The sequence below is a fragment of the Callorhinus ursinus genome, unplaced genomic scaffold (genome assembly GCF_003265705.2).
Source record: "Callorhinus ursinus isolate GAN/ISIS: 27379988/994484 unplaced genomic scaffold, GSC_fseal_2.0 scaffold5, whole genome shotgun sequence".
In the NCBI taxonomy this organism is placed as follows: Eukaryota; Metazoa; Chordata; class Mammalia; order Carnivora; family Otariidae; genus Callorhinus; species Callorhinus ursinus.
The window spans coordinates 42,519,327-42,591,415 of record NW_027397067.1 but is presented as its reverse complement, the minus strand read 5'-3'; the positions used below and the strand labels follow the sequence as shown (position 1 = coordinate 42,591,415).

At 38.7% G+C, this 72,089-nt stretch overlaps 1 pseudogene; it reads left to right on the top strand.

The window, feature by feature from the left end:
- Positions 1-40,647: 40,647 nt before the first annotated feature.
- On the top strand, positions 40,648-40,797 carry LOC112823770 (U4 spliceosomal RNA; annotated as a pseudogene).
- The last annotated feature ends 31,292 nt before the right edge of the window (positions 40,798-72,089 follow it).

Below are 72,089 nucleotides of genomic sequence, written 5' to 3'. Positions count from 1 at the left end.
ATTCAGTTCCATCATCCTTAAAATGGAAGCCACCATTCAAATAATCTTCCATTCCATTCTGCCCTTCTCAGTCAGTCACCTTGTTCCCATGAAGTCCATTCTCCTTGCCAGATGTTGTCATGCTGTCATGTGTCCTCCACTTCCTTCTAGGATCTGACTACAAATGTCCTGAGGCAGTACAATCTAATGGTTAATGAGTGTGGGAGGCAGGAGTAAGACTACTGGAATTCAATCCTTCATACACCTCAGAAAAATCATGAAAAAATAACTCCTAAACGTTCTTTCGCCTTAAGAGCTGAGTATTTTGTGAAATATCTGGTCATTGGAACACTCAAAGATGGCTGCTGCTTTTCCTAGTTAATGTTGTAGTGCCATGAAAGTTGAATCTGCTCTAAGAATATGAGAGCATTACACCTCCAAGAGTGTAAGCATATTATTGATACAAATGTTAGGGCATAGGGGCTCACAGTATGGATCTGGCTACCAAACCCAACAAAAATGTGCCCTTATATGCAGCCCTTACCTGTGGTAGTCAACCTGCCCAGTATTGTTCTATGAGGCCCCTGTATCTTAGAGAAATGAAAAAATTGAGAGAAAGGGGAGCTCAAACATTGGGTAAAATTAATGGAGGTGATAGATAAGTAAAGTTATTATTTCAATTCATTCAACAAATTCAAATTATTCACTGGGTGCCTACTAGGTGCCAGGTACCGTGTCTATTAATAAAGCAGCAGAGACAGGCATAAATAAGTAACCCCCCCCCAAAAAAAACATTTAATTTCACACTGTAGTTAAGTGCTCTGAAGGGAAAAAACAATATTCTCTATTAACAGGGAATAAGGGAGATCTACTAGGGGAATCAGGTTATAGCGGCAGTGGAAAAATCCAGAAAAAGAGACTTTTTTTCACTTTAATAATAATGCATTTTCCAAAGTGTCTCTAAAGAATACAAGTTCCATGTGGCCAAATCCCTTTAGAAAAATTTTTTGAAATTCATCTTGAAGCTTCACAATTCACATTGTCTTATCAAATTTAGGTCCTGGGAAGGCCTGTAGTAAGGAACACTGTTTTAATGGACAAATCTGGTTTGTCTGTTTTGTCCACCCTTTTATCCCCAGAACCTAGAACAATGTTAAGTATATCAGAGAAATTCAGTAAACACCTGTTAAATGAATGACTGAGAAAATGAATGAGAACAAATCATGTAACCATTTTCATATAACACCTATGAAAACCCTTTAGAACTAATGCCCTGGGGAATACATGGTGGTGGGGGGGGGGCAGGAAGAGGGGAAATACTATAATGGAAGGAAAACAAAGGCCAGCCCTCACCACAATTTATGCACTTCAGGTTTAGATGAATAGGAGAGAGGCACAAGTGTCAGGACTGAGTCTAGGGAAGAAGAGTGAAACTAAAGACTTCTTCCCCCTTTTGTTTTGACCTTATACAGAGATATTATAAGATTTCTGTGCTTAGGACTTAGAAGTCTTCAGTATGCATGCCCCCCTCTTTTTCCATCCAGTTTTATGTTTTCCCTATGCTATTTGGATGTCTTCTTCCATTCTTGTTGACTTCATTTAAACTCTTCTTGATGGCTGTTTTTTGGTCTTCAAGCATTGCTGGGAGGGATTCAGAAATTTTCTTTCTCACAAGGTTCAAATTGTCAGATGTTAAATCTGAGTTTCAAGGAAGCTGGACCATATCACATCCAGGTCCAATCCATCATGCACTGAATTAGTCACCAAGATATTCTCTAAGAGCACAAAGTGCAGTGCCAGCGTGTTGCCAGATAGTTGTGGCTTTGAGACCTTCACCACTCAGCTCTGGAGCAAACCACATTCAGAAGTTTGTTCAAATAAGTAGCATTGTTGACACTTCTATCTGAAAATTATGGCCCTTCTGTAGAGACAGAAAGCACATTAATAGTTGCCAGAAGCTGAGGTAATGGGGAAATGAGGAATGACTGCTTAATGGGTATGGGGGTCTCCTTTGGGAGGGATGAAAATATTCTGGAACTAGATAAAGGTGATGGTTGCACAACATTGTGAATGTACTAAGTGAAACTGAATTGTATGCTTTAAAATGGATAATTTTATGTTATGTGAATTTATACCTCAATTAAAAAAAAATATGGCCTAGAAGACACAAAAAGGAGAATGCTCCATTAATAGAGAAGACAATCTCATGCACCCAAAATTCTCAGGACACTCTGAACTATAGATCTCACCCTGTTCCATTTCACCGACCAGAAGGAAGATGGAAAATTGACTTTGCTGAAGGCAAAGAAGAGTTCTGGTCACTAGGCATTTGTCAATAGGACTTTGTTACTCACTTGAGACGTATGAACATATCTGTTTAAAGCACCTTCCTAGGGCTCCTGGGTGGCTCAGTCAGTTAAGCATCTGCCTTCAGCTCAGGTCATGATATCGGGGTCCTGGGATTGAGCCCCGCTTCAGGCTCCCTGCTCAGTGGGGAATTTGCTTCTCCCTCTCCCTCTGCTCCCCAGCCCCCACTCATGTTCTGTCTCAAATAAATAAATAAAATCTAAAAAGAAAAAAAAGCACCTTCTTGATCTCAAGATGGAACTGTAGTGTAAGGGCATGGTATAGCATGAAGAGAACATAATATTAAGACCCAGTATTTTTTAAAAATGCTTCTGAAAGTCTAGAATTAAAATATGTATGGGTAATAGGTATAGGAGAGGAATTGCTAGGGTAGGAAAAATACAGCTGTGAGGCAGAAAAAAAAAAGAGGAGAAATGACTGTTTCTTTAAATATATCTATTAATCACAGTTCAGATGCAGCTCAAGGTAGGAAGTCACAGCTGTGAAGGGGAAGGCAGAAGGAGATCAAGATTATTATTTTAAATATATTTATATTAAATCATTACTGAAAATGGGGAAACAGACTAAGAATTTGCAGCTGACGGAAGGGCAAAGAAAACTTTGTCCCTATCCTTTGAAATGGATGTGTTAAATGGGTCTCCAACTATGTCAAAGGGGGCATCCTCCAGCTGAAAGCAGGAGGTCTGATAGAGAAGGATAGTTTGTCTAACTGTCACTTTAAAATATACTCCTTCTTTCTCAGTGTAGGAACCTCTTGCAAAATAGAGAATTTATGAAAACGGGAGAAAAGAACAACCAGCTTCCTTGCTAGGCTACTTTGATTTCTCAGCTTTAAAAAACTCCATGGATTTTGTAACACAATGTCATTTTTTTTAAAGATTTTATTTATTTATTTGAGAGAGTGAGAGAGGGAACACAAAAAGGGGGAGCGGGAGAGGGAGAAGCAGGCTTCCCGCCGAGCAGGCAGCCAGATGCGGGGCTCAATCCCAGGACCCTGGGACCATGACCAGAGCCGAGGCAGACATCGAACACTGAGCAACCCAGGCGCCCCTACAATGTCATTTTTTTATTCCTCTGGGTGAGGAAGTAGCAAAATTCTTGACATTCCTTGGATGTTAAATATGGTTCTTTTTGTTTTATTTTGTTTTTTAATTTTTTATTGTTATCTTAATCACCATGCATTACATCATTAGTTTTTGATGTAGTGTTCCATGATTCATTGTTTGTGCATAACACCCAGTGCTCCATGCAGAACGTGCCCTCTTTATTACCCATCACCAGGCTAACCCATCCCCCCACCGCCTCCCCTCTAGAACCCTCAGTTTGTTTTTTAGAGTCCATTGTCTCTCATGGTTCGTCTCCCCCTCCGACTTACTCCCCTTCATTCTTCCCCTAAGTACAGATCTGTGATTCATCAGTCTTGTACAATTAACAGCGCTCACCAGAGCACACACCCTCCCCAATGTCTATCACCCAGCCACCCCATCCCTCCCAGCCCCACCATTCCAGCAACCCTCAGTTTGTTTCCTGAGATTAAGAATTCCTCATATCAGTGAGGTCATATGATACATGTCTTTTTCTCTGAATGACTTATTTCACTCAGCATAACACCCTCCAGTTCCATCCACGTTGTTGCAAATGGCAACATCTCATTCCTTTTCATGGCTGCATAATATTCCATCGTGTATATATACCACACCTTCTTTATCCATTCATCTCTCGATGGACATCTTGGCTCTTTCCACAGTTTGGCTATTGTGGACATTGCTGCTATAAACATTGGGGTGCACATAGCCCTTCGGATCCCTACATTTGTATCTTTGGGGTAAATACCCAGTAGTGCAATTGCTGGATCATATGGTAGCTCTATTTTCAACTGTTTGAGGAACCTCCATAGTGTTTTCCAGAAGGGCTGCACCAGCTTGCATTCCCACCAACAGTGTAGGAGGGTTCCCCTTTCTCCACATCCCCACCAACATCTGTCGTTTCCTGACTTGTTAATTTTAGCCATTCTGACTGGTGTGAGGTGGTATCTCATTGAGGTTTTCATTTGGATTTCTCTGATCTTGAGCGACATTGAGCACTTTTCCATGTGTCTCTTGGCCATTGGGATGTCTTCTTTGGAAAAACGTCTGTTCATGTCTTCGGCCCATTTCTTGATTGGATTATTTGTTCTTTGGGTGTTGAGTTTGATAAGTTCTTTATAGATTTTGGATACTAGCCCTTTATCTGATAGGTCATTTGCAAATATCTTCTCCCATTCTGTCGGTTGTCTTCTGGTTTTGTGGACTGTTTCTTTCGCTGTGCAACAGCTTTTTACCTTGATGAAATCCCAATAGTTCATTTTTGCCCTGGCTTCCCTTGCCTTAGGCGATGTTTCTAGGAAGAAGTTGCTGCGGCTGAGGTCGAAGAGGTTGCTGCCTGTGTTCTCCTTTAGGATTTTGATGGACTCCTGTCTCACGTTTAGGTCTTTCAACCATTTGGAGTCTATTTTTGTGTGTGGTGTCAGCAAATGGTCCAGTTTCATTCTTCTGCATGTGGCTGTCCAATTTTCCCAACACCATTTGTTGAAGAGACTGTCTTTTTGCCATTGGACATTCTTTCCTGCTTTGTCAAAGATGACTTGACCATAGAGTTGAGGGTCCATTTCTGGACCTCGATTCTGTTCCATTGATCTGTGTGTCTGTTTTTGTGCCAGTACCATACTGTCTTGACGATGACAGCTTTGTAATAGAGCTGGAAGTCCGGAATTGTGATGCCGCCAGCTTTGCTTTTCTTTTTCAATGTTCCTCTGGCGATTTGGGGTCTCTTCTGGTTCCATACAAATTTTAGGATTATTTGTTCCATTTCTTTGAAAAAGGTGGATGGTATTTTGATGGGGATTGCTTTGAATGTATAGAGTGCTCCAGGTAGCACTGACATCTTCACAATGTTTGTTCTTCCAATCCATGAGCATGGAATGTTTTTCCATTTCTTTATGTCTTCTTCAATTTCGTTCCTGAGTATTTTATAGTGTTCTGAGTACAGATCCTTTGCCTCTTTGGTTAGATTTATTCGTAGGTATCTTATGGTTTTGGGTGCAATTGTAAATGGGATCGACTCCTTGATTTGTCTCTCTTCTGTCTTGTTGTTGGTGTATAGGAATGCCACTGATTTCTGTGCACTGATTTTATATCCTGCCACTTTACTGAATTCCTGCATGAGTTCTAGCAGCTTTGGGGTGGAGTCTTTGGGGTTTTCCACATACAGTATCATATCATCTGCAAAGAGTGAGAGTTTGACTTCCTCTTTGCCGATTTGGATGCCTTTGATTTCTTTTTGTTGTCTGATTGCTGTGGCTAGGACTTCTAATACTATGTTGAATAGCAGTGGTGAGAGTGGACATCCCTGCTGTGTTCCTGACCTTAGGGGAAAAGCTCTCAGCTTTTCCCCATTGAGAATGATATTCGCTGTAGGTTTTTCATAGATGGCTTTTATGATATTGAGGTATGTACCCTCTATCCCTATACTCTGAAGAGTTTTGATCAAGAAAGGATGCTGTACTTTGTCAAATGCTTTTTCTGCATCTATTGAGAGGATCATCTGATTCTTGCTCTTTCTTTTGTTAATGTATTGTATCATGTTGATTGATTTGCGGATGTTGAACCAAACTTGCAGCCCAGGGATAAGTCCCACTTGGTCGTGGTGAATAATCCTTTTAATGTACTGTTGGATCCTATTGGCTAGTATTTTGGTGAGAATGTTTGCATCCATGTTCATCAAGGATATTGGTCTGTAATTCTCCTTTTTGATGGGGTCTTTGTCTGGTTTTGGGATCAAGATAATGTTGGCCTCATAAAACCAGTTTGGAAGTTTTCCTTCCATTTCTATTTTTTGGAACAGTTTCAGGAGAATAGGTAATAATTTTTCTTGAAATGTCTGATAGAATTCCCCTGGGAAGCCATCTGGCCCTGGGCTTTTGTTTGTTGGGAGATTTTTGATGACTGCTTCAATTTCCTTAGTGGTTTATAGGTCTGTTCACGTTTTCTCTTTCTTCCTGGTTCAGTTTTGGTAGTTGATACATCTCTAGGAATGCACCCATTTCCTCCAGGTTATCTAATTTGCTGGCATAGAGTTGCTCATAATATGTTCTTATAATTGTTTGTATTTCTTGGGTGTTGGTTGTGATCTCTCCTCTTTCATTCATGATTGTGTTGATTTGGGTCCTTTCTCTTTTCTTTTTGATAAGTCTGGCCAGGGGTGTATCAATCTTGTGAATTCTTTCAAAGAACCAGCTCCTAGTTTCGTTGATCTGTTCTACTGTTCTTTTGGTTTCTAGTTCATTGATTTCTGCTCTGATCTTTATTATTTCTCTTCTCCTGCTGGGTTTAGGCTTTATGTGCTGTTCTTTCTCCAGCTCCTTTAGGTGTAGGGTTAGGTTGTGTATTTGAGACCTTTCTTGTTTCTTGAGAAAGGCTTGTATTGCTATATACTTTCCTCTCAGGACTGCCTTTGCTGTATCCCAAAGATTTTGAACAGTTGTGTGTTCATTTTCATTGGTTTGCATGAAATTTTTTAATTCTTCTTTAATTTCCTGGTTGACCCATTCATTCTCTAGTAGGATGGTCTTTAGCCTCCATGTCTTTGAGTTCTTTCCAACTTTCCTCTTGTGATTGAGTTCTAGTTTCAAAGCATTGTGGTCTGAAAATATGCAGGGAATGATCCCAATCTTTTGGTACCAGTTGACACCTGATTTGTGACCTAGGATCTGACCAATTCTGGAGAATGTTCCATGGGCACTAGAGAAGAATGTGTATTCCGTTGCTTTGGGATGGAATGTTCTGAATATGTTGTGAAGGCCATTTGGTCCAGTGTGTCATTTAAAGTCTTTATTTCCTTGTTGATCTTTTGCTTAGATGATCTGTCCATTTCAGTCAGGGGGGTGTTAAAGTCCCCCACTACTATTGTATTGTTGTCAATGTGTTTCTTCACCTCTGTTATTAATTGCCTCATATAATTGGCTGCTCCCATGTTAGGGGCATAGATGTTTACATTTGTTAGATTTTCTTGTTGGACAGACCCTTTAAGTAGGATATAGTGTCCTTCTTCATCTTTTATTACAGTCTTTGTTTTAAAATCTAATTTGTCTGACATAAGGATTGCCACCCCAGCTTTCTTTTGGTGTCCATTAGCATGGTAAATGGTTTTCCACCCCCTCATTTTCAATCTGGGGTGTCTTTGGGTCTAAAATGAGTCTCTTGCAGAGAGCATATCGATGGGTCTTGTTTTTTAATCCAATCTGATAGCCTGTGTCTTTTGATTGGGGCATTGAGCCAATTTACATTTTGGGTAACTATTGAAAGGTATGAATTTAGTGCCATTGTATTGCCTGTAAGGTGACTGTGACTGTATATTGTCTGTGTTCCTTTCTGATCTATGCTGCTTTTAGGCTCTCTTTTTGCTTAGAGGACCCCTTTCAATATTTCTTGGAGGGCTGGTTTCGTGTTTGCAAATTCCTTTAGTTCTTGTTTGTCCTGGAAGCTTTTTATCTCTCCTTCTATTTTCAATGATAGCCTAGCTGGATATAGTATTCTTGGCTGCATATTTTTCTCGTTTAGTGCTCTGAAGATATCCTGCCAGTCCTTTCTGGCCTGCCAGGTCTCTGTGGATAGGTCTGTTGCCAATCTAATGTTTCTACCATTGTAGGTTACATATCTCTTCTCCCGAGCTGCTTTCAGGATTTTCTCTTTGTCTCTGAGACTCGTAAGTTTTACTCTTAGATGTCGGGGTGTTGACCTATTTTTATTGATTTTGAGAGGGGTTCTCTGTGCCTCCTGGATTTTGATGCCTGTTTCCTTCCTCACATTAGGGAAGTTCTCTGCTATTATTTGCTCCAATATACTTTCTGCCCCCCTCTCTCTCTCTTCTTCTTCTGGGATCCCAATTATTCTAATGTTGTTTCATCTTATCGTATCGCTTCTCTCTCGAATTCTGCCCTCGTGATCCTGTAGTTGTTTCTCTCTCTTTTTCTCAGCCTCTTTATTTTCCATCATTTGGTCTTCTATATTGCTGATTCTCTCTTCTGCCTCATTTATCCTTGCAGTTAGCGCTCCCATTTTTGATTGCACCTCATTAATAGCCTTTTTGATTCCGACTTGTTTAGATTTTAGTTCTTTTATTTCTCCAGAAAGGGTTTCTCTAATAACTTCCATGCTTTTTTCAAGCCCAGCTAGTATCTTTAAAGTCATGATTCTGAACTCTAAGTCCAACATCGTACTAATGTCCATATTGAGTAGGTCCCTGGCTGACGGTACTACCTCTTGTTCTTTTTGCTGAGGTGATTTTTTTCGTTTTGTCATTTTGTCCAGAAGAGAATAGATGAATGAGAGAACAGAATGCTAACAGGTTAACAACGTCCCCAGCAAATATACTGTATACAAATCAGAAAAGACCTGAAACCAGGGGAAAAGAAAGGGAAAGAAAGAAAAATGAAAGAAAAAAAAAAAGAAAAAGATAAAAACAAAAACAGAACAATACAAAAAAACCAGAATATGATAAAATATGATCAGGCTAGTGCATAGATCAGTGCCACACACTAGATTTTGGGCGTATTTTGGTCTGTTAGAAAAAAGTGCCTCCTAAAATTTTAAAGGAAGAAAGCCTTATATATGTACAAAATAAGGGTTGATACAATGAAGGGATGGAAGATGACTGTAAAGATGAAAATTATAAAAGATTTTATAAAAGGAATTGATAAGAAGTTTGAAAAAAGAAGGAAGATTTAAAGGAAAAAAGAGAAAAAAAAAGGGAGAGATTGTAATCAGGCAGGAGACTAGAACAAAGGCATATACTAGTGATTTAGGGTATATTCTGATTGTTAGAAGAAACTGTATCTCAAAATTTTAAAGAGAGAACAACTTATATATATATATATGCCAACAATAAGGGTAACTACTATGAAGGGATAAAATATGAATCTAAAAATGAAAAATAAAAAATGTTTTTTTAAAAAAGGGATTGATAAGATGTTGGTTGAAAAAGGGAAAATGAAAACTTTAAAAAAAAAAAACAGTTAAAAAAATTAACTTTGAAAAACTAATGAATCATGGTAAAAAAGCCATGAATTCTATGTGCATATTCCCCTAGCGCTGGAGATCTCCCGTTCTCCTTGATCAGTAAACTTGGTCTTGGCTTGCTGGCTGTTCTTGCTGATCTTCTGGGGGAGGGGCCTGTTGCCGTGGTTCCCAAATGTCTTTGCCGGAGGCGGAATTGCCCCGCCCTTGTCTGTCCCGGCTAAGCAAGCTGCTTGGCTTTGCTCTTGGGAGCTTTTGTTCCCTGCAAGCTCTGGGTGCAGCTTTGGAGGACCAGGGTGAAAATGGTGGCCTCCCAATCTCCACCCGGAGGAGCTGAGAACTCAGGGCCCCGCTCCTTAGTGCACCCCCAGAGAAAAGCAGTCACTCCCGTCTCCCCGGTCTCCGGCCGCACTCCGTGCTCACCCGGCCTGTGACCAAGCGTTTCTCTCTCTGGCACCCGACCCCGTGTGGAGTCTCCAAACCCAGCAGATCCCCACGGTGCGCTCCCCCGCCGCTCCTCCTGGGGGAGGAAGGGGAGTCTCCCTGGATCTGCCGCTTGTTGGGTCCCTGCTGGAGGAGCAGTGGCCCGACTGGGCCGTGGATCAGTTTATGGCAACCCTGAGCTGAGAGCCCGCGCCTGGGCTCCGTCTCTGCAGCGGGCTTCCCCGTTCCGATCCCTGGGAGCTCTGCTGCACTCAGGCACCCCCGGTCTTTCTGTGACCCCGAGGGTCCTGAGACCACACTGTCCCGTGAGGTTTCCATCTCCCACTTAGCCACTGGAGTGACGTCCCTTGGCGGAACCTACTTCTAAAAGTTTCAATTTTGTGCTCCGTGGCTCTAGCACTTGCCAGAAGCGGCCGACCGACGGAGGCCCCCTCCCCCGCTGTCTATTCTCCCGAAAATCAGCTCAGATTCACTTCTCCGCAAGTCCTACATTCCAGTAAGTGGTTGCTTCTCTGTTCAGAGAGTTGTTGCTACTCTCTTCTTCGATCTCCTGTTGAGTTCGTAGGTGTTCAGAATGGTTTGATCCCTATTCAGCTGAATTCCTGAGACCAGACGAAATCCAGGTCTCCTACTCCGCCATCTTGCTCCGCCCCCATGGTTCTTCTTTATAGCAGAGACTTTTAACCTCTCGGATTAATTTCTGTATCCCAGAACCTAACACAATGTCTGGCACACTTTATGGATGGATAGATGGAAAGAAGATGGGAAGCATGGAGAAATGGATGCAAAGATACTCTCCAGAAACCAGGACCAGATATGCATTGGAAAGAAGAAAAGAAAGTCTCCACTAAGCCACCAATTATTCCACCTTATGAGGAGATATTAGGTCTACAATCCCACTCATGAAATAATGTTGGATTATCAGGAAAAGCACTGGCTTTGACAAACTCACAGACCTGGTTTCAAATATTGGTTCTGCCATTTCTGGCAATGTGACTCTGAAGGAGCAGCTTCTGAATCTCAAGATTCTTACCTATAAAATTATGATTATGACAACAATAATCTTTCAATACTGTCATGAAAATTAAACCAGATGGTATAAGTAGAGTACCTGGCATATAGAGTTTTTTTTAAAAAAAAAAAAAAACATCGAGGGTGCCTGGGTGGCTCAGTTGGTTAAGCGACTGCCTTCGGCTCAGGTCATGATCCTGGAGTCCCGGGATGGAGTCCCACGTCGGGCTTCCTGCTCAGCAGGGAGTCTGCTTCTCCCTCCGACCCTCTTTCCTCTTGTGCTTTCTATCTCTCATTCTCTCTCTCTCTCTCTCAAATAAATAAATAAAATATTTTAAAAAAAAACATCGATTATCTCTCAGTTAGGTACAGTAGTATGCTAGAGCCATGTTATACCAGCTCATGAGAGCCAATTGTGTGCATCTCTTCTCAACTCTGCGCTCAGTATTATCAAGTTGGTAGCTTCAAATTAGCCATGGTGGGAGCATTTATACCACAGAAATTGACAAAGATAATGATCAAAGATTTTTTTCTAGAAGTCCAGCTGTTAAACATTTGCCAGCATAATAACTGACTCACATTCTAAATTAAAGTATGGATGGTAGAAAGAATTCTGATTTGGGGGTCAGGAGAACTAAAGGTTAATCCAAGTATTACAAAATGCTATTTGTATGGTCTTGAATAATTTATTCAACATTCTGTTCCTAAAGTTTCTTCATCTATAAAATGAGAGGGTTGAAATAGATCAGGTTTCTGTTTTGATAATGGTGAGTTACTATTTAGATAGCCCTCCCATTAAACACTAAAAATGCTGGATAAGATATATAAAAATATACAACCACCAAAGATATAACAAGAAAATCAGGAATCAGGATAAAACTGAAGGAAAACAAACAAACAAACAAACAAAAAAACCAGTGCAGTAAGCAGAAAAGGAGTTGCCTTTGCCTCAAGGGAACTTGCCAATTCCCACAAATTTCTATTTTTATTTTGCTGGCCTCAATGGCAGATAGAAATTTAAGTTTAATGTGAGACATTAGGGACACTGGGTGGCTCAGTCATTTAAGTGTCTGCCTTTGGCTCAGGTCATGATCCCAGGGTCTGGGAATCCTTGCTCAGCGGGGAGCCAGCCTCTCCCTCTGCCTGCCACTCCCCCTGCTTGTGCTCTGTCTTGCTTGCTCTCTCTGACAAATAAATAAAATCTTAAAAAAAAATAATGTGAGACATTAGTAGAAGAATCTCTCCACAGTAAACAAACTTCAAGATAAACCTACTCTCTCATGTTCTTACAATTCACTTTCCATGGTTCAGGAAATCTGAAGTCTTGAACTTGGATGAAGTTGGCCTGGGACTTTAGTATGTCATATGCCTCTGAGAAGCAAATAAAATCCTCTAAGGAAGAAAGTGCCTTCATCCTAGGCCTCCAGTTACTCCTACAAATATATTTTTCAGGTACGATGAACATATTATAATTGGAGATAACCAAGCATTTAAGGAAAGAGGGCACCAGAAATCTGATAAGCAGCAGAAATAACAGAAAGCAAATCCACAAAAATTTCAAATAGTAGAATTACTTATCAGGTGCAAACTATAAAACAACCATACTCAAAGATAAGTTTGAAAAGATAATCAAGGAATAAGGAAATGATAAAAAGTAGAATAGCAGATTTGTTTTTAAGAAAAAACATTTCAATACAACTTCTAGAAAGAAAAAATAGAATAAGAAAAATTAAGAAAAAAAGATCTTAAGTCGTAAAGTCCGAGGGCGAAATCTAGCCTGAATTCATATGGGGGGATTCTGAAGTTTTGGCCTATTGCATTTAAAATCTTGAACCAATCTCTAGAGATAAGATTTCACATAAAATTCAAATTTTGAGCTTCTCATAAAATGAGGTCTGGCAACACTGAGCCAATTCACACAAGACAACAATCTGCTAAGATAGAGCTCACCCTCCAGTTTGCCACTTTCCCTACCACTTTCTATCTCCCCATCACTGAGGCTGGGCAAGCTGCCATTTACCTTAAGTTGGTAAACTCCTTCAATAATGGCCATATAGTAAATATTTTAGGCTTTGAGGGCCATACGGTCTCTGTCACAAGTATACAACTTTGTCATCATATCATGAAAGCAGTCATAGACAATACATAAACAAACATATATTGCTGCATTCTAAAAAAGGAGAACAAGCTGATTTAGAAAAACAGGGAGCAGGCTGAATTTGGCTACTGGGCTAGAGTTTATCGACCTCTGCCATAAATCTTTTCACATGCACTACTGTTTTTGTCAGAGAAATATCTCTCCCTACTCATGATACTGTCTATAGTAGGGAAAAGATATGTATCCTGAGAGGACCATGTGTTTCAAGAAAAATAGGTAAGATCATGAAATTGGCCTTCTCCATTTATTTGTATTACCTCTCTGGCCTCTGCAGGCCTCTGTATTTGTGTCACCAAGCCTAAATGATCTCTACAATTCTTTCCAACTATATAAATTTATGGTCTGATGACAGGTATCAATGTGGCCAGAAGTCAGAACTCCTGGGCACTGTGTCCTCCTCATTTCTCTTACCAAGTTCTCCCTAAAGTCATATGTTTTCAGGTTATCACAGATAACAAGACAAGGCACTTGGGAAAGGTGCAAAACAGTACTTCCTTACATTCAGAAGTGATTGATGAGGGTAAAAATGCTCATTTCTCCTACTTTTGTTTCCTCTGCTATGATGTAATTTTTATAAGGGTTTTTTCTTTCCGAGTACAAAATAGAGGGAAAGATAAAGATGAACACTACTCAAGTTTTTGGAATGTCTGGTAATTTTAAAAAGTATTACTACTTGAAGACAAAAATAGATTAATTCCATAGTTTAAAGCCAACTTCCAATCTGAAATTTCATTAAAGGCAGGATTTTGATTCAGTTCAAGTTGTTTTAATAGCTTTGCCCTTTTCCTTGACTCAAATTATAGTGAAACATTTTTTATTGTCTTTTTAACAAAATCACAGTTTCAATAAAAATGAATACAGACAAGAAATAAACCAGATTCTCTCTATGACTATTTCCTGAGCTCATTCTGAAAGAGAATTCCATGTATACAATCCCTTTATAGATAAGGACCTCCTGTTTACTTCAGGCTCCTAAGCTTCTTGGATAAGATGCAATAAAAATTATTTAATCCCAGATCTTCTCTAGAGTAAACTGTATTATAATATTAACATATCTCATCAATTCCAAAAGGTACATGTTTTCACATTTTAATGTGTCTATAATTAAGATGACTCACAATTACTGTTATGTAGTTAACAGTTGTGATGTAATTGTCACTGTAGGCACATGAACAAGCTTAATTGTCAATCTTGGTGGAATGACTGAGCAATGGCAACTCCTCAACAGTTGAGTTAACAAACTTTAAGAATTATTTGAAGAAGGAATATGAGTACTAGTTGTTGTCTTACCACCTTCTGTTGACACTTTATGGTCAGACCAAGAAAGTTCTGCATCAAAATCTGCAGAGTAAGCATCAATGACTAGAAAAATATCCTAGAGACTATAACAGAACATTATTTTAAGAAATACTGCACCACTAATGCTTCCAAAAGTATAGAGGATGATACTTCATGGAAAAAAAAATAGACACCAATAATTGAATTAAAACTAAATTCTACTCCTCAAACCAATATTACCCTACATGTTAACTAACGAGAATTTAAATAAAAACTTAAAAAAAAAAAAAACTGACTCAGGACAGAATTTCCAATGACAGCAGAGTTAAGAGGTTGGCAAATCCTCTCCTGAGAAAGCAAGTTAAAACTGGACAAAATCATCAAAAATGGGTATTTAAGGATTCTGGAAATTGACCAAAATAAACAATATATTGAGATGCATTAATTCATGATAAGCTATAATAACTTTGAATAAGAATATTGGCTGTCTGATTTCATGTTCTCTTTTTAGGACACTACAATGGTGAATACATGTCTTTATATGTTTGTCAAAATCTTTAGGAATCTACAACACCAAAAGTGAACCCTAATGTAAACCATGGACTTTGTGTAATAATAATGTATCAACATTAATCCATCAATTTTAACAAATGTACTACTATCCTGTGGGATGTGAATGGTATGGGAGTTTGTTCATGTGTGAGGACAGGGGATGTATGGGAACTCTTTGTATTTTCTGCTCAATTTTGCTGTGAACCTAAAACTGCTCTTAAAAAAAAAACAGGTTTACTGATTTTAAAAAGCCATATTAAGGAAATATAAAGGAGTTTTATAACTTGATAAGAAAACGAGCAACACAATTAAAAATGGACAAAATATTTGAATAGATAGTTCACCAAAGGATATATATAAGTAGCTATTAAATGTGCAAACATGCTCAATATTATTAGTCATTAGGGGAAATACAAATTAAAATTACCATGAGATACTATTATAACCACCAGAATGGCTATAATAAAGAAGAAGAAGAATAAAAAGTGTTGGTGAAGATGAGGACAAACTGGAACCCTTGTATACTGGTGATGTAAAATGGTATATACAGCCATATTGAAAAATTTTGGCAATTTCTAAAAATTAAATATAGAATTCCCATATGGCTAAACAATTCCATTCTTGAGTATATACAAAGAGAAATAAAAGCATGTGTTCACAAAATTTTGTATATGAATGTTCATAGCAGCATTATTCCTAAGAGACACAAACTGGAAACAACTCAAATCTTTTTAAACAAAATCTGACATATCTATACAATGGACTACCACTCAGCCAATAAAAAGGAACAAAGCACCCATATGTGCCACATGATAAAATCTCAGAAACATTGTGTTAAGTGAAAGCAGCCAATCACAGCAAAACTACATGTTGTTATGATTCTATTACTATGAAACTTCCAGAAAAGACAAATTCATAGAGACAAAAAAATAGATTCCGGATTGCCTCAGGCTGGGGTTGGGAGCACAGACTGAATGCAATCAGGCATGAGAGAACTTTATGGGTGATGAAAGTTCTAAAACTGGATTGTGGTAATGGTTGCACGAGTCTGTATCTTTTCTAAAAATCACTGAACTTTACATGTACACAGGGTGAATTTTATGGTATATAAGCGATATCTCAGTAAAGCTATGTATGCACAGAAAGGCGAAGACCAAGGAGGTAATGTAATTTACTCCAAATCGCAGAGCTAGTTTCATGAGAATCAGAACCAGAAATAAAAACTCCCAGCCAATGGACTTTTCACTATAAAGTTTCTAGGGTATCACATAAACCAACTGAAAAAATCATTCAAATGGAGTAACTGCCTTAGATCATTTTTAGGAAAAACAAATGTTATGTATAAATTGGTAATAAATGAGCAGAAATATGAATAAGCAGATATATTTTAGACATTTGGCGTCAATAAATTCTAGTAACTTATATTCAAATACACATTTTATTATAGGATCTTTATGTTCCAAAATATTTACTCTCTTTTTCCGTGTTGTTCTTACTTGTTGCATATTTAGAAATCCGATTTCCCAACTCACCCTGGAAGCTCTCTATCTTTGTAGACCATGGTTTCCCTACATGGGGTGCCTTCCTCAGCCTGCTGCCATGCAGAGAGTACTGCCTTCATAAGCACCTGGGCCTTTCACAGCTTTCGGTAAGGTCAGATCCCCTACGTCCCCCATTCAGCTGTCACCTCTTTGTAGAATACTGGAATTCCTAATAGGTTGGCCAAGTTAACCAAAAGTACCACTTTCATTCTGACTCCAGGAAGACCTCAAGATTTGTCAAGAAATAAGTATCTCAACTTCATATACACAAAATGATAAGAAGCCTATAACATGTTTTGATTTTTTTAAATGTCCATAAAGGACATAAAACTGCCTTATGAAACATAGAAGCAAAATTTTCCATGCATATACATGTACACACAATTATATATATACGTGTATATATATGTATATACATATACACATACATACATATATTTTTTTTTAATGTGGGGTAGATTAATGGAAACCCATGTTTTTGCCTTGAAGCTGTGGTATTTGGCTTGGACATACCAGATGAGAAAGAAATTTTTCTTAAATACCAAGACTCATCTCTTTTCTGACTGTATTCAAGAAAAAATTTGGAGCCCTCTGGTGGTAGAATTACCATACTCACTATTAAGTTCCCTAACATAAACCTCTCCTAGTATTCTAATGGTAAAAGCTTATATTTCACAACCAGAAGCTTGGCAATTCTTCATCTTCAAAGGGGCCTTTTATTAAAAATGAGTGCAGGTTTTTACTTTATATAACTCTTTGTGGTACGTGATATTTAAATCCATGGAGTAGCACCTTATGTCAAAGTAAAATTAAAAGTTAGAAATGAGCTCCAGAATCACTCTGATGATTAGAAGGTCACTGTGATAGTCCCTAACTTCCTTAAATATAAAATGACTTCAAATATCAAAATCTTTTGCAACTAACCTGATTTATTTGGAAACTTTACTGCATCCTCCATCCAACATTTAAATCTCTTCATTTATAGATGAAACTGTTCTTTTGTATTACACATGTAATACATAGCTTATAAGAGGCGATAGGTTTCTTGAGGTAAATGATGCTATCACTCGTTTTAAGAGAGCAAGGACGAAGGGGAAGGAAAGGATTTATTATAAGGAATTGGCCCATGTGATTATGCAAGAAGCCAAGTCCCAGGATCCGTAGGGTGGATCAGCAAGCTGCAGAGCCAGGAAAGTCCTGGTTCATTTCCAATCTGAGCCTGAAGGCCTAAGAACGAGAAGAATGGATGGTAGAGTTCCTGCCTGAAGGCTGGCAGGTTTGAGACGTTTCAGTTCAAGCTTGAAGTCACAGGGGAAAAAGCCAATGTCCCAGCTCAAATGCCATCAGGCAGGAAGAACTCTCTCTCACAAAACAAACAAAAACAGCCTTTTGTTCTCTTCAGGCCCTCAACTAACTGGAGAAGTCCCACCTACAATAGGGAGAACAATCTGGTTTATTCAGCCAATCAATGTAAATGTCAATCGCATCCCAAAACACCTCACAGAAATACCCAGGATAAGGTTGGACCAAGTATCTGGGAACCCAATCAACTTGACACATAAAATAAACCATCCCAGAGCCAGAAGGAAAAAAAGAGACAAAATTACATACTGAGGAAAAAATTATAACCAGCTTCTTATCAGAATGCATGTAAGCACAAGACAACAAACTAACATCTCCAAAGAGCTGAAGAAACTGTCAACACGTAACTTTATGTACATCAAAAAATATCTCTCAAAAACGAAGGCGTTGAGGGGGCTCAGTGGTTCAGTCTGTTAAGCATCTGCCTTCAACTCAGGTCATGTTCTTAGGGTCCGGGAATCGAGCCCCATGTCTGGCTCCCTGCTCAGCGGGGAGTCTGCTTCTCCCTCTCCCTCTGCCCCTCCCCCTGCTCATGCTCTCTTTCTCAAATAAATAAATATTAAAAAAAAAAAAACGAAGGCGCTGGTAACATGAATCCATACATGGTGTAAAATTGCATAGAACTACACACACACACACACACACACACACACACACACACAGAGATAATAATGGTACCTCTTTTATAAGATGCCTTCTAATTCCTAGGAATTGACCTACATCTTTCGGACCATAAATCCAGTTGGCTTTGGTAGTTGATGGGAAGTAGGAAAAACTACCCTTTGGGCCCCACATTTCCCCCCCTCACTACAGAAAAACAAGAAAACGCAGATGACAGGAACACGATCATTAGCAGTGAGGGTCCAACTGCCCAGTAGAAACAAGAAGAAAGGTAACAATTGCCTACTTAGACCCTGCAGGTTTTTGTTTTATTTTTTAATCATCTAGGGCTCAGTTTGAAATATGTTGACTCATCCAGTACCACTTATGGGGTATCAATTCCTGACAGAGCAGATTTGCTTCAAAGGCTTTGCTGAGAAGCAGTATTTGGTAGGGTGAAAGGTCAAAAGTGGGTTAGATGTGTACATTTTACATAGCTCACCACATAAGCAAACTTTACCTAACAATTACTTGGGTTATTTCCTTAGAGCTTGCACTGGATATCTCTCAGACTCGTGTTTTATTTTCAGAAAATCAAATGTCTCTTCTCCTCTTCAGATTCAGTCACACAAATTGCATCAGTTCTTAAAGAAAGCCATACCTCAAGACCTCACAAAGAGGTATCTATTACCAGGAGCTCTAAGCAAATGTTCTTTTAATTAGCTACATTTATCTTTAATCCCTGTTTTGACAGAAACTCTAACATAAACATACATTACCAATACATAAAACCCAGCTCAAAGTATGGTTAATTTTTATATTTGACAGAGCCAGTTGGAAAAAATAACTTTGACCTTTCTCCGTCTTTGTGTGATGTCACTACAACCTAGTCTCAGGACCTAAAACAGAAACAGTGGCATCTGCAGCTAAAGTACAATAATGATTCTTAAACTGCTCCCTAAAAGTGGCAATAAAAACCCTAATAAGACCTCTGGGCCTTATGTCGAAGCAGCTGCAAAATCAAGTTAAATAATTTCTGCAAGGACTACAGTAATTATAAAACTGATTAAAGTTTACCTACACTTCATTCCTAGAGGGTTTTCACCAAGGACTTAGAAACCAGATGGTTCAAGACTAGGCATGATGGATATATTCCATGAAGCATGTCCGTTGTCATGGAAACAACAGAAATAACATTATCTTTTCTGTCTATTCCTTCACAAAACCATGCATTTAAGAGTTGTCGCCAATTCAAGCAAAATCCAAATGAATACTTAGGTATCAGGTCAAAAACCAGTGCCTCTACCCACTTTTAATACTAAAGCCCAACTGTTGAATTCACTAAAATGTCTTCAGTGAGTCTATGTACTTTCTATAGGGCATTTAAGTAGAGCCTTCATAATTTTCAGAATTTTAATACTCCAGAGAAAAATCAGAAAAACCGAAGATCCTGAGGAAGTGGAGCTCGGGCTCAAAGATTGCCCCTCTGCTGGAAGAGAGAATGGTCAAGGAGAGAACCATCCGTCCCTGTTGCCCCTGCAGAAAAAGCTCGTCCTGCTTCTCTAGAGAGCCAACTCCTCCAACTACACCCTGGACTTATCCCAACTCTCCTGCTAAGGGAGAGTTTTGCCAAACCTATTCTCTCCTCGTCAGTATCTTCAACCTCAATCATAATAACAATAACAATTGAACATTTCTTGACTACTTGCTATGTGCCTAATATGTATCATGCCATTTCATCCTCACCGCTACTATATTATCATTATTATCCCTATTTTATAGATGAGGAAACTGTGGCTTAGAGCAGAGCTTCTCAAACTATAATGTACATATGAATCACCTAGAGATATTTTCGAAATACATAGACCTGGGGCAAGAACCAAGAGTCTGCATATCTAACAAATTCCAGGTGATGCTAGCTCATGGACCACACTTTGAGTAGCAAGGATTATGATGGTTAAGAAACTTGCCCCAAACACCCAGCTATTAAGAAGCAAAGCCTGGATTCGAGCCCATAATTTCCTGACTCTAGAATTCTAGCTCTTAATCATTATGCTCTCCTGTCTCCCAATTCCATCAGACACACTGCAGCAGCCTCTCCTTAAAAGTAACAGCAACAACAACAAAAAGACAAGTTCTTAATAGCCTGACAACTCCTAAACCTCATTCTTTCCCTTCAGCCAAGGTTTTCAAAGCAAGAATTTATACCTGCTTCTGGTGTTTCTATACTGTCCATTTCATTGCCATTCTGAAATCTCACTTGCACACCCGTGATGTCTCTGACTATGCTCTTTTTTTCCATCACTGATTGCTCTGTGAAAACAGCCCCGGTCTTATTTGTGACCAGATTTCATACATGCCTTTTTTTTTTTTTTTGCAGAATTGAGATATGAATTAGATTCTTACACATGTAAAATAGGTAGGAAACTGAAGATAAGCTACCACGTAAGTAGGGAAATGAACCAAAGAGTGGTTTGAGAACTAGAAGGTAAGAATCAAGAGAAAAGCCAGCCCAAGAGGACTTTTGTCAGTAAAGGCATCTGGGTAATCTGAAGACTTCAGACAGATGGGACATGACTCTTTCAGCATTCTGGAGGTAGAAGATGGAATGCCCCAGGCCTGAAGTGGAGATCCAAGAAGAGAAACCAGACTGATTTGGAAAGGTGTGAGTTAGTAAGTGAACTTTTCAGGGAATTAGACCAAGAAGATCGATCATGAATGCAACCTTCCTTTCCAACTAGACTAAGCAGCCATCTGTGACTCCACTGGGTACCTGTGACTTGCTGCTCTGCATCTAGAGTTTGTACCTTGAGAATTTTCAACCAGTGGGAAAATATTCCTGGCCAGGCCAGACATACAGACCATGTAAGGCAGGCCAGACATACAGACCATGTAAGGATCATCCCATCAGGGTCAATTTTAAGGAGTTCTAGAAACATCTCTTAAACTAATCTGTGCCCCTCCAGATATCTGTCCCATATACTCCCCTACTCTAAAAATTACCTACAATGGAGCAAGGCTTTGGAGTCAGATAAATGAAGTCAAATCCCAGCTCTACAACTTACATACTATAGAATCTTGGGTAGGATACTTAACTCTCTTAGCCTCAATTTCATCTCCTGTCAAATGGGTGGGTGCATTTTCACTTGCTGTCAAATATTGTGCGTAAACTTCACACTGCAGGGCTGCTGTGAAAATTAAATTGGCTAATATATGCAAAAAATGTCTAGCACCACACCTTGAACCTATGGGGTTGAGCTCATACTGTTTCTCTCAAGTCTCTCTTTGATGCACCTGTGTCCCTCTTCCTTTGTTTCTGCAACATTAAAACTCTCTATTTTGTCACGCCTTCCTTTTTTTGTCTCTTTTGCTGATAGTTTTTCCTTTTCACTTAAAACTTCTGAGCATCATTTCCTTATCTATAGAGTATAGGTAGAGTGAGCTGGATAAAGTCATCAAAAAACTCTATGATTCTTCTACTAATGTTCCCGTGCAACCACATCCTTCTCTTCCTCCTCACCTAGTGTAAACACCCTTAAAGTTTGAGCAAGCCTGTTCACCCCTGGTGGCACCCAAAGCTACATCTACAAACCCAATGCTCTAACTGATTCTAGCCCCAATTTCACGTTTCTTAAAGGAAATGTAAAATGAGCCAAAAGAGGGGTGCCTGGGAGGCTCAGTCGGTTAAGCATCTGACTCTGGGTTTCAGCTCAAGTCATGATCTCAAGTTCAGGAGCTCAAACCCCTTATCGAGCTCCATGCTCGGTGCAGAATCTGCTTGAGAGTCTCTTTTCCTCTTCCTCTATCTCTCCTGCTCCTGCTCTCTCTCTCTTTCTCTCTCTTTCAGATAAATAAATAAGTCTTTAAAACAAAAACAAAAACCAGCTCCTTTTACAAAGTCTCTATTTCAGCATCATCATGTTTTGAGCAGCCCCTAGTCTTCGGTCCTGGCAGCTGTCTTGGCTCTCTTTTCAGTTTGTCCCCATGACCATTACTTGCCAAGCCCTGTAAGTCCCTCCTTCACAGACTCCTTCAAATCTGACCTTTCCTCTCCATGTCCACTGCCACCACCGGCACCCAGATCATCATTGTCTCAGGAGTATTTCCATAGCTACTGCTCTTGCCTCCCTGACTCCATGCCTTCCCCACGTGGAGAACAGCACTGCGCAGCTGTTCTGCATCTCTCCTAATTTTTATTTTCTCATTCCCTTCCTTATTCTCTACTGATGCTCTATTGCTTCAAGTTTCCCTTTTTGTACTGGAATATTTTTTCTCTTACACAAGAAGACTAAAACAATAGTTTTCTGCAAATATCAAACCTATTGGTTATTAGTCTAGTGTAGCTACCAAAAGCAGCCATAAAGAGATCATCACTTTTTGAGAGAATACTATGTGCCATGTGCGTCTCATCATTATTTCTAATCCAGTGTAGATGATGTTCTGGAAATGTCCCAAGAAAAAATAGGAAATAGAGGTTCTGTTATCTGATACGTTTGGAAAACACTGTAGAATACTCTTGTAAGTGGTAGCTTTTGTCTTTCCATAAGTGGGGTAAGCTACCAGCATTACAACACATTTCTCATGTTCTTAGGCATCCTGGTGACAGTAGAGACCACCTCCCACTAGAGAAACCTGAAAACTCCTCATACCTTTTTTCCCAGCCTTCCTATTTGGGCTTGGACACATAGCCTGGACTGTGTCAATCAATTTAAGGACTTTGTTTTACTTTTTCATCACTTCTATAATGAAGTACCATAAACTCAGTGTCTTTAGCAATTAAAATTTATTTTCTTACCATTCTGGAGATCAGAAGAACCCATTTTGGGTTTCACTAGGCTGCAATCACCGTGCTAGCAGTGCTGGTTTCTTCGGGAGGCTCTGAGGGCAGAATCTGTTTCCTTGCTTGTAGAGGCTGCCTACTGTCCCTGGCTCATGGCCCCCACTTCATATCACTTCACATTCTTGCTTCCATCAACACATCTCTTACTAGTGACTGATTCCCATACCCCCATTTTATAAGGACCCAGAGGATTATACTGTGATTCAGAAAATCCACGGTAATTTCCCCATCTCTAAATCCTTAATCATATCTGCAAAATCTCTTTTCCCAGGTAAGATATTCATTCACAGTCTCTGGGCATTAGGACATGGACATCTTTGGGGGGGGTGATTATGCAGGCTACCACAGAGCCCCAGATTTTGAATTGAAAGTTAATAAGACAAAGAACCAGGGCTTATGGAGAATCCATGCTGGGAATAAGAGGTGACCCCAGATGTGTCACCATCAAAATCCCAAGAGTGGCAGTAGCACCCAGTGTTAGCATTCACAGCAGAGCCGGTGTAGCACATGCACACAGGACTCGGCAAGAAGGGGGAGGTAGGCTCCCCCAACGGGCTTAGTCTGCGAAGATGGTCCTGGTGTCCCCCAGCCTCCTTTGTTTCTGCACCTTCTCCATACCTGGCTCTAGTCTTCTTGCCATTTCTATGGGCCACCCAATACCCGTCTAATGCATTCCTTTCCTACTCATATCAATCAGAATGAGTTTCTGTTCCTTGCAGCTAAGAACCACTAGTTAATGTTCCCTTCTTGCCTAATCAAAAATTAAATTTAGCTGCACACAAGATTTTGGAGGGATCAGACTAAATACATTTATTTAATTGTGCTTTTTCAAGTGCTTGCCAATTTTATTTGACCACAAAAGTCTCTTCTTTGCATTATGTTCTTCCTAAATAGTGTGCTATAGAACAGCACTGAAAAAATGTTACTCCCAATTTTGCAGATAAGAAAATAAAGACTCAGAGGGTTCAAGTAAGTTACTCAAGGTCACACAGCTAACACATACATGCCAGATCCAGGATTTAAAACCTTATCTATTTAACTCAAAAGCTACTACTCCATCATATCTCCCCCCATTAAATTTCCTATATCATAATTAAAATTATAAACAAAATGATATATTTCTAAATATTTGAAATGTCATGATTTTTAGTGGTACATTACAATTACTTAATCTTTCCATGTACCGCAAAGCAGGCTTTCCCAATATGACAGCTGTACCAAAGAGAATGATGAGGTGGGGAGACCTTCCTGGGATAATTATTACATACTGTATATAAAGAAAGACAAATTAAAATATTACAGGCATAATATTTTCATGTTAAACAACATGGGAGTGGTTCTGTTCCCCATAACCCTCTCCCATTCAAGCAGCAGTAAGGTCTTTCAATATGCACTTCTGTTAGGGAAGTCACTATAGGGAGAAAATTAAACATTACACTCATAGCTTTTTAGTTCTGAAATCAATTTTTGTAAATTCAGAGCAGAAACAACAGTCTTAAAAGCCATGGCTTTCAGTTGCAAAATTCAGGCAATTGAAAGAGAGAAAAAAAATGTTTTTGAAATTCAAGAGGTTGGTTTCAGGGCCAAACCCCAGAGGACCCAAAACATATAATTTATACCATAAAGTAGGGATGAAAGCAGAGTGATGTAATGCCATCCACCCACCCTCAAGGAGAAGAGGGCTCCATCCCCTTGTGAAAGAGAGGAACAAGGGTGGCAGCACCACCACCCGGAGCTGGATCCCAGAAGCAGTATGACAGAAACTTCAAAGAAGTCTGAGGAGTCCCTGAGCAGAATAGACCACTTCCTGGCTGCTTCCCAGAGCATAAGCGAAAAGACTGCAAGCCACAGAGGGAATCTCTGCCTCCCACATGGGCCCTAAGCAGTAAAGAAGCAATGACTGGAGGTTTCTAGGAAAAAAAGACCTCCGAAGAAGCCTCACAGAATCTTGACAGTCCAAAGTGCTGTGGCGAAAACCTCCAGCCCCGCCCCCTAATCTCCCCACCCCACCTCAGCATGTACAAAGGGGCTGGAGGGGTTGAGAGACCAGAAATGGACCAGCAGAGGCCTCTTTGTTGTGAGGAGGACAGCACAGAGTGAGAGGAGACTATACCTGGGAGCCATGGAGGAACTGGTGACACCAGCAGCGAGTGATACAGACCTAGCAATGCCCAGGCCTGATGAAATGATTACATCTGGGTCAGGCCGACAAGAACAGGAGGTGATCAGAGACCTATGCCAACCTCCCCACACCGCCTTCTATGTAGGCCATATGTGATATGTGCCCCCCTCCAACCCAGGAGGAAGAGAAAAATCCAGAGAGAGGAGAGAATCCTGATTTGACTAATGAATTGCCACCCCCTCCCCCACTAAGCTATTGTTAGACTAGAAGTTAGTGAATGATCTGGAACTGATATGTTTTCTAAAGCTAAAATGGGTTTTTAAATCTAGAATGAGTTTAGGTATAGATAAATAAATTCATTATCTTTTTTTGTTGTTGTTATAGTTTGTGACTGTATCAAATTCATACTCAGTTCACAAGTTTTAAGGAAATGTGGACTTCCTGTCAGTGTATGACCTGTCAGAGTATTCTTTTTTATTATTCAAATTACTCTGATATGCTCCATTTATAATGTTATGAGTCATAAACTTGAAAGAAGGTTTATTTCCCTGGTGGAGGGAGAAACTGTGGAACAGGTGGGCGTCAGCTCTGACTGGCCAGGAAGCATGAGAAGGCCTCCTTGCTGGCCACTTTGCTTGTGAAGGCAGGAGCAGTGAGCTGACAGGCAGCTTATGGGCCACCTGAAACAGCTTTGTGAGCCACTGGCGGCTCATGAGGGAACAGGTGGGGGACCACTGGTGTGGGGGAGGAAGCAATAAAAACACAAGAGTGTAGAAGAGAGTTGGAACTGCAAAAAGACGAAATAAGCTATAGTTTCACTGAAAAAGAAAAAAAAAATGCAAGCACCAAGAAATACATTCTGTGAATTCACAGAGGACCCTTCAAAGATATGAAAGCAAAAAGAACCCAATTTCTTAAAAAATAAAATAGAAAAAGGAAAGAAAGCCAACTGAGAAAACAGTGGAATGGGGCTTTCAGCAAAGACCATTCTAAATAAATTAACGCTATTCAAATTATTAAGAGAAATTAAGACTTCCAGAAATTAAACAGGGTAAAAAAGAAAGACCTAAAGTGAGTAGGAAAATAAACCAAAAGTTCTTGTAAGAGGGGTTGTCTTATGTTAAATAATTTCTCCAAAAGACCACAATCATTAGTATAGCAGAAAGAGGCTAAGAGATGATCATCATCAGTCAGATATTCTTAAGTTGTCCATTAAAATTGCTTTACTATTTAGAAGAAAAAATTCCAATAACCAACTAAAATATAAAACCCCATAGGCCCAAATAATGTGAATTTTGATTATTATAAAATAGCACCTTTTTATAAATTAATACTAATTCATCAACCATTGATTATTATTCTCTCCATTGTAGTGACATGAGACAGACAATAGTTAAATACCTTGTCCGAGGCCTGAGTGGGGCAGTTAGAGACAAGACATTTATTCCTCAGTTACTCATTTAAAAAAAAAGAATTGTATATAAATTGTATATGATGACAATATGAAGTATGTGGTACTGACACTGTGAATGGCATAGAGAGTAACAGAATAGCCCAGAAATAGACCTAGCCATATACTGATCTTGGTCTGATAAATTCCACTACAGATCAGGGGAAAGGACAGGCTTTTCAAGATGATCCTGGAACAAGTGGCATTCAAATTATTTTTAAAATTTAAATTGGATGACTACTTTACATCATATACAAAAATCAAAAATCAACTCCAAATTGGTTCAACATTTGAATGTAAAATGAAAAAGCTATAAAACTTTTAGAAAATAATAGGAGAACGTCATCATGACGATGATATATATGGAGAGACAGTGCTTTGGTGACAAACACAGTATCCTTTTCCTTGGGGGCACTCTAAGAGCACATTTCCTAACCTCACTTGTATTTCCTAAGAACAAAATAACCGGCATCTGGCCGTTGGAATGTAGGCAGAAGTGACTGATACACAGCACTTCCAGGCCTGACTCCTATAAAACTTCCCACATGATCCTCTTCCTCCCACATCATGTCTCCCTTCCTTCATCTTCTGGCCAAAAGTAAATGTAGAGGATATGGTAGAGGGCTCTAGGAGGTCCTAGGAGGTGATGAGGCTTTGGACTGGAGGGAGCCTGGGTCTCTGAATGACTGCATAGCACAGAGACTTCTTTCCCCCAACAACACACTATAAAGTAAAGATGCCATACAGATCAATAGGAAAAGAAAAAAAAAAAGGTAACCCAAAGGAATAATGGGCAAACAGTTAAATAAAAAAAGACATCCAAATGGCAAATAATCAGTTAAAAAAAATGAAACCTCTTTAGTAATCAGGAATATACAAAATAAAAGTATGTTTCACACTCACCAGATGGGCAAAAATGTAAATATCTAATAATATCAAACACTGGCAAAAATGCAGAGAAATAGGTGGAAGTGTATATGCCCAAAAATGTACCTGTGGAAGCAACCCAAATTTTATTCCATTAATAGCCTAATGGATAAATAAATTTTGGAAATGACCTACAACTATATGGGCAAACACTGATAAGTCTCACAAACATGTTAAATGAAAGCAGCAAGCCACAGAAATATATGTATTATTGTTCTGTGTAAGTACATTTCAAAGATAAGCAAAACTAAATTATATTAAGTATACCTAAAGGTAGTAAAGGAAAGAAGGAAATCATTTTTAAAAAGTCAGGATACAGGATAATGTTTACTTCAAAAACTAGCTAGTGGTTACACGGGTTTTCTTCTATAATGGGATGTTAAACTGTGTGTATTTCATGCACTTTTCAGTATATACATCATATTTACAATAGAAATGTGAGAAAGGGAAAAAACAATAGAGTTAAATGATAATTTATCTAGCAATTAAGCTAAAATTATGAAAACTCTAGGGAAGTGAAAGAATAGAAATCACCACATTAGGAAGAGATGAAAATCAATACCAGAAATAAAGAAGAGCTATTACTGCAAGGAAAATATTATAACGTCTTAAATATCATTCAGTGGCAGAGAAATTATTTTTAAAAATCAACAATAAATTAACAGCTAACTTTTGGGTTTGGTCATAAATGACGATAATTTCTCTTTGGTCCAACTTCAAAATTCCAACTCTTAGAAATATCTCTTAGAAGCGAAATACACACCAGATGAATCAAGTCAAAGATCAAACAACTGCTGTGAGAAGAAGGAGATACTTGAGCTGAGACCTTAAAATTAACCAGAAATTAGCCTAGTCAAGAGCCATCCAGGCTCAGGAAACAGCAAATGGGAAGGTCCAAAGGCGCAAAAGAACTGGAAGGAGGCCAGCTAGGCAGAAATTTAACAGCAGTGTTCCTGAAGGAAGGCTGCCTGAAGAGGAAGGGTGGGAGAAAAGACGTCCAGAAAATTGGATTTTGCTAAAATGTTACTGGGTGACTCTCTACTTAATTCCATCAAATCTGATAACTACCCTCCCCCCCACCCCCGGCAATACACCTACAGAGCTTTGAGATGAACAGGAGATTTGCATTTACGGGAGAAAAGGACAGGGTAATGCCACAGAGATTTTCCCTCTCTGATTTCTGTGTTTCTATAAACCTCATAAGTAGTAAACCAGGACTGAAAAGAAGTAAGGCATTGGAACTAGCCAGAAAAAATAACAGGTCCTTCTCCTGACTCTTGAGTTTAACACTGAACACCTAGACAATCAGTGGGGCATGTGTGTTCCCAGAGATACAAATCCCAGGACTACTGAGAGGGTAAGTAATCTCTCTCAGAACCTGAGTGTTTCCCTTTCCCACTACAATGTCTGTAGACTTTCAGATAAAATGTTTGGGGGCACCTGGGTGGCTCAGTCGGTTAAGCATCTGCCTTTGGCTCAGGTCTTGATCCTGGGGTCCTGGGCTTGAGCCCTGAGTCGGGCTTTGTGCTCAGCGGGGAGTCTGCTCCTCCCCTTGCTCATATTCTCCCTCCCTCTCTCTCTCTCAAATAAATAAAATCTTAAAAAAAAAAAAAAAAGTGTTTAGGATTCAAGACAGTGCTTTTCAAAATGGGAGCGGACAGGTTTTCAAGGTGTGATCTACTTACCCTCCTTACTGCAAGAAAATGGCTAATTCTTTATATTTACCTGAGTTAATAAATTTTATTCTTGTTGACAAGAATAGTAGCTTTGAAGTAAATAAGCACGCTGTGCTTTAAAAAGCCCAGTGTTTCCCTGCTTAGTTTTCATGTACAATACACATTTTTTCACATATACATTTAAAAGAACAGATATGTACCTGGTACTTTAAATAAATTACACATTTTCTGGTGCCAGAGCACACAGATGGTCCATTTACCATTTCAGGGGACTTGCCACTGTTTTTGCAGCAGTAAAAGTTTCTTTTTCTCACTTTTTTTTTTTTACTTCCTATTCTCTTTCATGATATTCACTAATACTATGAAATTCTCCAGACATTTGGGAAGCCATTAAAAAGTGGAGAAAATTTCTGTTCTCTATGGAATGTGGATCTAACATTTGTTTTTAAACCAAACAGGTGTGCTGAAAAAGGAGGCATAGGGATTTACACTTCTACAGTAACATGGCCTTTGGTTCAAAGTCAGGCATACCAATGTCAAATCACTTGGAGTAGTCACTTGCACATATGAGGAACTCAAGGCCTGTTGGTTAGTTGATTGATTAGTTGGTTACTGTAGCAAGTTTAACTTACTTCCTTTGTTTGGGTCCCAAGAGTTCTATGAAAATTATGAAGGGATAAAGAATACCAGAGACTCTTAGATAGTACAGGACACAATCAAAATCAAAACTAGGATTTTCCTCACTGATCCTCTGCTATAATCCTTCAATCGCTCATACCCACTGTTGCTGAAACAGGAAACAAAGATAGGACAGAGAAAAGGTGGAGGGATGGATGGTCAGCTGCTTGACTCCATTGATCTTGTCAAGGTAGAGTGAACTGTACCGATTTTTTGGAAATCCTTTCAAAGGTATTTAGGTATCCACTTAATAGAATTCTCTCATCCTGATTCGTCATATAGTTGGGTTCCACATTGGAGGGTAATTTAATAATTCTCTAAGTCTTATCATATAACCTTTGCCAATAATACTTAGAGATAATTAATCCCTAGATCTGATTCAGTATTTATACAAAGGCTTTAATCCACAGGTTTCCCTATTGTTTCTCTGTTGTCCCTTTGCATATATTGTTCCATTACTAACATTTTGCTTTACCTTGGTATATCGACTTGTGAATATAGATATGGTCCCAAACTTACCATGGTGTGACTTAGGATTTTTTGACTTTACAGTGATGTGAAAACAACACGCATTCAGCAGAAACCGTACTTCAAACTATCACTTTTGACCTTTTCCCTGGCTAGGAATATGCTCTATGAATCTCTCTCATGATGCTGGGCAGTGGCAATGAGCCACATCTCCCAGTGAGCCCATGATCATGAGGATAAATAATCAATATACTTACAAAAATCTGTACCCATACAAACATTGTTTTTCACTTTCATTATAGTATTCAATAAATTACATGAGATATTCAACACTTGATTATAAAACAGGCTTTGTATTAGATGATTTTGCCCAACCATAGGCAAATGTGTTTTGAGCACATTTAAGGTGGGCTGGTATGATATTCAGTAGGTTGGGTATATTAAATGCATCTACAACTTATAATATTTTCAACTTATGGTGGGTTTATCGTAAGTTGAGGAAGATCTGTATATTCACTTATACAGAAACACATGTTTCATCAATTGTCCAGGAACCTAAGAGGAGGCAATCCAACAACAAAAATCAATGATAAAAGTCAACCAAAAGAGCATATTGTAACAAATTTCTAATAGCCCTGTAGCAAAAACAAAACAAAAAACAAAAAAACAACTATTTTTTATATTCAACAAATTCTACTTTGTGGCAATTTAGCAGTCACTCAAAGGCCAAAAGAGGTGGAAACTCCAAGATTCCATCTAAGTCCTTTTAAAATGCATGCTCTTTAATTATCTGCAGGAGCATCCCACCTTCTCCTCCTTTGGTCCATGGAGCCATCCCAGGCAAGGGTGGGTTTGGCCCATTACCAATGCTGAGTACCCAATAGGGGTGAACAAGTCTGTATTATTTACAATTAGGGAATATTTACATTAGTGCAAACTGAGGGGCATAGGACAAGTTATAGACTTAAGGCAAGAAGTTGTCCTTTCTCAGCAGAGCCCTCAAATTTTCTCAAAACTATTCTTTCTGACCAATGACAAAACCTATCACTTGATCATGACATACAGAAGTCTGAACAGGTAAAGCATAGCTTCTTTGCACAACATGATGTCACCAACCTCATGTGACTATTGAAATTAAACAAAATTTAAAATTCAGCTACTCAAACACACAAGCCATATTCCAAGTGTTCAGTAACAAGATGGGGCTAGTGGCCAGTCTCAGGCAGCACAGATTATTTTCCATCATCTTAGAACTTTCCATTGAAAGCTCTGTATAGCCCTCCTAGAAGGTTCTGCTTCTTCTTACTTAGAGGAGAGAAACTGAGACTTCAACAAATCCTGTTGGATTAAAAAACAATTGTATTTGCTTCTCTACAGTTCTTGCAAGCTTTCAGTACCCATCTCCAGACTGGAAACTATTAAAACTATTAAGCTAATGTTCTCCCTTCCTCTGTTTCTCTTTCATTTTTAATTTCTCTGCTTGTACTGCTCAATCCCACTTCCTTGAGCTTGTGTCTCAAACACTTCTGCCCTTTCCCTGGGCCAGGCTCAGACCTGCCTCCCAATGTTTCCTATGTTTTCTTACCAGATCAGTCTGGATCTTGTTATATTTTCTCATCATAACAGTATGTTTTTTCAATGGAAAGGTTCTTCTCATGGAATCTAGTACGATTCCATCCAGAGGAAGAGGAAGGAAGCAGGCACTTCCAGTGATAGAATTAATTAAACCATTCCAGATCAAACAATTTTCAGAGTCCTCGCCTCCAATCACATCTACCCTCAATAAGTAAATACTTAGTCATAATATCTTAGCCTGATAAGAGATAAATTCATAATTACATGAAAATCAAACTTTTGCCTTAAGTCTCCTGATCCTGACATGAAGAAAATGTTATAATTAAATTTCAGATCGTGTTCTTTCAGGCAAAGGTTTCCCTTATCCAAATATACCTTTTGAAGTTGGTAGAAAGGACTTGCTGATAAATGTTTCAACACTACGCTGTATTAAAACAAGTTATTTCTGTTGTTTACTATGTGGTTAGGCCCTGATGAAAAGCAGATCTTGACCAGTGCATTTTTGTGCAAATTCCTTACCTTTCTGTTTACAAAAGAAAGTGAAGACCTTTCAGGGCTATTTGTCACCATGCCCTAGTAGCCAACAATGCACACTGCCAAGTGCTGAAGGTTTCAATTGCTAATTAACTTTCCTAGAAGTTTAAGAACTGTCTGAAAACATGAAGCCTTCCCATTTAACCTTCCCTCATCCCACTTGGCACAGTCCGGTCAGATGATGAGTGCATTGAACAATAAAGTCCTCAAGTGGGGTTGGAACCATCCTGTACACAGAGAGAGTAATCCAAGAAGGCTTTGTGCAGGACAAATTAGTTATCTACTTCATTTAGAACCTTTTTAAAGGATTACAACATTAAGGCAGTCCTGCCCCAAACCCATGCACAAATGTTGAAGTTATTCTCAAACATACTTATTTCCTTCATTCCCAAGGTGAGATTCATTTTCACTTAATCACTAACAATATTTCCCAGCCCTTGGCTGAGGTATTCCAGATCACACATGCACACAATATCTCAACATATTAGTAACAGTGAACTTTAAATAGAATCATTATTATTAGAAGAAGAATTTTCTTTTAAATCCTTGTTTGATTTACATGTTTGTAACAAAATCCATCCTGCTTACGAATTAAATAACACTCAAGTATCCTACAATTATTATGCTACTGTCCACTTTAATTGAAAGAAATCCTCTTGGCAAAGTTTTTGGATATGTTTGTAAAAAAATGCAATACTGTGGTCATTTCACATGCTTTCTCACAGATGCAGGGATTCTTTTGTCCATTTTACAGGAAAAGGAAATAAGGAATAGGGAAAGTACATCACCAGCCTCAAGTTGCACAATCTGCCAACCATGAAACCAAGAGTACTCCTGACTCACAATGAGACACATGTGTTTTAAAGGAAATCTCTTATCCTGACCACATTAGTATACTCTGCCCATCTTAGAGAGAAGACCTATCCCTGAGAATAGTTTCTCAGGCAGCAAGTATTTATTCATTTCAGAATATCCCAAAATTTTTACAATCCTTTCATAGTAACTAGAAATAGTGAGAGAAGAATAACTATAATACACCTGGCATTCCTGAATGTATGATTCAGACTTTCTTTCTGCTAAGACCACTGATTTCCACAAGTCTCATTTTTGCAAAAAAACATAAGTTCAGTTATATGGAGCTCTGCCTTTTTCTAGACCATATTCAGGAAACATTACTGAGCAGGTATCTTTGGATACACTTCCAGTTCCATGATATCCCTATCTCAACTGGGCTGGCCACATCAGCAGTTAGTGCATAATTATCTGCTTCCCACTAGCAAAAGTCACTTTGCGTAAAGATAAAAACTTTTTTAGAAAGATAAAAAATTCAGGTAGCACCACCAGTTCTCCCCAATAGCCTATAATACCTAGCAGATTCAAAGGCTATGATGCTGAGTTTGGTAGAAGAAAGCAGCTGGAAGACTGAAGACAATGCAGTGTAGATTCAAGTAGCAGTTACTGTCACTGGATCTTAGTGCCCCTTGGTCACAGCTAAAATCCAACAGGGCTTATATCCTTCTTATGACTCAAGTGTAGGGAAGGAATGCCCATCTTGGTGAAGCTCCTGGAGACCAGTGGCTGGATTCGCACATAGTACCTTTTCTGGGATGGGTCTTCTTTGGCAGTTACTTATCTATCGACTTGGAAATTAAGGGCAAAAGTAAAGTTGGTTTGCTCAGAAAACCCAGGGATGAAATTCAGATGTTGAAATCATATGTACATTGTCCTCTTCTTTAAAAGGTATTTAGGACGGCTGGTTGGGTCAAAGTGCTGCCTGGTTGCTGTTCAAAACATAGCAACCATTTGTGCAGCAGAGGAGGCAATGACACTAATAACTCATAATCCTTATAGAGGCAGTCTGGCTGCTTGCCAGGTCAGCTTAAATTGACTGTGACAGGGGCTGGGGGTGGGAGGGCTGGGGCGGAAGGACTTTCAAGGACTGTCAAGAACAAACCAGCCTGGCTACAAGTGAGAATCTGAACAATCATTTATCTAAACATTCTCACAAAGAATAGTGTCACTGCTTTACTTGAAGCCTTGCCGAGTTAAATATATTAAAAACATCAAATCCCACCTGAGCCACATTTTCTTCTAGTCTATATACATTGCCAAGATGTAAAGAGATAACTATGTGTAAAATTGTTGTGCAGATCCTTTTAACTAACCAAGAAGCAAAGGGAAAGGAAGATGAAAGAATTTGGAATCATGTGGTTAATTATATAATGGCCAAAATAAAGTTTGCTTTCCAATGTCAACTCTACCTTCCTGAATTCAAGCGCAGCTTGGACTGTGAGCTTGACACTTGGATGTTAATTTTGGCAGACCTTAAGCAGGTGAGGGAATTAAAAGAGTAAAATTCACCTACCTAAAGCTTGAGTGCAGCAGAGGAAGGGAGGTAGCAAAAAGGAGATGCCTCTTTTTGGTTATAGGAGATGCAATGGAACTGGGTCTAACAGATACCAACAACAGATGAGGTTGACAAATGGGAGCAGGTGCCAGGGTGTAGGTGAGGTGAGGCCAGGTGAGCCAACCATTGAACTCACAATGGACATGAACATGAGGAAACTTTGAGAACATTGAGAAGAAGGCAGGAATTCCCAAAGACAGGTTAAATTTAAAAACTATGGGGTGATATCATATAGAACATGGAAGGAATCAGTCACCAAATAATTTTACCTGAATGATTTGGTCCTGTGTCAAGGAGCTTCTGTGGACCCAATTCAGGATCCACAGATCTTGCCATGGGGAACAAACTAAAAACTATCAGTTTAGCTAATTAGAAATAACGTTTTCAGCTACCAAGTGGGAGACAGAAAAGAGGTAAAACCAAAATAGTGGTTTCTGAGGTCAAGCAAAAATTTCATGTGCTAGTACCCACTGTGAAAGTTCATAACATCTTTTTTTTTCCAGAACAACACAGACATACATCAGCTCACATAAATTAACATCAGCATCTCCACTTACTTGGGAATAAGAAGTCACATAAAAATCATGATAGAGTAGAATAAAGGCAGGACTGTGAGGAAATGTGCTTTTAGAATTCTTCAAGGTATGAATATTTACCCATCACTGTAATTTATAAATCATTTTTATAAAAAAGCACTCCATGTGATCAAATGTCAGTGGTGATTCTGAGATGTTGAAGATAAACAGTTGCAGTTTCTATACAGTTGAACAATAGCACAGAATAGTGCTGAATGGGAGAGAAAAATGAGGGGAGAACAAAAAGCAGACAGAATCATGGCATCAAAGGTCAAAAAAGGAAGAGAAAATGTAAACAAAATATTAGTCACGGCTACTTCAGGTGTTTTGCTACAAGTCACCGTATAACAGTTTTATTGGGGGAAAAAAAAGGCAAACTGCAATATCCCTCAGGTGAGAGAAGTTTACCCATATTAGCATTCCCCCACCTTTTAACATTGATCACACTGCATTGTATTTTGTGCTTAATGTCCTTCTTCTAAGCTAGGTGCTATGCTCCCTGAGGTTAGGATCCGCAATCCTAACTGTATTTCCATCGCTGTGTTTCTGGCCTCTGGAACTTTGCCCGACACTGTAAATGCTAAATAACTAATTTCTGGGAGGGAGGGAGCAAGAAAAAAGGAAGGGAAGAAGGGACAGGTTGAAGGAATGGCATGTAATTTTAAGTAATAATCAAGGTACTTAGTATCTAAATAGTATAATTTGATAAGTAGAGTTATCTTTAAATAATTTAAGAGAGCTTCAACAATTGATATTCCCCGGGTTATGGCCATGCAACAGGAACATGACTTAGGTAGTAGAATGTAAAATGCATTGTAAACTTTTGAAAAATAAGAAAATAAGAATAATTCATGGGGGATATCAACTTACCATAGACAAGATTTTAGTTCTGGCCATTAGAAATTAATAAATCTACTGAATTAACTGAAATGATACGAGCTTAAATAAAGATAAATACAGATTATTTTGGTATCCACCCACATGTAGTACCTTCTTACACTTCTGGAGAATTTTATAAAAAAGTAAATTAATATTAAGAATACAGTCCTACTAGGTCAGTGTTGTATTAGCATAAAATCATTTGATTCAAGAGTTGGTGGGGGGGGCAGTTAGGCCTCATAATCCCATGAACCATAAACTGGGTTGCAGTTTCTTCACCTGAGAAATGAAAGCAGTGAATCAGATTATTTTTGAAGCCATTTTGAGTTATAAATGTCTTTGATTTTAGCACTAATTTTATATTTTAGTGAGAGTGCCAGTAAGACAATGATGAATAGTATGTCCTCTTAATATACAAAGACTTTTATGGTACTAATTCTCTGTGGCTGCTAAGGGAAGTTATAAAATTTGGGATTTAAAATTTAACAAAATAGTTAAACAAAGGTTTTAGCAAATTTTTTTAGCTCTCAGTGTTATATAAATAATACCACTTTGGGTTTTCTCTCCATATGATTTAAGTAATTGCATATGTCTGCTTGAAAAAACTACCCAATTAAACTAGAAATGTTAGACTTGGACAAATGAGTTATGTGTCTTATGTGTGGCCTTAGAAACCAAAAATCTCAGGCAAGATAGTCCCATGGCTGCAGGTGATCCTTCATGATTACCACAATACTGATAACCTGGCAATGTGATAACACAGAGTTACACATAACCTTATTTGACTCGCACTACAATCCTTTAGGGTAGAAATTCTTACTCTCATTTTAAAAACACGAAAATTGGAGGGCACCTGGGCGGCTCAGTCAATTAGGCCTCTGACTCTTCGTTTCGGCTCAGGTCATGATCTCAGTGTCATGAGATCAAGGCCTGCATCCAGCTCCATGCTCTGCGTGCAGTCTGCCTGTCCCTCTCCCTCTGATCCTTCCCCCACACTCTCTCTCTAAAATAATAAACAAAATCTTAAAAAAAAATAAAGATAGGAAAATTGAAATTTAGAGAGCTTAAGTAACTTGACCATGATTATACAGCCAATAAATGGTGGAACTGAGCTTTGAATCCAGATCTAAACCTGTGCCCTTAACCAGTACTGTATGCAGCTCCATGCTCTCTCACATGGTCCAGCTTAATGAAGAGTAAAGAAAAAAGCCAAAGCAATGGGATTCAAATTGTTCATAAGGTCTGTTATGGATTTGAATGTTTGTGTCCCCCCCAATATGAATTCATATGTTGAAACTTAATCCCCAGTGTGATGATATTAAGAGGTGGGGCCTTTGGAGGTGATTGGGTCATGAAGGTAAAGCCCTCATGAACTGAATTAGGCCCTTATAAAAGAGACACCAGAAAGCTCCCTTGTCTCATCCCCCATATGAGGACATAGTGAGAAAGTGGCCATCTATGAATCAAAAAGTTGTCCCACACCAGACACCAACTCTGCCAACACCTTGATCTTGGACTTCCAGCCCCCAGAACTGTGAGAACTAAATGTTTGCTGCTTAAGCTACCCAGTCTATGGTATCTGTTATAGCAGCCTGAATGGACTAAGGCAAGATCTTTGAACCACTACTGATAGGCTTACTGACAACAGTGCTGGGTAGCATATATCTATGAAGGGTAGATAGACATAAGGACCCACAAGTCCACCCCAGTCAGTTGTCCATTCAGATGGAGCCATAATCACGTTTTGGAATATTACCAAGTTGCCACATTATAGGGAAGTAGGGCTCTATTAAATGTCATGTCCTGGAAATGGTACATAAGACTTCTACTCGCAATTCATTGGTCAGAATTGGTCACATGATCCCCTCACCACAGAGAGCCAAGAAATCAATCCCATCATGGAAGAAGGAAAACTATAAATATTTGGGAGATCACATTAATGACTACCACAGTAACTATAGCACCAAGTCATATGAGTTGTAATCTAAGTGTGTAAAAAGTGCTATGGGAGCATAAAGAAGGATACTAGAGGAACAGAGAAGGTTCAATAAAACAGGCAACACTTAGGCTGGCTCATAAAATACTGGAAAGATTCACTTCATAAAGATAAATGGGAAGAGGGTAGTCCAGGAGAAAGAAGGGAACTACAAAAGATTCCTAATGTGAAGGTACCCTACATGTTCAGAAAAACAGGGGAATAGCTGGTAAAGATACAGCAGAAATATCTACATTTTATTGTACTTAGAATCATTTGAGGAGCTCAGAGCCCCACCCCCGGATATACTGATTCTGCAGATTATGAGCAGGACCTAGGTACTTCCATCTCCATCCTCCACCCCACTCTGTGATTACAGTGCAGGAAGTCCATGGACCACACTGTGAGATATACTGAAATATATGTGTGATGAGAAATGACCAGTGAGGGTCTAGAAAGGAAGCATTAGCTCCAGAACCAGAGGGCCCAGTTTTCCTAGCTAGAGTACTGTCCTTATACTTTTGGGAAGGGAAATAATTGGTATGTTTAACTAGAGGAACTTTTCAGAGCTGTTGGTGGGGAGTATAAAGGGAAGGCTGGAACAAGAAGAGACTGAAATGAGGACAACCGCCTGAGGAAGCTACTGCATTAACCGGGTGTATTGTTAGTAAGGACCTGCGCTACAGATGCTAATTTGAAGCTTGCATAGACATTATTTCAAAAAATCAACAGCAACACCAACAATTCTTTAGAACTTAGGCTAATGAAAGTTTTTTTAAGAGAGGAGTATTTTATCATTGACATTGCATGGGAAAAGGAAATCAGACTTTTAGTCAGTTTTACTGATATTTGAAATTCTCTCCAGATAATGCATGCCCTTATTGACTGTACCTTGGAGTGGACTACTCCCATCACCTCACCTTAGAGTGCCTGTGGTAGGGAACCAGACCAATTCAAGGAGCTTTGACAAATATATACATCCATGAAACTACCAGCACAGTCAAAATAGGAAACATGGTCCAAATGGTTCTTTCTCTGTGTCCCTTCCCAATCTCCAGCCCTGGATTTAGCAACCAACCACTGGTCTACATTTTATCACTATAGATTTGATTTGTCTTCTCTAGATTCATATAAAGGAATTAGACAATATGTACTCTTTTGTGATTAGCTACTTTTGCTCAGTATACTGTTCTTGAGATTCATCCATGTTGATCATCCATTTTATTGCCAAGCAGTATTCCACTGTACCAATGTACCACTATTTAATCTGTTCACCTGTTGATGAACATTTGGGTTGTTTCCAGTTTGAGGCTATTATGAATAAAGCTAATTTGAACAAATTTTTGTGTAGACATCATTTTGCTTTTTGGGGGTAGGTGGTGGTAAAAACCTAAGGCTGCTAAAATTACTGTGTCATATGGTAACTATATGTTTAGCCTTATAAGAAACTTACCAACTGGGGGCGCCTGGGTGGCTCAGTTGTTAAGCGTCTGCCTTAGGTTCAGGTCATGATCCCAGGGTCCTGGGATCGAGCCCCACATCGAGCCCCACATCGGGCTCCCTGCTCAGCAGGAAGCCTGCTTCTCCCTCTCCCACTCCCCCTGCTTGTGTTCCCTCTCTCGCCGTCTCTCTCTGTGAGATAAATACATAAAATCTTTAAAAAAAAAGAAACTTACCAACTGTTTTCCAAACTGGTGCCATTTTATATTGTCACCAGCAAGGTATGAGAATCCTAGTTGCTTCATTCACATCCTTGCTGATACTTGGTGTTGTTAGCCATTCTGGTGGATGTAATAGTATCTCATTATTGCTCCTTTCCTTTCTCTGTAAAGTTTTCATCAAATTAGGGACTGGTACTAGATCATACCAATTCTTTTCTTAACACTCTCAGATCCCAAATGTAGCCCAAGGAAGAATTAAAACTGAGACCATTTATAAAGATAGCATATTTCTTCAATAGTAACAGGTAGACTTGGGGTTTTAATGATGAAGGAAAAACAAAATTCTATACACTACTTTTTGGTCAACCCGACATCTTACCTTATACTTATGCAAAGAAAAGACTATTCTTAAGTCCTGTAATACTTCCTTTTCCTACCAAATGTATAAATACCTTATACAAAGCACTTGCTTTTCTCTATAGGGCTTCTTCTCCATATTCTAGATAAGTTTTTTTTTTCATTTCAACTAAGATTACAGCTTTGCCCAGTGGCAGTATCGTAGCCAATGAGGTTTATCCGAGGCGTGATTATTGCTAATTGAACTAAGATTAATATACAAAAGAAATTTCAGAGCAAAGTGAAGGGACACACCACATAATTCTTTTAGATTAGGAAGAAGTTTCTAAGAAAGGCCCAAACCCAACTGCTCCAGAGTGAGGCAGAAAGCAGAGTAGTTATACAACTGTAAACTGGCTAGGGACATTTTATTTATCTGGTAACTAAGTTAACACTTTTAAACTGTTTGTGGAATGGATTATTGTTCTTAAAGAATCACATCCTTAGTTGAAGATGATGATTTAGTTCCTAGTGGAAAAAGTACCCATGCGCACACAAACACATACTCCAACACACTCTCAGCTGACATCACGTAAGTCTAGATATGGGTTTGCACAATTCTGCATTTAAACATCTGGTGAGAGGTGCATAAATTATTGGAATAGGCAAAAAAGCAGCATAAGCTAATTGAGATATTACTTAATACGTAGTATACAGAACCAGAAATACTCACTTTTTACAGCATAAATCTGGTAACTCTTTTATTCTATTTGTATATATACCTTTTATCCTACCTCTAAGTGGACATATATATTCTTAGAAATTTAAATCTGATGGTGGGGTGAAGGTAACTACAAACATTATCTAGTCCAACAAACTCATTTTCCAAATTGAAATTGAGGCTCACACTAGTTATGTGACTTGTCCCAAGTCCCTTCTGTAGTTACAGGCAGAACTGGATCTAGAACCAAATTTCCATTGCTCAATCTACAATACCATCCTGTGTCACATGATGGCTAAAAGAATTGGAATACAAAGATTTAAAAAATAAGCATACATATTTATAAAACATTTAAATAAATGTGATTTCCTAATGGCTTAGCAAAATGTAAGTGAAAATTTTTAAAAAGAGCTAAAGTTACTTCCAGATGGCATCAATTTATTCCTCCCCAAGTCTCCACGATAAAAAATGAGGAAGTCAGGGTGAAGAGTTCCCTCTTCTCAAAAATTACCTGGAAAGGAATTCTACACCATCTCCAACCTTCTAACACTGTTATTTCAATAAAGAAATTAATTATTCTTTGCAATCAAACATTACAAAGAAAGTATAGTATTGTTCTTTGCGTCCTGGGTGAACTCGTGGGTCTTGCCCTCCTGCATTCAAGAATATGTGGGGGTACAAAGAGATTAATGTCCTACAAAGCGTGAGACTGACAAACAAAGCAGATATCAGGATTATCTTTGGGAGGGATTCCTGTGAATCTATATTTCCTAGACTGCTCCCCACTTTCTAGTTTGGGATCAAACGAATAATCCGGAATTAAATGATTTTCTCAGGTCTCCTACCTGACATTCCACACAGCCCAGGTCCCTTCACAATTTGGTTCAGATTTCCTGGAAATTCAACCGAAATTCAATCTTGGCTTGTGAATCTTGGCAAAGGATTCTGCTGGCCGCCCCAAGCTCCCCCCAGCCAGCAGCATGCACTCTTTTCCCTCTCTGGAGGACCCAGGGGGCACAGTTTTACTGTGTGTTTGTGTTGGTTAGCCTTCTCAAGTCCAGGGTGACGTCTCCTCCTGAGTTCCAGGTCTACCATTCCCGGATGTTCTTACCCGACACCAAAGGGAAAATAAAAATCCTGGGGCCATACGAAGAGCAAAAACTTCTATAGCATCCTCCAATGTGGCCAGTTTAATCTTGGGCTTCTTCCTCCCCTGCCATTGCCACCTTGACAGCACTTTTCATGGTTCCACCATCCTTTGACATGACTGTCCTAAACACCCCTTTAGCTACTCTTCCCTTTATCATATACCCCATGACACCATGGGGTGAGAGAGTCTATAAAGTAAATTGCTCCTATTTTATCAGTTGGAGATTCCTGCAATAAGTTAAAATAGTTTTCTATCTCCATGCACAAGTAATTACAATCAGGGAAATTTTGAACTTTAAACGAACTCACTTCAAAATATAATCTGCTGTCTTCTCAAATTAATAGGTGTATTTAAAGCAACTTTATTGTAAATTTGTGATTGCATTAAATCTCAAAGTGATTTTGTAAATGTAAGGATTCTAAAATCCATGGTAAAAAAATAAAATAAAATAAAATCCATGGTAGGGGCACCTGAATGGCTCAGTCGGTTAATCGTCTCTCAGGGTCCTGGGATCCAGTCCTGTGTTGGGCTCCCCACTCAACAGGGAGTCTGCTTCTTCCTCTCCCTCTGCCCCTTCCCCTTCGTGTACACTCACTCTCTCTCTCTCATATAAATAAATAAAAACTTTAAATAAAATAAAATAAAATCCATGGTAAATTAAGCAAGTAAAAACACAAAAAATTTGGGGTGGAGGAGGGGAAAAAACTGCTATAACTTAGAAGCGTAAAAAAGCTGTAATAACTAAAGCATTTTGTCCTGACAAAGAACTCAGTAGGTAGACCATGAAATTAAAAAAAAAAAAAAAATCCAAGAAGACATAAGAGTTTAATAAGTGCTAAGCAAAATTCAAATCAGAATACTTGTTTGCACTTTCAATCCATAAGAGACTCTTAATTAAAGAGAACAAACTGAGGGTTGATTGGAGGGGAGGTGGGCGGGGTATGGGCTAAATGGGTGATGGGTATTAAGGAGGACACTTGCTGGGATGAGCACTGAGTGTTATGTGTAAGTGATAAATCACTAAATTCTACTCCTGAAAACAATATTACACTATATGTTAACTAACTAGAAGTTAAATAAAAAATTTGAAACAAACAAACAAAAAGAATATAACTCAACACCCAGAAAACAAATAATCCCATTAAAAAATGGGCATAAGATATGCACAGACATTTCCCCAAAGAAGACCTACAGATGGCCAACAGACACACGAAAAGATGCTCAGTATCACTGATCATCAGGAAAATACAAATCAAAACTACAATGAGCTATCACCTCACACGTGTCAGATTGGCTAAAATCAATAACACAAGAAACAACAAGTGTTGGAGAGCATGTGGAGAAAAAGGAACCCTCCTACACTCTTGGTGGGAATGCAAACTAGTGCAGTCACTTTAAAAAAAAAACTATGGAGGGGCACCTGGGTGGCTCAGATGGTTGGGCGTCTGCCTTTGGCTCAGGTCATGATCCCAGCTCCTGGGACCGAGCCCCATGTTGGGCTCCCAGCTCAGCTGGGAGTCTTTTTCTCCCTCTCCCTCTGCCTTTCCCACTGCTTGTGCTCTCTCTGTCTCTCTCAAATGAATAAATAAAATCTTTAAAAAAATAAAAAAATAAAATGTCTCTGTACCATAACATAATATTTAAAAAAAAGAAAACAGTATGGAACTTCCTCAAAAAGTTAGGACTAGAACAACGCTATGATCCAGCAATTGTACTGGTAGGTATTTACCCAAAGAATACACAAATACTAATTCAAAGGGATACATGCACCCCCATGTTTATAGCAGCATTATCAACAATAGCCATATTATGGAAGGAGCCCAAATGTCCATCAACTGATGAATGAATGAAGATGTGTTATAGCTACACAATGGAATATTACTCAGCCATAAAAAAGAATGAAATCTTGCCATTTGCAACAATGTGAATAGAGCTAGAGAGTATTATTCTTAGTGAAATAAGTCAGTCAGAGAAAGAAATTTAAGAAACAAAACAAATGATGATAGGGAAATAAAAGAGAGAAGAGGGAAAACCAAGAAACAGATTCTTAACCATATTCTTAAACTCTATTCTTAATTATAGAGAACTGATGATCACAGAGGGGAGGTTGGTGGGGTGATGGATTAAATAGAAGATGGGAACTAAGGAGTGCACTTGTTGTGATGAGCACTGGGTGTTGTATGGAAGTGTTGAATCACTAAATTGTATACCTGAAACTAATATTACACTGCATGTTAACTAACTGCAATTTAAATAAAAACTTAAAGAAAAAAGGAAAAAGAGGAAATTTTTCTCTTAACTCAGAGCAGAGTTGGTCTTTATAAGTATAAAGGCATATTCAAAATATAAAAGGATGAGCTGGTTATATATGACTTCAGTAGGGTGGGAATAAATAAAATTATGGATGTCAAAATCACCATAAACAAAATACAATGGGAAAAAAAAACTGGAGAAATATCTATAGCTCACATAATAGCAATGTATATGCTAGCTAGCTAGCCAGCCAAGTAGTTAGATAGCTAATATATATGAATGGTTTTTATAAATCAAACAGGAAAAGATGAAAACACCAGCTTAAAATGGGCAAAGGATACCTATAGGAAATTCATAGGAAACAACATTAAAATGTCCCATAATCATATGAAATATGTACAATCTAGGAGTCAGTCTAAAATCTGGTATTTCAAAGACATAAAATTAAGATACAAATTTTCACCTACTAAAGTTACAAATATTAAAGATAAGTCTAGTGTTGATGGGGTAGAAATAGGCTTTCTCGTCCATTATTACTCTGATTTTAAACTGGTAATTTCTGAAAACCAATTCAGAAGAACCTTACAAACATCATACTCTTTGACCTAGATATTCAACTGCTAGACATTAGGCCTAAGACAGTAAGAAAAAAATATGCAAATGTGTAGGTATAGAGATGCTCATCATAACAGCATAATTTAGAAGAGAAGTTGACTTTTCAAAATAAAGATGCATAGGCAAATCAGTGCAAGAATGAAGTAGGTAAAGACTCCTGCTCCAAACTTCTATTTTAATCCATACTCCTACTTCTATGTAAAGTTATTAAAAATGTCAATGTTACTAGGATGGCCCTGATTAAGGCCAGATCATACAAAAGGACAATATACAGGATTAGGTTTGGAATCAATGGGAAAAACCCTACATTAAGATCATGTCAGCTCCAGATTGTGAGATTTCAACATTGGCTCCACAGAAACTGACTGCCTGGAATATTGGTAGACATTCACAACCAGGGAGGCATTTGGACCTTCCGGGTACACAAAGAACTGTGTACTTCCAGTCTATTGCAACAAGGATGCCTTTCTTCCTATTCTGCCTGAGACAGTCCCGGTTTACTCCTGTTGTCTGGGCGTAAATGGTTAACAGGCACTTTTAATTAATTAACTTTATATCATTTTAATATCTATTTATTAAAAATAAATTTCTGTTTTTAAATGCGTTTGAAGAATTAAAACGGCTTTCGTCCTTTTTAATCCTGTTACACAGCCTCCATTGAATATCATTGCCCTTCACATTCCAGAAAAGCAGCCCATTTTGGTGACTGATTAGCCCTGAGATTAACTAGATAGTGTGTTAATGAGTGTTTTATCAGTCAGGGCTTTTAACTGCAAGCAACAGAGGCAAGTTCTGGCTAAATTAAGAAAAAGAAAGAAATTAAGAAGGTATCAGCTAACAGAATCTTTAGAAGACCTTGAAACTAAGTAGCCATGGTTCCCAAATATAGAACCTTGTTCAGTAAGGAAATACCTTCAGCTGATTGGCCCTGCAGCCTTAAAGAGAAAGTTCTTATTCTTAACTTCTTGAGTTATGAGGGCCTGAATAAAATTCTAATATAGGTATTCATGACGATAGGTGCTTGTGTTCTCCTGTAAAGAGGGTTGGAAAAGCAAAAATCTAGCATTTTCAGCAACTATAGTAAAAGTCCGTTCCACCCCAACACATAGGATGGGGAATTAAACAAATATTCTCTTGACATTTTACTAAGGGTTCAGATGCTGAACCAGAATGAATGAAGAGCCAAAATAAATGACAACTGTCTATTTTAGGCAACTAAATTCAATGCAGAAATTCAAGTGATCATTATAGTGTTCACACACGTGGCTTTGATCCCATCCTGCCCATTCCCAAGCACTGAGACCACAGCCACTATTTGAAAAGCCAGATGCATTCATCCACTTCACACCAATTTGTAAATTCTTCCTTTACAAATGACTGCACAGAAAATGACTAATAGGAACGCAAATACCCTCTCCTGCCACAAAAAATCTGCAGTAGCATCTCCATCGCCATATCTAGATAGAATATCAGCAACTTTTTTTATTTTATTTAAATTCAATATATAGTGTATTATTAGTTCTAGAGGTAGAGTTCAGTGATTCATCAGTTGCACTCAGTGCTCATCACATCACCCAGTTACCCCATCCCTCCACCCACCTCCCCTCTAGCAACCCTCAGTTTGTTCCCTATAGTTAAGAGTCTCTTATGGTTTGTTTCCCTCTCTGATTTCATCTTATTTTATTTTTCCCTCCCTTCCCCTATGATCCTGTTTTGTATTTTAAATTCCACATATGAGTGAAATCATATGGTATTTATCTTTCTCTGACTGACTGGTTTCACTTAGCATAATACACTCTAGTTCCATCCACGTCATTGCATATGGTAAGATTTCATTTTTTGATGGCTGAGTAATATTCCACTGTATATATACATACCACATCTTCTTTATCCTTTCACCTGTTGATGGACATCTGGGCTCTTTCCATAGTTTGGCTACTGTGGAAATTGTTGCTATAAACACTGGGGTCCAGGTGCCCATTGGGATCACTATGTTTGTATCTTTTGGGTAAATACCTAGTAGTGCAGGGGTGCCTGGGTGTCTCAGTCGGTTAAGCGTCTGCTTTCGGCTTCGGTCATGGTCCCAGGGTCCTGGGATTGAGCCCCACGTTGGGCTCGCTGCTTAGCTGGGAGCCCTGCCTCTCCCTCTCCCTCTGCCGTTCCCCCTGCTTGTGCTCTCTGTCAAATAAATAAAATCTTAAAAAAAAAAAAGAAAAGAAAAGAAAGAAAGAAATACCTATTAGTGCAATTGCTGGGTCATAGGGTAGCTCTATTTTCAACTTTTTGAGGAAACTCCATACTGTTTCCTGAGTGGCTGCACCAGCTTGCATTCCCACCAGCAGTGTAGGAGGGTTCCCCTTTTTCCGCATTGTCGCCAACATTTGTTGTTTCCTGACTTGTTAATTTCAGCCAATCTGACTGGTGTGAGGTGGTATTTCACTGTGGTTTTGATTTGTATTTCCCTGATGCCGAGTGATGTTGAGCATTTTTTCATGTGTCAGTTGGCCATTTGTATATCTTCTTTGCAGAAATGTCTATTCATGTCTTCTGCCCATTTTTTGATAGATTATTTGTTTTTTGGGTGAGTTTAATAAGTTGGGTGAGTTGAGTTTAATAAGTTCTTTATAGATCTTGGATACTAGCTCTTTATCTGATAAGACATTTGCAAATATCTTCTCCCATTTTGTAGGTTGTCTTTTGGTCTTGTTGATGGTTTCCTTTGCTGTGCAAAAGATTTTTATCTTGATCAAGTCCCAGCATTTCATTTTTGCTTTTGTTTCCCTTGCCTTTGGAGATGTGTAGAGCAAGAAGTTGCTGTGGCCAAGGTCAAAGAGGTTGCTGCCTGTACTCTCCTCCAGGATTTTGATAGATTCCTGTCTCACATTTAGGTCTCTCATCCATTTTGAATCTATTTTTGTGTATGGTGTAAGAAAACAGTCCAGTTTCATTCTTCTACATACGGCTGTCCAATTTTCCCAACACCATTTGTTGAAGACACTGTCTTTTTTCCACTGGATACTCTTTCCTGCTTTGTTGAAGATTAGTTGACCATAGAGATTTTTAAGATTTTATCTGTTTATTTGAGAGAGAGAGAGAGAGAGAGAAAGAGAGAGCACAAGTAGGGGAGAGGGAGAAGCAGGCTCCCCACAGAGCAGAGAGCCCGACACAGGTCTTGATCCCAGGATCCTGGGCACTCTCCATTGACCCCCTACTCCCAGACCTACCAAACTACTAAATTTATTGAGACTATACTTTAAGTCTCAATAAATTTGCCCATTTTGGACATTTCATGTAAATGGAATCATAAAACATGTGCTCTTTGTAACTGTCTTCTTTCACTTAGCATAATGTTTTCAAGGGCTGTCCATGTTGTAGCACTCACTGTTCCTTTTTATGGTCAAATATTTCACTATATGAGTATACCATATTTTATTTATTCATTCATCAGTTGAGTCATTTCCACTTTTTTTCACTATTATGAATAACACTGCTATAAATATTTAGGTACTAGTTTTTTGTATAAATGCATGTTTTCATTTCTCAAGCATATACTTAAGAATGGAATAGATATGTCTTATGGTAACTCTGTTTAAGCTTTTGAGGAACTGCCAGACTGTTTCCCAAAGTGGCTACACCATTTTACATTCCCACCAGCAGTGTATGAGGGCTCCAATTTCTCTGTATCCTCACCAACACTTGTTATTATCTGTCTTTTTGATCATAGTCATCCTGGTGGGTATTAAGTTGTAACTCATTGTGGTTTTGATTTGCATTTCTTTGATAACTAATGATATTGAGCATCTCTTCATGTGCTTATTCACAATTTGTATATCTTTCTTGGAGAAATGTCTATTAAGATCCTTTGATTATTTTTAATTGAGTTATTACTGAGTTGTATGAGCTCTTTTTATACCCTATGAACAAGTCCCTTGGTAAATATATGATTTGAAAATATTTTCTCTCACTCTGTGGATTGTCTTTTCATCTTTTTTATGGGATTCTTTGAAGCACAAATGTTTTCAATTTTGATGAAGTTTGGTGTGTCTGTTTTTTCTTTTGTCACTTGTGCTATTTCTTCTTTAGTCAGTTCCAGGAGGTTGCAGTTTTCTAAAAATTTAATTTTTTTGACATTCAGTTGTTCACAGTATTCCCTTAATATCCTTTTTATTTGGGTAAGATCAGTAGTGATGTCCCCTATTCCATTACTAAGTTTTATGACCTGATTATTCTTTTAGATTTCATTTATTTTCTCTATTGTTTTTCTATTTTTTATTTCATTAATTTCCACCCTAACCTTAATTATTTCCTTCCTTCTGCTTGCTTTAGATTTAGTTTTTCTTCTTTATCTAGTGTCTTAAGGTGAAAGGTTAGGTAATTCATTTGAGATCATCTTCTTTTTTAATGTAGGCATTTCTAGATATAAATTTTCCAGTAAGCACTGCTTTAGATGCATTCCATACATTTTCATAAGTTGTATCTTCATTTCCACTCATCTAAGAGTATTTTCTAATTTTCCTTGTAATTTTGTGTGGGCCCATTGGTAATTTAAGAGCATATTGATTAATTTCCATACATTTTTGAATTCCCAAATTTCTTTTTGTTATCCATTTCTAAACTCATTCCATTATGGTCAGAGAGCATACTTTGTATGATTCGAATACTTTTAAATTTATTGAGGCTTGTTTTTTAGCTTCAGATGTGGTCTATCCTGAAGAATGTTCAATATGTACTTGCAAGGAATATGTATATATTCTACCATTGTTGGATAGGGTGTTACAGTTGGTTCATAGCGTTGATCTTCTGCTTGTTTGTTCTATTCATCATTGCAAGAGGGGTATTGAAGTATACAAATATTACCATTCAACCGTTTATTTCTTTCTTTAATTCTGTCAGTTTTTGCTTCATATATTTTGAGGCTCTATTGTTAGGTGCACATATGTTTTTAACCATTATATCTTCTTAATGGATTGACACTTTTATCATTATAAAATGTCCCTCTAACTCCAGGGACAATTTTGTTTTTAAGTCTATTTTGTCTGATACTGGTAGAGCCACTCCACCTTTCTTACAGTTGTTGCTTGCATGATATATATTTTTACACCCTTTACGTTCAAACTGTTTGTGGATTTGAAGACCATCTGATACCATTTCCTTATCCAGTATAGATTTACTCACATTTGCCTCCTTTGTGCTGCTATTATCAAATATATTACATTTCCTTATGTTACAGGTCCAATAATACAATTACATACATACTGTTTAAAACAATTGTTTTTAAGATTTTATTTATTTATTTGTGAGAGTGAGAGAGAGAGAACAAGCAGAGGAGCAGGCAGAGGGAGAAGCAGGCTCCCTGCTGAGCAAGGAGCCCAATGCAGGATTAGATCCCAGGACCCTGGGATCATGACCTGAGCAAAAGGCAGATGCTTTACTGACTGAGCCACCCAGGTGTCCCTACAATTATTTTTTAATAAATTAAGAGAAGAAAGGAAAAGAATATGTATTTATTTTTGTGGTCAGTCAACTGTAAATTCTCAGTTTTTGTCTATCTGGCAATGTCCATTATTTCACCTTCATTTGTAAGGGATAAATCTTCTTAGATTCTTGGTTGACAGTTTTTTCTTTCAGCACTTTGGATGTTACCCAGTTGCTTTTTGGCCTCCAGTGTGCCTGATGAGAAGTTAGAGGTTTATCTTATCAGGATTTCCTTGTATATCTCAAGTCATTTATCTATTAATATTTTCAAAATTTTCTCTATCTTTAGCTTTCAACATTTTTACAATGATGTGTGTGACTCTCTTTCAATTCATCCTGTGCAGTATGTTGAACTTTCTGGATGTATAAATTAATGTTTTTCATCAAATTTGGGACAATTACAGCCATTCTATTTTCAAGTATTTTTCTGTCCCTTTTTTTCTCCTCTCATTCTAATACTCCCATAATGCCTATGTTGGTGCATTCATTTCCCTGAGAAATCTGTTCATTTTATATTCCTTTTTCCCTTTATTCTTTAGATTACATAATCTCTATAGAGTTATCTTCAGGTTTACTGATTCTTTCCTCTACCAGTTTAAATCTACTATTGAGCCCCTCTAGGGAATTTGTCATTTAATTTATTGTACTTTATAACTCCAGAATTTCTAGTTGGTTCTTTTCTATTATTTATGTATTTATATTCCCTATTTGATGAGACATTGTCATTCCATTCTTTTTAAAGAATTATTTCTTTATAATAGCTACTTTGAAGTCTTTGTTAAGACTGACACCTGGGCCCTCTCAAAGGCAGTTTCTAATTGGTGATTACTTTTCTGTATGTGTTACACTTTCCTGATTTTTTGCATGTCTCATTAATTTTTGTTGAAACCTGGATATTTTAGATAAAATATTGTAGCAACTCTGGATACTGATGCCCTGTTCCCCACAGGCATTGTTTTCATTGTTGTTTGCATATTTGTTTGTTTGATGACTTCCCTGAACTATTTTAGTGAAGTCTATTTCCCCAACAGTGTGCATCTCTGATGTCGTGCCTCAATGGTACAGCCTTGGGCATGCTCAGTCACCCTGGTTTGATTGTGGTTTATCAGAGCTCTCTTTTATTGTCTCTTTGCCCGATATTTCTATTAAGCTATCTGTTGTGTTGGTATCACACTTAGCTGTTAGCTTCTACCAACTGCCAGGTGACTGCACTGTGTTTTAAATAACACCACGGGGCATCAATTTCTCCATAGCTTGATTCCATTGTATTTGTGTTCCTTTGCAGTGGCAATCTTTGAAGCCAGGCTTTGAGGTTTGTTATGAAGGGTCTTTTTAGCTATCTCTTTCTTTGGTTCTATCCACCAAACTTCTATCTGGTTTATAGTTTAGCTTGCTACACTCAAGAAGCTACAAGATTCCTCTCAAATGGTTATCACCACAACCTCCATTGTTTTTTGAAAACACACTTAGGCATAAACTTCCACACACTCGGTTTCATATAATAAAGTCAGTTCCTTTGGAGAGAGCTCAAAGCTCTCTGTTCTTATGGCCTGCTCTCTCTCTGGCTAAACATCTACACCACTGTTCCAGAGCTTAGGGTAGAGACAGTGACCCACTTCTCCTAAATGACACCCCTGCCTCATGAACAGGGTGCTAGGCTAGAGCAGCAGCCTCTGGTCTTTTCAGCATGCCTCTCCCTGTGAATACGCCCCACCCTATAAGACTGGACAAGGACAATCAGGGTATCAGTATTCTTGGCCTGCCATGCCTGGGATAGAGTTTCTACGCCATGAGCAAGAGATAGGTAGAGAAGGAGAGCCTTGGACCTCTCAGCCACTCTTTCTGAGGACAGAGTCTATGCAACATGGATTTAGCAAGAGAGGTACAGTCCAAGGCTGTATCTTTGAGGCATAGCATCAGAGGCTGCACGCTGTGGGGGATTCTGGTGGCCTGCACTTCCCAGGAAGATAGCATAGCCCTCAGCTAGGAGGGGAAGAGAGCCCTGTGTTCTTAGCTGCATACATCTGGAAGTGGGGAGGTAGGGACTGAGTTGTGACTCAAATGCCACAAATTCTTTCTACTCTTATTGATATCATAGATATTCTTGAATAAATGTTTCTTTATTCATCAAATTTAAGTGTACTTCATTCAAGTATATTTCTAATTGTATACCTTTAAGATAATTTCCAAAGATTTTCATTTTTTAAGTGATTTTCACCAGCTACAGTTGTTTCATTGGACAGAAGGTTTACAGAGCTCATCCCTTCACCATTCCAGAAGTCATCTCTCATTCATCTTAAGTAGTTGTTTGAGCTTCAAAAAGTTTTGATTAGTATGCCATACAGTTTATATTATAAAACCTTTCTAAAGTTAAGTTCTGCTGCCTCCCTTGTTTTCTCCTTGACACTCATGCTGTTCACTCCATCAAAGTATCAGGTTGGAAGAATCAGAAAAGTCAACGATGTCGATTTTTTCTCAATACCCCAGGAACTACTGGATCACTGGCCTACAGCAGTTCATGAGTAACTTTTAGGGTGCACATGCCTATCTTGTTTCATGTAAGACCAAAAATTCAGCTGCAGTTTCCTTCCAAAGTCTTTGTCTTAAGTTTAATTTCAAGTATACTTGCAATGGTATTCTTCACTTTAAGCTCCTCCTTTATGAAACAATGGTGATACAACATATATTCCACACAGACAGCTAGAATTGTTACACCAGTAAATGATTTAATAGTGTTACATGAATCCTAACACATCCAGTCACTTCCATTGTGAAACAATCTTCAAGCCTTGGCCAGTTACTTGATATTGCCATTGTGCTTACTGAATATTTGAGAGAAAAAAAAAAAAAACAATTTTACCAAAGGTAAACATGTATGCAGCAGTGCTTCTACAGTTCCCTACATTTTGCTTCTATTAGGAACAAAGCAGTGCACATGTTTACAGTATCAGTTTTTCCCAGTATTAATAGAGTTATACAAGGTCCTAGCCAACTCACCCATTTGCAAATTTCATGGGTATACACTATCCCATCTCCTTAGTCATGAATGAAACTGTTAATATACGCCAGCGAAAGACTGACCCCAATAAAATTATACTTGATCTTCTCCTTTGCCTTTTAGTTTATGAAAAAAAGCCATTTAAAATTGCTAGGAGTAACATTTTAACCAGTTGTGCACTCTTTTGGCAGTGCACAAACAAATTGGGGGATTCTGGGAGTTAGCTGGTCCAAGGAAAATGTCTTTTAAACACTTTAATCTAGTCATGCCCCCGTGTTTAGAAATTACATTGAGAATTTTGGTTTCTCTTTATGGCACTCCACTTCCACTCCCAGGTCCAGATGACCATTAATGAGGATGAGAAGGCAATCAATTTGAATGATTTAGATGCATGGACGGCATATAGGTTTAATTTTGAGCCCATCTCAACAAATAATTATTAATTTCCTAGAATACTATGTTGAGAAAGAATACTATGTTGAGGCTCTATCTGGAGTCAGTGGGGAGAATGTTGCATGGTTAGCAAGGTTCACCTGGAACTTAGGAGAGAATAAAGGCAGTACTCATGTTATCAATGCACTATCAACAAGGGCCTAGATTCAATGACTCTGATGTTGTTTCCAGGTACATGGTGCTATGTTCAGTAAAACTGCTATTATCCACGCAATATTTCTTCATAGAGTGACAATCCTCACGAAGCTAAATTCCTTCATAAAATACGGAAAGTATGATATGAACATGGTATAAACTATCCTGTTCTTAGTTTCTCTTACTGAATTCATGTTTAAACCATTTTACTTTCTTAATGCTGCTTGCCTGTGAATACTAACATCAGAAAACCCTTCTTTTAAGTTCTATAGCAAATGTTCTGAACATTAAGAAAGCCTACTAGAAAAAGACAGTAAGAAGCACTTTCCACTAAATGGATTAATAAACTGAGGGATGTTGTCTAAGTAAGGCAATAGAGATGATTATTGATTCATGGTTGTCTGTACAACATGAAGATTTTTAGGCCAAAAAAATATTAATGAGTAATGATGAACAGAATAAGTGCTTCCTGAGACATAATGTGTCTGTACATGTCAGTTCTATGCTTTTGTGGTTTTCCATTCAGAAATAACTGGGAACTGGACAGTGATCCATTCCATATTATCATAAAGTGGTCAACTTGAAAATTTTTTACTTATTTGAAAGGAATTTAGTATCAATCTCTAAACTCTCAAGACACACAAACACGCAGGCCTCAGAACAATATTTTTAGTCTATTTCTGTCAAGCTCATATAAACTACTTTTTTACTTTCAGTATAGTTTAGTTCTTTGATGATAAAAGGGTTTTGAGGCTAAAATATCAGTTTCTCTAGTTATCCTGATTTAAAAGCGGCTGAAAACACAGAAACAGTTCAATTTTTTTCTCTTAAGTGTTAGGACAGGTCAATGTTTTTAGCCTCAGAAACCTTCAAATTAGCATGATCTAAACCAGTGCTCCTCAAAATGTGGTCCACAGACTAGAGCTGGCCCATGGACTGTTTGTTATTAATCTGTAAAAAGCACAAAATTGAGAATAAGTGCTTATAAACATTTATAACAATTTGACAAAGTGACTTTATTTGAATCTAATAACAAATTTGGGATTGATTTTTGGATATCTTTGTGGTCTCATTTCATTTTTAAACTGATTCATCTTTATCATACTTTATAATCCATGATAGACTGAAAATAAACAAAATCAGTGCTTCACCACAGATAATTTGAAATAGCTGAGCACTTGAGTTTATGCCTTCCCCTACCTCTCTACCTATTCTCCTGTGAAAAATAATCATGAGTAATAAATAGAAATTCTCCCATTTATATTCCTCATAAAATATAATTCTATGTTCTGTATTAGTTTTGTATTCCTGTGTAACAAATTACTACAAGTTTAGCAGCTTAAAACAATGCCCATTTATTAGTTCATAGTCCTTTAGGTCAAAAGTCTGGCACAGCATGGCTGGTTTCTCTGCTTAATATATCATCTGGCAAAAATCAAGGTGTCGGCTGGACTTAGTTCTTACCTGGAGGTCTAAGAAAAAGTCTACTCCTAAGATCATTCTTGTTGTTAGCATAATTTAGTTCCTAAATTTAGTTCCATTATTTAGCTCAATGATAGGACTGAGGTCCTCTTTCCAGACTGTCAGCCAGAACCCTCCCTCAACTCCTAGACAGTGCCCATAACTTTTTTGCCACTTGGCTTCCTTTATCTTTAAGCTAGCAACAGTGCATCAAATCCTCCTGCTTCAAATCTCTGACTTCCTCTTCTGTGACCCCTGCCATGGGTTAGGTCAGGCCCACATGGATAATCTCCCTAAATTAAGGTCAACTGTGCCATGTAACATAACCTAACCATGGAGTAAAATCCATCACATTCACATTCTCAGGATGTCACAGCCATGTACTCCATGGGGGGGGATGGGTAGGGAAGAAGGAATTTTTGAGGCTATCTTAGAATTCTGTCTACCACATGCTCTGTTAAATTTCATATCTGAACTTGGCAATTGTTTCCTTTGAATTCTGGCCAATAAAGACTCTTGACTATTCAATAACATTCTTTACATAAATCTATGCCTTGTTTGGAGCAGGTCTTTCTCTGTGTAAAATAGGTTAAAATTGTTTAATTTCAATGACCTAAATGATATTGACTAAATACTCCTTGTTTAAAAAAAAGGAATTGCACCTGTGTACTATATATTATAATGTTTAATTTCAATGGCTCAAATTTCACTGGGTGTGAATAAAATAAAATTACTTCTTTAAAAATTCATTTTTATAAAGTTCAAATATTATTTTTAAAAAACATTTCCCATTAAGAGTTATTTCAAAGGAATGCCTGCGGTTTCTGCTAACTTATTATAGACCCATCCTTTTATAACATAAACCAAGGACTGTGTGATAAAGCATACCAGTTAGAAATATAAACAGATATAGATAAGTTAAGTAATGCTCTTCTCTCCTATGAATACAATTTATGTCACTTAAAAGCTTGAATCAAAGGAAACCTATTTTTAGAGATATTTAGAGCTGGGAGATGTAGCAAGCAATAGCAACACTAGCTAATTAAGCCAAATACCATTCATGGTCTCTGTTAGCATTTTAGGGTTCAAGATGAAACAAGATGGAAAAAGTGTACGATCCCTTGATAAGTATAACTTGCAACAATTTGGCAAACTGGTAGGAATTAAAAGCCAAAAATAGCAGTTTTGCTGTGTAATTTTTTTTTCACAATGACTTTATAGCTCCACATCCCAACTTGCATTACTCATTTTGTGAAATAAAGAGAAAACTATATTTTTTTAAAAAAAACTTATTTTAAATAAATTACTCCACCAAATTGACCAGTTTAAAGAAAATATTCCATAGGCTGATGGCTTTTGAGGTTCTGTATGGGGAAAAAGAGAACCAAATATTATTTGACACTGAGAATAACACAGCCAAATATAAAGTAATAATTGTAGTCAGTGCAATGTAACCTCTGTTTAGTATTGTGGCTGTTTTTATTAAGATGAAAATATCTAAGGTAGTACCTTGTTTCTGAATTCTAGTTTAACATTTTCACTGTTTTTCCATGTTGATGCTTCTATGTCAAATTCATCTTAAGCAATGCAATCAAGAGACTTCAGGAACTACAATTCCAAGACATAAAATAAAGAGCTGACTCTAGTACATTGTAAGTCTTAAAGATTGTGCTTCACCATGGGAAAAGACAGACGTGTGAAGATAGAGTCAATTTTTCATTGGATAAATTCAGATTCCTGATCCTTGCCTGGTATCTGGATCATTAGTCTTGCTCCAAGAATCAAATGATCAGGTCAGTTCTATGCTTATTGATTCCTTATTCTGACTATGTTTTGTATTCCCATGCATCTGCAGATGGGTGCCCCCAGAAATTTGAATAGACTTTTGGCCACTGGGTGTACCAAGTACTGGCCAATACACAAGAGTCATGAATGCACATGTTCTAATAATCTGTTCACCTTTAAAAAGGGTGCTGCACCCAATTTCAACATGTATGAGTAGGGATTTCCTCACCACTACCAAGCAATGTTCTGACACTAGCTGAATGTCCTACAATTCAACTCAAATCTGATACTACCTGGAGATAGCATCAGATCCCCACAGATTAATGGCTCAGTCCCATGAGACTGTGTTCTGCTTCATTTGCCAATTGCAAGCCCAGAATGTTAGTTGCTTATGACCCAATGGCTACAGATTGGAATTGGAATGAACCCCCTCCTTGGGTTTGATTAATTCGCTAGAGTGGCTCACAGAACTTAGGAAACCCTTTTACTCACTAGATTACAGATTTATTACAAAGGATATTAAAGGACACAAATCAACAGCCAGATGAAGAGACAGATACATAGAGGGAGGTCCCAAACAAAGGAGCTTCTGTCTTGTGGAGTTGGGAGACCAACACTGTGGCACATGGAAGTTCTGGTTCCCCAACCTGGAAGCTCTCTGAAGCCCCTCCTTTTGGGTTTTTATGGAGATTTCATTATATATGCATGATTGATTAAATTATAGACTACTGATGACTGATTCAACCTCCAGCCCCTCTCCCCTTCCAGGAAATCAGGGTGGGAATGAAAGTTCCAACACTTTATTCATAGTTGGTTCCCCTGGCAACCAACCCCCATCCTTAAGTGCTTTCCGAAAGTTACCCTATTAACATAAACGCAGTTGTTGTAGAAAGGGCTTGCTTTGAATAACAGGACACTTATTTTACCTTTATGACTCTGAAGTGATTTCAGGAACTGAGGACAAGAGACTAAATATTATGATAAGAGATGGTCTCATTGTTCTTATTGCTCAGGAAATTCTAAGGGTTTTGGGAGCTGTGAAGCAGAAACTCTGGACAAAGACCAAATATACGTGAGAAATAGATTTTGGTCATCTCAATGACCAAATACATTTCTTAAATCACAGTACTGCAACCCTATTGGCAAAGGAGGTATTCCCCAGCCTAAATAGCATGAGATGGCTGAACACACAACCCTTGACATTGGACAGATGAGGTCAATGGCGGTTTATTAGTCACATATAGTCACAGCCTGAGGGAGGAGGACACTGCATGCTAGGCAGGGTCACATAGAAACTGCACTTGGCTATGGTAGGCATATTTTGTAGTATCAAGAGGGTGAGGGGTGCCTAGGTGGCACATTCAATTAAGCATTGACTCTTGGTTTCAGCTCAAGTCCTAATCTCAGGGTGGTGAGATTGAGCCCCATGTCAGGCTCCATGCTCAACGTGGCATCTGTTTAAGACTCTATCCCTCCCCTCCATGTGTGTGCTCTCATTCTCTATCAAATAAATAAATAAATAAATCTGTAAAAAAAAAAAAAAAAAAAAGAGGGTGAGCCACCTCCTGTTTCCCATGGCCTGTTTGAATAATTTTGCAGACTGGCAGGAAAGTAAACCTGTCAGGTTGCGCTCTAGGTGGAGTGTAAATGATCTGGCTGATGAAGGAACTAGCCAGATGGAGCCTTTTCTACTGGGTGGGGGACATACCTGGTGAGAGCAGGAGAACTCACAGCCCTTTGGAAACCAGTCAGTTTCAAAGATGTCAAGATAGTACTTGAAATGTTAAGTCTTACAGTCCAGCTCAAGTGAGGCAAGAGTCTGAACAAATCAAGACCCCAACCAGCCCTATCAGGACAAGGAGGAAACCCCAGACACCAGCCACTGCAAATTTTCTCTGCAAATGATAACAACCGTAACAATTCCAGATGCTTATCTTAAAGTTCTAGGAGCAAGTTCCTTAACATCTCCCTGCCCAGCTGCCTTATCGTCCCCTCTGACAACTACTGATCATGATTTTTGCCATGACATTTATTCACATATTTGTCTTCCTCAGTTTTCCTGCTTGAATGATCCCATTCAAGACCAGGCTACTCCTGGAGGAGTACAGGCTACTACAGGAGGTGACCTGGTACATGTTCAAACTGCTCCCTGCTCACTTCCCTCTTGGCACAGAAACTGTCGTTTCTATGATGGGCTGTTTTTTTTTTCCAGAAAAGTACTATTGAAGTTTTATTTACATGAAGTGATTCATTTCCACCTTTTTGTCCCCCCCTCCCCCGCCACCGGTAACTTAGAAAATGCCAAAAAACTCAAAGTACATCATGCTGATGCTGAATCATCTTTAGATGTTCTTGGAGTATGACCCTGAGTTCATGACTGTGCCTATCACAGGAGGAACTGCCCCCTCCACCTCAGCAGATCCTAAGAAAAGCTGTCTTCCTTACACCTGTCCACCACCACCTTAGAAAGGGGGAGAGTGTGAGAGAGACAGAGGGAGGGACAAAAGAAAGGGAAAGTGATGAGAGAGGGGTGGAGAAGAAGAGGGAGGGAGGGGGAGAGAGAACGAGAGAGAAATTTGCAAGATTCAAGTAGATTCCAGGAAACAGTGCCATTAATAACATGTGTCACTCTTGATGACATTAGGAGCCAAATTCTAGACTTCACAGCCAGCCACCAGGGGAAGTTTTTGCCGGTACAGTCACTACATAAACTCCCATTTGGTCTTTTTGGTACCCCCTGCCCTGCAGGCATCCTGTAAATTTTCTTGACTTTATTTCACAAAATTTCTGAACCTGCACGTCCTCCCTGTACGTAAGTGCCAGCGAGACTGAGGTCACAGCAACACCCACTGCTGGAGTTTGGGGGAAGGTGATGGGAAGCAGCTGTTCTGTTCTTGGTTCCTGCAAATCACCTGCTGCCTTACAGAGGATAAAACTCACTCCAGAAGCATGCAGCCTCCTTGCCTTTGTGCTATCCTCATTCATTCATTTATTCAAAAACTCTTTAATGAGCACCAACTACAGACCAGGTATTCCTACCACCACTGCTTTTATCCTGCCTAGATCTGCTAAGAAAAGAATGATGGATACACAACTGTGCTAAAACCATCCCACCCTCCTTTTAGCCAATTCAAGTACTAGATAAAATGGTATATACATTTTAAAATATCAGAAGGCCTCTAGTAGAAATAATTTTTGGAGTGGAAGTTTTCTTTGGGGCACTATCTGCTTAGGTCAACACTGGGTCAAATGGATTCTGTGTTGGAAATTTAACTTGAAAATACAAAAAAAATCAACATGTCATCTCACTTTTATCAGATAATAGTACCTAACTTTGTGAATGTTGTCTTTACACATCTGTTAAGTATTGTTTTGGTTTTCTAAGAATGCTTTCTCCAAGACTGCCATTGGTTTCCAAGGTAAATGGATAACATTTAAATTACCAGTAAATGCATTATTTTTTTAAATCTTATCTAGGCAAATTATTCGATTCTAAAAGAAGCTGAGGGGGGAATTTTTCCTAAAATGCTCAAAAAGAAAAAAAGGTACTAATCTCAATCTCAAACTAAGAAAACAGTGCCCCCACTGGCTTGAAAGAAAACTGAGGGCTATTTTCATCTTTGGAATACTATGTTTATAAATGTTCAGCTGTGTATTTGGTATAATTGCTTAACCTGTCAAATATCCTCATTTTCACATACTAACCTCAGACACAAAAATTACAATTAGCAAACCCTGAATCTTGAGAAAAGGTGGTAAGAGAGCCTGGGGAATGAGTCTAAGAGCAGGAGACTTATTTTTATTAATTTCTGTAAACTAAGTAAAAAAAGTTTTCTCGAAAACCAACTAGAAAGTTTATTGTTGATGTGATCATGTGTTAAATACACTAAATATTCCAGATGGCCCTAACATCAATGAGAAGAGGCGATGGGGTCTTAGCATCTCAGTTTTCAATGGGGTGAGGTCATGAAGTTACAAGAATTTAATTTAAATAAAAACACACATACGCACACATACAAAGCATGAATCTTTTCAAACTTACAAAAGAGTTATATGCTTTTTTTTTTTTAATAAACAGAGAACATGGGCTCTTATGTTAAGGAGATTAAGCCATTTTCCAGCTGAGGAAACAAAGGTTCTGTTCATTGTTCATATCAGTGCCTCACTAAAGAAAAGTACAGAGAAAGTAGAAATCATCCCCGTCATTTGAAGATGGTATTTTTCTGTATTTGATTGCCTGAGAGGGGGTTATGGAAATGATAACCAATTTCCCCAGATTTCAAATAAGACCCCTGGCTGGCCAACACCTGGACATTAGCCTATGAGACCCTGAGCAGAGAACCTAGCTGAGCTGCCTGGATTTATGGCTTGTAGAACTGTGAGATAATAAAAAGTTTTGTTTGAGGTGCTAAATTTGCTGTAATTTGTTACACAGCAATTAGGTAAAGGAGGTGATCCAACATTGATTCTCTGCTTCCAAACAAAACTCCAAGTGGATCAACTGGAGTCGTGCCTCATACTTGCCCTATTTCATTTCATTCCTGGTCACAGCTTTACTTCCTTTTTGCCCATTTCCTACTTGCCACACACATCATATGGGATGCATGGTACTGTTTTCCGGTCTCTTTGCCCCATGGTCTTGTATCCCCATCCTGCCCCTTCTCATATGAAGCCTTGGACCCATCTCATATGAAGCCTCTCCTGGTACAGCACTGGCCTCCAGACCCTTGGAGCGGCTAACTCCCTCTCAGTTTGGCCCAACATAAAAGGCAGAACCCTTGTAAATTCTAATGCAGTTTGCTTTTCTTCATCAGAGAAGGCTGCCTTCCTGGAGAAAAAAGGGATATAGAAATAATTTCAGAAGAAAAATAGCCAGGCTTGGAACTGACAGGATGAAGACAATCAAGAGTGTGGAGCCCAAAAGGCATAGAAAATGTTTGACTTCACTGTCAGATTTGAGAAACTTAAGGAGAGCTGGACTTTCAGGGCCAGGTGATAAAACCGATTTTATCATGCTGAGTGTCATGTGTTAGAGGGATATTCAAGCTGGAAGGGTAAGCTCCTTCAGGCCAACGACACTGTCCATCTTATTCACCTTGGTGGCTCCAGAGTCTTTTATAATGGTGAATGCATCTTAAGTGCTCACTCCTTGAGTGAATTAACGTAGCTGTAAATTATCCATTTAGCAATTATAAGTACTCAAGTGGGGTTTGGAGGGAAGGGTTACCATGAAGAATAGGAAAGCACTAGTCTTAAGCCACATATCAACATTTAAGAAAAAAAATCTTATGGGAAGCCCAGAAGAGATGATAACCAAACACAAATTAACCATTAGATGGTATTACAGACTAATTGTTAATTTGGGAGAGGGGTTGATAATTGTGTTGGGATTTTATGTGTTTTACAGTCCTCTTCTGTTTGAAATACACAGGAAAATAATTGAAGGAAAAATCATACAAGTTTGAGTTTTGATACAAAATACTCCCACAAAGTATGAAGAAAAGGGGGGTTATAAATGATGAAGCAGAAAAATGGACGGTGATCAAAGCTGGGTATACATGGGGGCTCAGTGGACAATTCTCTCTACTTCTGTGTTTGTTTTTAAATTGCCATAATGAAAGTTACAGAGAAAGAAAGAAAAAGAGAGGGAGGAAGTGAAGGAGGAAGAGAGGGAAAAACAGAGATAGAGAAGGAGGAGGAGGAGAATAACAGAGAAGAAAGAAGGCAGGCTGCCCAGGAAACAGATGAAGAGTTAGGATGAGTCGTCAACTATTTTTCACTGATACTCTTAAGTGCACCCTTTTGGTCTATTCTAAATCCAGTTTGTTGGACTATAGGGATTTACATTTCTTCCTAAGTCTCTAGAGAGTTTTCATTAGTCCACTTATCAAATATTTACTACGTGGTGACCTCTATGAGGCTCTATATGAGGGTTGGGTTGATAGAACTAAGAGATAAACATGTTGTGTGGGAAACCAATATAGGATGTTATTTTTACCATGAATCATACTTATTCTGTAATTTAACATGGGAATGGCTTCACTGAACAGATGTAAAATACATGGGTACAGTGCTCTCTTGTCCTGAAAACAAGGATTCACTTTTATTACCCTATTGTGTCACTACTTAAAGCAGGGCCTCTGCTCAATCTGACTCCTGCTGAGGAAGGCAGGTTTGGAAGAAGAGTGCCTGCCTCAGAAGGAGAGCTGGAGGGGGGCAGTGCCCACCCAGTCAGAGAAGGCACCAGTCAGCCCTAAGCAGCCCCCTGACCCAGTCCTATAACAACAACCCCAACAGAGAAGTTAATCTCCTTAATGGAAAGCAGATATGTTTCTTACTTACACCTATTAAACTTCTGGTCTTAAACATTTCCTGCCTTCTAAGTACTCTGCAAAGTGGGGGGATCCACAATGTCTCCACATGCAGTCAAGGGGAAGGGCAGCAGAAAAAATGACCTGGAAAATGCCTTTTTTTTTCTCTCTCTACTCATCCCTTCTTCCTACTCAGGGAATGCAAGAGAAAGAAAGAAGCTTAGACAAGTAATTGAAAATATGGGGAGGGTAGGCAAAGAATACTTCATTCTTTGTTCCTAACTATTCCGTTTCTATGTGGGCACAGGACTGTGACCTAAAAAGTATGAGTTCTGCAGGGTTTATTAAATTTCCATATCGTATTTGGAGGAGACACATAGCATTTCAGACATGTGCACTGACTCCACTTTTAGGCATCACAGATGGGGAAAATGGCACCATGCTAAGGACAAGAGCTCAGGACAAATGATCTAGAATAGTCTAATTTAGCTCTAACCATTTGGCCCCTAACATCTTGAGAACAAATCACAGTGTAATGTTTTGGAAGGGTTCAATCTTGGCTCTGCCAATTACTGGTATGAAAGTCTCTTCACTTCCTTGACTCTCAGCTTCCTGATTAGAAAATGGGCTGATAATGCAGTCCAGGGGAGTCTGGTGGTTAAACAGAGCATTCATTTGCATGGGAATTGTGTTTCCTCAGACCAAAGCTCAGGGTGTGAAAATGTAAATTTATCTTTTCTTATAGTTGAATTTAGATTATAAAGCTCCCAAACTACTTCCAGTGGCAGAAATCAAGTCAAGTCAGTTCCATGCATGTCAGGTTTATTTAAGGTATTCTCAGTCAAGAGTGCTGGATACTGTCCTTTATGACTGTATGAGTGTGGACTTTCTTCCTTTGAGTGGGGACAGGGGTGAGGGATGCCACAACAAATGGGAGGGCACATTCCCTCAGAACCAAAGCCAAAGATAGGTCTGCTCCCAAGCAGCTGGAGAGTGGGCACATGGTTGATGTTGGCCAATAGGCTAGGCTCTCCCAGGACATCACATCAGCAGTGAGCAGGAAGTGAGGGACGCTGGAGAATTTATTCTGGCAGCAGTAGCAGCAATGAGATCCAAAGTCCTATTCTGGGAGTGGCGGAGGTTGATGGCAGTGATGTCCTGTGTCCATTTCTGACAGCAGTGATGCAGTGGTGGTGTCATCTGTATCTCACCAGACATTTCCTGTGCTGTGGTTTTGGCAGGAGGTGGTTCTGCCCTTTTTCTGAGCCCACTGATTCTGAGAACTCCCTGGTATCCTTCCCATAAATTCCTTTTCTGCTTATGTTAACTAGCACGTTCCTTTATTTTTAACCAAGGATCCTGCAATTCACCTAAGTATTTCTCCCAAAATCGCTCTGAGAGGGTGGTGGGGTGAGTTTACATAGCAGTATCTCATCCCAAGGAGTCTCCTGGGCCCTGGATGTGCTCTGTTCCACATGGGCATCTACAGAGATGTAAGTGATTCTATCTAGTCCTTAGTTATCAACCCCTCTTCATGCTGGCCACAACTGAGAGGTCCTTGTTCCCCATCTGGCCCCTGGTCTTATGGGTCACATCACATGTACTACGGCATCTCCATCCTCCAAGTCTCCCAGCCTGAGTCTCAGATGCTAGACAATGTCAGTCCCATGGAAAGAATTTGCTGCCCCTGAGCCCCACTAGGGCACATGAAGGCTCTGTGAATTTCCTGAAGTCAGTCTGCTTGGCACCCAATATAGGTGCTTCTGTCTGTCTAATCCATGGTGGCACAAGGAACTATGGGGGCTTGCCCAAGAGCCTGACAAGAAGTGGAACATAGGACTCCTTGATATTTGGATCCCCAAATCTATCTGGGACTTCTATGGCCATCCCCTGGGATTCAGTCCAAGGTAGGAGTGGGGCAGGCTGCAGGGCCTGATTTTTGGGGACATTGCCAGATAGACGTTTCCTAGTGTTCTCCAACTCTCCTCCAATACCAAGTTGGAGGATCATATACTTTTTTTTTAATATGTTTGTATTTGTTACAACCTTTTAAAGCAGAATGTGACTTGAGCACTACATTTCCACTCACAGAACTTGCTGAGTTACTTCTTGAACAGCTTTACAACATACCTAAATAGGCTTAGAATTTCGCTACTCTAAGCAACGCTCTTCTTTGGAAAACAAGCCCTATACATAGTTACTCCCATCCAGTTGGTTCAGTTTAACTACTAGTTTCTAGAGGGAGGATCATATACTTCTTCGGGAGGTGGAAAAAGAGCGGCCCAGATATAGTACATGTTCACCCACATTTATTCCATATTTATTGTTTAGACTAGGACTTTGGCATTTGTATCACCGTTTGTTTAGAAAATGTATGCACATAGCTACTCTACAAATCAAATCATATTAAAAGGTATGTAATCTATCCCACCTTTACCATCCCCCAGGCATTCACTCTTAAATATTTCAACCATTTCTTCCATAAAATTTTATTGCTGTTTATTGAATTATCTGTTAGTTTTCTCTTACAAAACATGTACATTTAGCTCTATCACATTTCCCTCTTCTTCTGCCCACCCTTCCACTAAAAATGTTATGACAAGACATGAATAAGACATAAAGATACAGCACTGAAAGACAGCACAGTGATTTGACTGTCAACCAACTGCCACAACCTGGAAAATATAGCTCTATATTTATATGGCTGAAGTGAGAATGACAGTTGACAAAATCTGACTATAAATATAAAAAGTGATTATTAAAAGAGAATATAGATAAAAATGTACTCAAAAAATTATACAAACTTGAGAAGGGGGAAGGAAGATGTAGGGTGGTGCTAGAAGGAAAAACATGTCAAAATATTCACTATACCCAGGCTTTTCCTATATCTTAACTCTTGCGAATAATGCTGCAGTGAACGTGGGAGCGCAGACACCGCTTCAAGATCCTTTCATTTCCTTTGGATAGATACCCAGTAGTGGGATTGCTAGATCATATGGATTTGTATGGAAGTTCTATTTTTACTTTTTTGAGAAACCTCACTCCTATTTTCCATAACATCTGTACCAATTTACATTCCCACCCACAGTGTACAAGGGTTCCCTTTTCTTCACAACCTTGCCAACACTTGTTATCTCTTACCTTTTTTATATTTAGAAACAGGTCTATTTTTAAATCAAGGCTCTGCCATTTACCAGCAGGTCCTTGAAAATCTTTGCAACTCAGCTTCTTGTGTATATAAGGAAACGGAAATGCCCTCTTTGTATAGTTATTACAAGACTGAATGAGATCAAACAAATATCAGAGCTTTCTACTGCATGGTGCCAGTCGATTTCCACATTCAAAGGAGCACCATCGGGATTTGGGATTCGAAAGCAATTTGAAAAGAATTTTAATCTTTCTTTGCACCTCTTGAGGAACACAAAGGAAATTCAGCTCAGAACTTAAAGCCGAACTTCTTAAAATTCGTTTTCTCATAGCCCACAGCATCTCTGGGATGTCCATCCAAGTCCCTCCCGAGTGTATACTTTTGATCCGCTCTCCACACCTGTGGTCTGAGCCAGCTCTTATTGGCTCAGCCACTTCCCCTCTTTCTCCCTCAACTCTCCAGCCTTGTCTTTCTTTCCCCACTTTCTTGATTCTGTATTTTAAAATCATAAGAACCCAGCCACAAATTCAGGTCTCTTCTTACAGGGGAGAGGAAGAGAGGGGTTGCACAGACTGAGAGGCAGAGAAAAGGGAAGAGGGAAGTAAAATTGGAGTTACTCTTTAATAAATGTTATCCCGATCACATATCTAAAGTGCCTTACATGTGATAAACACTATTTCCCTTCTCAATGACTTCCAGCATTTCATAAACACTTAGTCTTTGTTTTTGATAGATCTTCCATAAATAAAAAATAATCACTTAATCCTTGAACACTAAATTTCTCAACACTCTCTTCTCAACCCTACCAAATTAACAATCTAAACTGATTCACAAAAGGGGGACTGCTGCTTTAAAGCAAACCTATGATTCAGATAATATTAAAAACCTGTATTACAATATGAATAATCACCTCCTAAAGTCTCTATTAGATGCTTTTTTTTTCTCACTGCATTTTCTTAAAGCAAGGCACACCTGCACCCCTTACCATCCCTGAGGGACCTGGAGTGAAATTAGACTCTACAAAAGACCCCCTCGGTTGCTCCAGCTTTTTTAAAAGTAAGATATTTTTTCTCCTGACATTTTAGAAGTGTTATTAAAACTCACTGGATTCTTGGGATTTGGAGAGAGAAGAAAAGAAACAACTTGAAACCTTGATTTTCCTCCCCTGGATATCATGTTTGTTTTGACATGTGGGTGTGGTGTGCTTTTCTGGCAAAGGCTGTACAAATTCAACCCTGGGTGTCTACAGGACACAGAGCAGCCATGTCGAGGTTGCTTGGACAAGGAGTATTGCTTTTGTGTCTGCAGGTCATTCACACACAGCTGCTGGGCTCAGGTGTCATAGCACTAAGCTGCTCTGTTCTTTCATTAAGATCTTAAGCTACATACTTTTTGTGTCCAATAACAAAAAGCAGGGAGAGGGACGGGCTAAAAGTTTAATGTAGTGGTAGAAGGAGATGAGCTTTGGGGGTCATGGGGTCTGGAGGAAATGTACAGGTTGCAAGTTTCTGATTCTTTGACCTAGACACCAAGATCTTTTTTTAATGACACGTTTCTAATTGAGTGTCAGGATGCCATCGTTTCTGCCACCTCTTTTTTTTTTTTTTCATTCTGCTGTCCTTTCCACCCCACATTTCTTAGACATCTTTGACAGTTTGAGATTGTATATAGAAGTGTAGAAGAGTGATACATGGTTTCTGTTGTAGGATTTCCTCTGTTGAAATGAGTTTTAATATTTTGTTTCAGTCACCATCATTCCCTTCTTCCAGTCATGGATTATTTTGTTCCTGCCATACACAATGAACTCCGTGGGGTTCATGCACTCCTCGTATTATTTCATACTTCAATACCTTGGTGTGTACTGCTCCCTCTATTAGAATTCCTTTTCTTCTCCTCACCTAGCTATTGCCTACTTATCCCTCAAAACTCAACTCATGTCATTTCCTCCCAGAAATCTTCCTGGACTCTCCCACCGTGTTCCCACAGCAGCCCATACATAGCACTACCATTTTTAAAACCTGTATTTGCCGAGCATTTGTTAAGGGCTAAGCATTGGATTAGGCAAGTAACCTCTATTAATAAATTTAATCTTCATGACAATTCTTATAAGAAGTGTCACTTAGAATCATTTTACTGACAAGGAGGAGGAGGGTATAAACACTAAGGAACTTGCCCCGGGCCAGATTGTTCATGGGTGGTGAGGCGCAGTTTGAAGGGCAGGTCCGTCTGACTTCCAAGCCTGTCCTCTTCAGCACTAGATCATTCTACCTTTTGTAATAATTTTAAGGGATACACTTTATTATGGGTATATCTACATGTCTCTTCCATTAATTTGAAATCACCTTGATGTCAGAGCTAAAATCTTGCTGATATTTGTAGTTTCACTGTAGACTAGTAAAGTGCCTGGCTTAGATCAAGTGCCTAACAAAAAGCTGTTGAATAAATGACAGTGGAAGTCTCTATTCTGTCACTTTCCATGTTCAGCTTATATCAGACTGCCTCTTTTCTCAGTGAAATTGAAACTCAGCTTCACCAGGTCAGACCATACCATATGCTAGTGAGGAAAAGCAGAAGGAATCTGAGGCAACTGGTGTATTGACAGCTCCGAATAAAGTGAACAGGAAAAACAATGTGTAAGTACCCAGGGATGCCAAGTTCCAGGGATGAATTAGTTTGTGCAGCTGGGAGGCAGTGGCAGCCAGTCCGCCAATCTCACATAGGAAGCAATCATCAATAGAGCAACAGAGACCAAGGGCTGAAGAAAGACCCTGTGAAACCAAAAGCTGATCAAGGGAAATCTAAGTAAGCTCAAATTAAGGACAAGTTAGTGTAGACAAGATGAAGCACAGTGTGTATTTCAATACTGATATTCCAGCACTACAGAATGTACCATCCATCGATTTACAGTAATCCAAATCACCTCCAGTTGGACTTGGTAGTGACTCCCAGAGCAACAGAGGAATGGGATTTGTTGAGAGAGAGTTCACCAAGGAGAAAAAGGATCGGCACTACAGAAATAACTATGGGGAGATGACTCTATAGGCAGTCTGGAATCCCAAGCTCATTCAGTTAAAGAATGAAAGAAAGAGTGACTAAAAGCAATTACGTGGCATAACTAACAGATAGGATGGTGTATTAACCCCACTGAAAGTAACAGACAGGATCTGCATGAGAAAAATATGATTGTGGAGGAGATCTGTGATGAGGGGAGGAGAGGGTTAAATATTTTCCAGGAATTTTAAATGTAGGGGATAAGGTGGGATAAGTGTGTTATATGCATAGCTGGAGAAATCATACAAGTGTAACAAATGGAAGAGGAGTCATGAACTTAGACACTGGACTGAAAGAAGACAAGAGAAAACATCTGGGATGAGAAAAAAGGAAGAGAATAGATGAATGTGTATTTCGAGTTCCCATACCGCGAGTCTTAAGTGTTTGGGAATAAGCAACATGAAGTAAGAGAACAGTGAAAAAAAAATGGAAAGCTACTTCTTTTCAGATACCCAAACCCTGGGATCCCAGCTTCAAAAGAATCAGTTTTAATAGCAGAAAGGTAAGGGAGCAGGAGAGTTTCTGGAAAATGAATGAAAAAACATGAAAATAAAAACAGCAGCCCACGGTAGGAAACCTAAATTCCAAGTCTATAGAAAGAGCACAGTAACACTGAACTTGAGACAGCAAAGGGGGGAAAAAAAGGTGGGGGGAGCACTCAAAGTGAGGGCTAAAAAGATGAAATGAAACATGAATATCACAAGTATGGAGAAAATGCACCTTAGGTTGGAAAATGGATTTAAACAGTGTATGCATAAGGAACCCTTGAGGAGAAAAGAAAAGCCAAGATAGTTCAGAGCAAGAAAAAACTTCTTTATATAAATCAATACAGGAATACAGATATACCCAAAAAGAGTGCATTTAGTGAAACTTTGAAAATTATTTCACCTCTGGTAAAAGATATACAATTTTGGCTTTGAGCTGTAGGAAAAGAGCTAGTATATAAACTTCCAGAAGAAATGGAAAAGAGGAATTATGGAAGGAAAAGATGCTTATCTGTTGACCAGTGGTCCTCTACCTTGGCTGCATGTTAGAATCATATTTTGAACCATACCAACATCTAGGCTCCAGCCCCAGATACTCTGAATTAATTTTCAGGGGGAAGGGGGGTGTCCCAGTGCCTGTACTTTTAACACTTGCTAAGAAGGAGTTTCATGTGTTAGCTGGAAAACATGAAAAGTGACTGTCTGAAATTTAAAAATTTAGGGTCAATCTGTAAGAAAAATCTTACTGAGGAGTGCTTATTTATATAAACCTATTTACCATGTAGAATGGCATATCTAAAAGAGAAGTGAATCAATAGACAGTATAATTATGTGTAAATAAGAAAACAGGTAAAAGAGCTTAAAAATAGCAAATAAAAAAATAAGAAATTTGACAGGGCTATACGAGTAACCAACAAATCTTGTTAGAATATGAAGAAATTTAAAATAAAGTGAGAGGAATAAGCAAAGAAAGAAGACTGTGATCTCCTTTCTAATGTCTTTGTCTCCCCAGTAGCTGGAGCAGAGCCTGGCATGAAGTTGGAACCCACAAATTTTCGGTGAATGAAGGAATTCTGCATCCCGGTAAACATGAGATAGGAAATCAGAGACACAGGGTAACGAAAAATGAAAAACAATGAACTGGGAATCAGTGCTGGACTTCAACTACCAAAGTGTTGTCAAGCTACTGGACAAACCAATACATCTCCATGGATCATTGTTGAAATAGATGAACTCAGAGCTCATCTAGCTCTAAAAGTTTATGACTATATCCTAGCTTTAAAAGATAAGGAAGCCCTCAAGGAAAAAGAAGAAGTCAAAAACCTTGAAAAACAAAATGGAATGTGCCAGATACACTTAACAGAATTCATGGGTAGATAAACCAAAGGGGAGGAAATGAAAGTCAAAACATCAAAAATGGGAGTTAATAAAAGGAGTTTATAGGTGCACTAAAATGTAAGCTCCCTGAGATCAGAAACTTTCTGTTCTGCTTCCCACCAGATCCTCAATACCCAGGATAATGCCTGCCTCATAGTGAGTGCTGACTTGACTGGAAAGATGGGAATGCCAGATTTTTACAGAGATCCAAACTGGGCACTGGT